Below are 72,089 nucleotides of genomic sequence, written 5' to 3'. Positions count from 1 at the left end.
TCTTTGCTATGTTAAACATTTTAATATAAATGTTTGAATTGTCCATTCTGTGAACTTTGAACTTAACATGTGAGAATAATTTTTAAAAACAAATGTTAACATATTAAATATTTATGACTCACTTTGCAATTCTCATACCTGTAATTTGTTGATCCAAAGAAAGCACAGTGTACCTATTTTTATCACATCAATGATTAAACAAATAAAAAATGATCATTAAAGCGAATGTTTGAGTTAGGTAAAACCACAACTTTTGGAATAGGGCTGCACTTATGATCAAGTTACACATTTTGATACTTTCCGTAGAGTGAATGAATGATTAAGAGAAAAAGAAAAAAGTGATGTCTACTTAAAACTGGTAACCAAAATCTGGTTGTCAAGCAACAGAATCACTGTTCACTTAGTCTGCCATCTTAAAGAGATAAAGTAATTATATCAGTTATCATTTTACCCTGACGTTATCAATACATACACACAACATTGAAATCACAGAGTTTCTAGAAGTGTTCCCTATAAAATGAAAGTTACAAAGTGATATTTCAGCATTTCTTCAGGATACTTCTCAAAAGTAATCAAATTTAATAAGAATGTTGAATCTCATTACATTTTGTTAATATTTGATAAGATCCCAACAGAAATCATGACATTTCAGTGCTGTAGTGGGAGGGTACCTAAACTATTGGGTACTTTAAAAAAATACTGTAAAATTTAGTTTTAAAAAAATCAACAGAAATTCACTGAAGTTGATAGACATGCTTTAAATTCAAGTGAGGTTTGGAAAGAAAAGGAGGGGGAAAAATCAGGAATGTTGGATTTAATTTCTCATAGACGAAGATGGATACATAATCTAGCCAATAGAAATATACTCACAAACCTGTACTTTACAGAATGGTAGTAAATATTATATCCAACCTTTGATAAGGAGTAAAAAGAATTGTGTTCCAATTTATACCGAGGAGCCAAAGTTGAGGAAAGTTCTAGAAATTCTCACTGAAAGTCTGAATAAATTCTGAATAAGTCTGTATGAAGAATCCTACAGTATCTCTTGAAAAATGTTTAATATTAACTCAATGGGACAAAAAGTCTCCAAAGTTTATCATTATTAAATTGCTACTGCATCATTTTATGAAAGACTATACTAGTGCTGTATTCTTCAACTAAGTTAGCTTGTTTAATATTAAACCATTAATATCAAATAAGCTAGTTTTGAGATCAGACTTAGTAGCTACACAAATTATGTTGAGGGTTGCTTAAACAAATGGTTTCTTGCATACACCAAGAAATGGGAGTATTGTATATAATGTTATGATTTCCATCATTCCCTCTTCAGCCATGTAGTGTTTAATTTAGAAATAATTTCCCAGTCTAGAAATTACATTGCTCCAATATTCTGGTTCTTGTAACCATTTTTTACAATGGCAGATCTTCAACAGCACAATTGCACTATTGAAATTGTTCCACTGATGTGCTTCTGGAAGTATAAATTCAAATATTATTTCCTGCTTCCCTAATATTCCTTCTTCAATGAAACCCTATTTACAAAAGGAATAATAAGTACTTCAAAAGAAAAAAAAAGAAAAGTTAAACGTGACAGAGGATCAAAGGCTAAATAACATATTTAGCTAAAAGTACAAAAACCGGAAATAAACCAAAAAATATACTGATGAAAATTTTTAAATAATTCACAAATGAAAAAAATGTCAAGGAAGAACTTTACATCAGAAAGTGATATAGGAGGAAAACCACCATATTCTAAATTACACTAACATATTTGGAAACAGTGGGAAACCAGATTTCTGTTTTCTCAATGAAGACCACATTTTTAAATTTTAAATTGTAGGTTATGTCAAATTAACAGCAATTATGCTGTTAAAGCTAGCAAATAAATCACATGTCTATAGCTGACTATTAGGGATGGTGCAAAAATGTGAAGAAAAGTACTCAAAATGACAATGCTTCTTGTTAAAAGTATCTCCCTTTATTCTCAACCTGGTTGAATATCTGAGCTTGGCCTAATTCAAAATGGTGTTGGTGCCCATCCCTGCCACCACCTTGTTCTTTCTGACAGTCTTCCTCACATTTCTCAGGCAACTTGATAAATAGATTTTTGGCTGTTTTCTTAAATATTAAATAGTAAAGTACCATCTCTGAATGTTCTTGAGTAATTAATACATGTTACCCCAAAGATGAAAGGATTATTTCAGGGATGTATATAGTACTACTGAAAACATTTAGTGGACAGTGATAGAAAAAGCATGGATTCATGGAGTACAGAAGTTTAAATTGAAAATTGTAAAAAAGATTCTGAGCATTTGAACTGTCGTCTTTGCTTCTTGCTGGATATATTAATTTTTCTGTAAAATCCATCATGCAATTTTCTGTGCACCCACACAAATTTCCTAATCGTGATCGCAGCAGAATTTTAACACTTTCATTTAAATCTGATTTGGGCCTTACAGAAATTCAGTAATGAGTAATTCAGCACAGGGGTAGGTATTTGTGTAATGAGGGAAGTCAACAATTCATCAAGACATTATCTGAAATATCACATTTTACCTCACGCCTTCTTGGTAACAAAATGTTGAAATTTATATTAGGATAGTCAGACTTCAGACTCACTAAAGTAGTGAGAAAGACAAGGAAAGCGTGATACAAAATGGTGGATTATAGCAAATGCACAGTAATATAAAATGAAAAGAGTAATTACTCAAAAGAAAGACAACCTCGCAAAACATCAAGAACTGAGAAATACTCTTTACTCTTAGGGTTATAAAGATTTCATCTAGGAGAGAATGGGTTTTCTAGCGAATAGATTATTGGCAAAATTGCGGACAAAAAAGAGAGGTTCTGCATTTTCAAAGAAGGGATTTTTTTCCCCCAACTAAAGGAAACCCTCCTAAGAATGAGACAAACTAGAACCAAAGTCTGTCCTCAATATTACTATTACAATGGGAAACAGGGAATCTAGAAAGAATTAATGAAATATTCCTTGCTTCACAGTTCACAAAAGCAGTTGTTAAAACTCTACATTCAACACGTGCTTTTAGTGAGCAGAGCGAAGATATTTTTCTGCTTATTGTCCTGAAAAATTGTTATTAGCAGAAAAAAAGTTTTGTTAACAGCACAATGTTTACCAAAATTCAATTACTTATTGATGGGGTTTTTTATTTTCAGAGAAACAAATTCTGTTGTTTTGGACAACAGAGGCCTAAATTAAGCTTGACATAAAGAGGCCAGTTTTATCAACACAAATCAAAGCCACTAAATTCCATTCCAACCTTGCATGGAAAATGCAAGGTATATAGTTTGCTGTAGAGTAGCCCATCAAAGTTTATATCAGCGGCAACTGGAGAAAGGCTCTTGGGTGTGAAAGGGAAAATTAAGCAAAGTGGGTATTTTGAAAAATTCACCCACTTTCCTTGTTTCCGAAAAACATCTTCTATAGATTTCCCCCAATAAAAAGCAAATCATGATTTCATGTAACAAAACAACCTAATACCCCAAATTATCTTGGTGAAGTCCAAAATTGTGTTAGCGAAACAAAAAGAAAATTTGTAACAAATCATCATTTAAATGATAGGTACAGAACAGATTGCAAATAGTTAACACTTACAAAATACTGAGATGAGGATAACATGGCCGAATTCTCCCTCTTCTTGAAGACAGCATATAAAATTCCCCCCAATCATTCCTCCAAAGAGCTAATTATTTCTTTATCCCTTTGTTAGCTCTCGCAAAATTTATGTCCCCAGAAAGGGGCATTTCTTGCAATGTCTTTCAGCCTTGCAAAACTAGACAGTCTTAGCAGGGGCTGCCATGTTGAATTGCAAGTCTGATATGATTCAACAATTTTCTTTCTCCTGCGTAGGGTGGCAAAAATCCAAAATTAAAAAAAAAAAAAAACTTAGCTTCCAATTACCCAGAATCAAAATATTTTGAAAAATCAAAAGGAAATCCTGATTAACAGTCAGGAGAAATAATAAATAATAAAGTCCACCAACAAGTTGGGTTGGTTTTAAAAAATGGAATTTTTTAACACAAAAAGCGAGAAGAATGGAGGAGGGAAGAAAGGATGTAGGAGTAGCAAGTGCCAAAGCACTTGGACAAATAAAATGGCATTTTAAAATATTTTCAAAAGAGCTACATTTGATTTCGTACCAGAAAGAGATGTGCCGGGAAGGAGAAAGATTTTGCTGCTCAGTAGCCGCTGGCTTTAACTTCGATGATCTGGACAATCATCAGGAATGATCAGGGTTTCTTTTTTCAAGAAAGGCCAGTTTCAGTGAAACAGCTCTCCCCCCCCCATGCGCTCCCTTTTCCTTCTCAGAGCAGTTCAGCGCCAAGAAATGGGCGGTGCCTGCATGCCAGGCTTCATCCGAATGAGACGCCAAGGCCGACAAGAGGCTGGCATAAAGAGAAGCTGGCACAAATTCCTCCACTTGGAACTCCACTTCAATATACCCTTCAAATAGTCTCCCTTTATTAGCAAACTGGGGGGGGGGGAAATCCATGGAACCCCCCCTCCCAAGCAAATATCTCTAAAGTTTCTCAGTCTCTATTGAGAACCATTTCCGAAGGGCAATTTCCAACCGATACCTATTCTTTCAACCCATGCCAGTTAAAACAAGCAGCTCATTCTCTCTTCTCCCTGTGTTAGCAGCCCAAGGTATGTACATAAAATAAATGTTGACTTCTACTTTCCTAACTTGAGATGGTGGAGGCGGCAAGCTCCTTTAAAACACAGCCAAAGAAGATGAAAGACAAAATGAAACAAAAAGGAAACAAACACAAAACAACCCTTTTATTTTATACAAGAAGCAGTTTCGTTTTGCGAAATGTTTCTTTTGTCGGCGGCAAAAATGGAGTTAAGAGGCATAAATGGAGATGAGGATGGTTTAAAAACAAATCAAAGCAAGCAAACAAACTACCGAGATATGCCAGAAGAGGACACCCTCCCTCCAGCTCCCATTTTCCATTTTTTTCTGTGCCAGCCTTAGAGAGAGAGAGAGAAAAGAAATTAAAAAAAGAAAGAAAGCGAGCGAGCGAGCGAGCGACTGAGCGAGCGAAAGGGGCAGTGAATAGCTGCTCGTTCAGAAATGGGCCTACAGCCATTTCCACTTTGGAAGCCTCAGCAGTCGTTCTCTCTCTCTCTCTCTTTCTCTCTCTCTCTCTCCCTCTCCCCGCATTCTCCCTGCCCACTCTGGCTTAGCTGCCAAGTCAGAGTTGGCACTGCTTCCCAGGCAGCACGGAACAAAGCCATTTCCCATCCCTGTACAGGCAACTGTCAATAAGCAAAGTGACAGTCACATCTCCTGCATGTTAATCCTAATGGACAGGAGATGTTTGCAAGAGAATAAAAAGCCCCTTCGCCCCTCCAAAGCCGTACAATAAAATCATTTTTTAAAAAAAAATTAAAGGAAAAAGCCTTCTTCGTCGACCCTATTTGGAAGGATCATTTAAAAATACAGCTGTCTGCAATAAGGATTGGAGAGGGAATGAAGGGGGAGTAGAAAAGAGGGTTTACCCACCAACACCCTGGCAAACAAGGCTGCTTTACATCTGTTGTACCTGTTCCTGTTGCCTTCCTTGCCTCTTGGAATCGTGACAAGAGAGAAAAGTCGCCTCTGGTGGGTTGCTCAAAGCTGCGGGTCTGCAGCCCTGTGCAGGAAGTTGGCACCGATCCCAGGTAGGACTTTACTCCCACATTTCTACCCTCCACCCCCTCCTGCTTCTTCCCCTCCCCTTCTTCTTCTCCACCCACCCACCATCTCCCTTGGTAAATTTCACCCTGCTCTTCCTCAACCCTGTACTTAACTTACCTTTTCCCCCTGCACCGTTGTATGCATGGGTGTGCATGCATGTACATTAGGAATCAATCAGATGCACTCAGGACCCTCTAGAATTGAAGCTAAGAAGCACAAACACCCCTTAAGGGTGACCCGGGTGAAAAAGACAGCAACAGCTTCTTGTCTGCACTAGTTCTCCTACATGCTGTTTCACACATGGGTTGGGTAGTGGTTGGGTTAATTCTTTTTTTCCATGCTGCCAAGGAGACTGGACAGAACACAAGGGGGGGGGGAATACTCCGAACTCTGTACAGCACAATGAATGGAAAATGTTGAGCTTCGTGAAACTCCCAAATCCAATCCCTCCCTCCCCTCCCCTTTCTGCATTTTTAATACTGCCCGGCTTCTGAATTGTTTTGAGCCCACGGTTGGGAGGGAACATACAGTATGGACTCCCTGCTATTGGCAAGAGTCTTGCTGGGGGTGGGTGGGGGAGAACCGAGTTCTCACAATCAAACAGCGAGAAGAGCAAAGAGAAATTAACATCCAATTAGTGCCATGTTTAACGAAGGAGACAGAGACAGCCGTTGTTTTATTGCTCTGTTCTTTTCTTTTGGATCTGACAGGCAGCGCAAAAGGCACCCCCAGATTGCAGTGACGTCATTTTCTCCTCTCTTCCAAGTTTCACAAAGGTTTGTCAAGTTAGACCAAAAAATAAATAAATAAATAAAAAGAAAAAAAAATACATTCATAGCCAAATGTCACAAAAACAAAAATTAAAAATAAGATTTCTCTCTCACTTTCTCGTTCTCTGTCTCCCTTTCTCTCTTTTTCTCTCTGTCTATGTCTGTGTGCCTTTGCTTGTTTTCCGGCTCACTCAGCTTGTAAAAGTTTGAGCTGTGTGACACTCCTCCCGGCCTCCTTTGGCAGCGTGACAAGAACTGCTTTGGTGTATCAAAGAGAACAGGCAGCTTTTAAGGAAGAAACTCAATTCAGAGAGATTAAAGAATTCTAATGTTTTAATCAAGGGAAAGCAAGGGGATGAGGGGGAGCTTTTCCTTACATCTGGTGCAACATAAGTGGCTCTCTACATGTTGCTCCTGCAATTTAGAATTAAAGGGGTAAAGGAAATGAAAGAACCAAAACGAGCCAGGAAAGTAGCATTAACCACCCCACTGTTTCTCTCTCTATAGTTGTGAACTTCCAAGCCTTCTATATGGAGAAAAAATTATTTTGAAATATTCTTGGGCATCATGGTTGCAGACAAAGTCTTTCCAGTAACATATGATTCTCACCCATTGGGGTAAGAACAGAAGCCATTTTACCTAACATTAATAGCTATATATTTCTTCCTATCAGACAGTCCCATATTTTCCTATCAACAAGAAAAATAGGATCCTTAAAAATGCCTTTAATCCTGTAACAAAACCTGGCAATTTCTCAGTTTCTCTCCCTCCCAACCCGCGACCTTTATATCTGGGCCTCTTGTATCCTATCCAAACTGCTTAGAATTGATTTCTCCAGCTTGAAAGAAATGTAGCGAAGCTTTACGAGCACGTTTCCCTGACCAAATTAACTGGACTGAGTGATGTCCCTTGGTGACAAATGGCCGCTGTTACAGCTCAGCAGCCTTTGGAACCAAGCAGAGCCCTCTAGAGGCACACCTACCAATTTTGGGCTAAAAGAATCCATGTTCAAAAACAGGATAACACCAGGGATATTTCTGCACTAGGATCATTTTAAACTCTAAGCCATATTGAGTATACTGGACAAAAAGCAACATGTAAATGAATACAGTATTCATGTATTTGAATACATCTCTATTTGAAAAAGAAATGGTCAGCTTCCTTACTCCTATTCCTTCCTTGTCTCCATGAAGGCAAACATCTTCTTTTTTATTTGAGTTCTCCTGTTATGATTCCGTAAGGTAGATTTCATTGTCATGAAAATATAACCAATCATACTACATGGTTGGTGTTGTGGCACTGGGAATAAATTGTGATGCCAGCAACAAAGCCATCAATCTTTTCTTGGCTTGCAACGTTCCCCATTTTTAATCTAGGATGGGGTTTTTGGCTAGATATAGAGATGGATCATGACTTAATAAACATCAGCTGGCAGGAAGAGTACAGTAAGGTTGCTATTGTTAAGAGAAAGAGATCCCAACAATTACAAATAAGTACTGTGTACTGTCCATATCAATCTTGAGGAGGCAGAAAAAATGCACACTAAACACATCCACTTCTTTATGATCTGTTCTGGGATTTTTTTTAGAAGAATGACTTGGCCTTTGAAGTAAGTAATGGAAATGGTTCAAAGCAATTTGGGCTCTGCCATGACAAACAGCTTTGTACCTAACCTGAAGTATTTGAAGATAATCTGGAAATATTTTAAATATTTCTTCCTCTAATGTGAATATTGTATTAATATGTTTTATTACTTCAAATGATGGGTTCCCTTTTCTGTACAGTATTACAAAGAAAAGCAATATAAAATTTCCTTTAGAAGTAAAACTAAATAGACCAGAATCTTTTTACAATTTGTTTTAAATCAATTTCACAACTCCTGTGAAATTTCTAAGATTAAGGAAGATACTGGCAATTAGAAAACCTGAGCAAAAAACTGTTTTGGGGTTATATGTTTTTGCTGCAGAATGGCATTTTATTTTGTTCTTCATTATTTTTGCATAATAAAACAAGAAGGAATTGCTGATAGGGATGCAAATTTTTTTCGTAATGAATGCAAACCTGAACCGAATGAAAATCATTTGCTTCAGTCTTCATTTGTTAAGAAACAAATGCTATTATTTGGGGGTTTTTGTTGTCTCATTCATACCTATTCATCACTGATTCTGGGGCAGAATGGGGCTTATGCTTCTCTAGTGAAAGCAGCTGCCTTTGGCAGTCACCATTTTATTTTTTTACAATGCCTAAGATATTTTACATCATCCGAAGGCATCCTGTGGTTTAAAAAAAGTCCATCAATTTCACAGCATGAAAAATTCTAAAGGATTCAGGAAAAAAAATAATCAAATGGTGATTAGAAAAATCAGATCAGAGAAAAAAATTATAAAAGCAATCCAACCATCAGAGCCATAAAAGCAAATGCATTTGAAATGTTTGAATAACAAAAGAGGTACGATTTATTTTGTTAGTTAGTATGCTTATAGGCTGCTCCAATCATTTAACTCTGGATGGCATACAACTCCCAAAACATGTAATCTGGGATTGAAAACAAATCATAGACTGTAATACATGTAAAACTGGGACTCATTTTAACACAATAAAACCAATTCCTTACTTGGAAGGATAGTTATAATAATAAAATTAAAATAAAGCCAGATCGAAGCCACTGGCTGCTAATGATTAGAACACAAATGTCACAGCTGAAAGTCATCCCTTTTGATCTTCACCAGAAGTTTTTTTCTACAAAATTATTTTCGTATTATGCTTAAATCTTGCTAAAACTCACTCCTATGCTCTGTCTTACTTTAATATACTATTACTGTATTAATTATGTTACCTAGGTAGTTTGTGTGAATCAGTTATTATCTAAGATCTGGAAAGTTGTTTTTCCTCATTCTAGAACTGCTCTAGAACTTTGTGATGTTGGCCTGGCAAAGAGTTCCTTGCCCTGGAGTTTCCTGTTCAAACTAAACACAGTGGGGGTATGGTCATAGTGAGTCTTTTACAAGAAGGAATAGGAAGTCTACCCTGTGACTAGGAGAATGCCCAGAGAGAAGAATGAAAATAGTGGGGATCAGGATCAAATGGAAAAACCACTTTTCATTGCAAAGCTGAACAACTGCTCCCTCTTTTCTTGCATACTGAAAAGAGACCCATTAAGGCAGCGGTCCCACCCTTTCTGGCTCCGAAGACTGGCAGTGGTGGTGGTGGGAGAGGGGATGTTTTTGTTCATGTGCCCACTGATTGCACAAATGGAGCTCTACATGCTCATAAGCTTGTCCGCTTGCACTGCCTTGTTCCAGACAGGCCATGGCCCGGTACTGTGCCATGGACCAGGGGTTGAGGACCCCTGCATTAAGGGACTCAATAGCCTATTCGAGTAATTTGCTTCCCACTGCTGCTACTCCAAGGAAGGGTCTAGGATGTATGCTTGGCAAAAACCAGTCAGCCATATGGTGATGTTTCCCTGACATTCCAGCTTGAAGAGCATGCCCTACCACATCTTTCAGCTGTTCCTATAAGACACTTTTCCAAGTTTCCATGCTTAGCAAATGCCCCATCCAACAAGCTTGCCCAATCTCAAAGTATCTCCTGATGGGATAGACTGGAAACAATTACCAGGCACTCAAGGATCCAGAAAGTTTGTTAAACATCTTTTATTTCAGTAGATCTAATAAGTCATTATGAAAAACAATGATTGTGGGGTTATCAAAAGCAAATCCCATATAGTAGACTCAATGTTCTCATTTTCTACCTCTTTATCCTGTCACCTACTGGTCCTAAATTCTCCATTTTGGGCAGGAAGCCTAATTTCCATCTGTTAGTTGTTTGGGTCAGAATATGACATGACGATGTTTTACTTTGACCTTGAAAGAAAACAAATTCTCACAACTGATCATGACAAATTATCAGAATTTGTGATCTCCAGATTTAGACATCATCTTGTACTCTTGTCCATATCCTGTACTCTGTACCTCAAATTGAGCCTATCATATATAGTTTGATCCAGAGATGGGTTTCAGCAGGTTCTGACCACTTCTGGAGAACCGGTAGTGGAAATTTTGAGTAGTTTGGAGAACTGGTAGTAAAAATTCTGACAGGCCCCGCCCCCATCTATTCTCTGCCTCCCAAGTCTCAGCTGATCAGGAGGAAATGGGGATTTTGCAGTAACCTTTTCCTGGATTGGGGTGGGAATGGACATTTTATAGTATCCTTCCCTTGCCACGCCCACCAAGCCACACCCACCGAACCGGTAGAAAATTTTTTGAAACCCACCACTGATTTGATCATTTAAAAATACTGAGGTAATGCTCAGTATTGCTTATAATAACTATTGTCAGAAAAGCCAAGATAAATGTTTTCTATATAAAGAATAAGATTTTTTTAAGGAATAAGAAATAACAGTAAGAAATGCACCAATAATTTTTAAAGATTTGCATGGCTGGTGAGAGAAAGAATATTTGGGCCTCTTTCTCCACTTCACCTTCTTCACACTGCTCCTTTTTTGTCTAGCAGAATAATCTGGTATGTATGAGAAAACTGAAAGAATTCTTGGCATTAAATTAAATTAAATAGTTTTACTATTTTGAATGAACAATACATATAATTTCAAACACTCAATTACACTTACCTAAGAATGTGAACCTTCAGTTTCCATCACCTTCATGCAGCTTAGCCAATAAATGATAGTTCAGCTTCTAATAGACTAGAGCAGGGGTGTCAAAACTGGCGGCCCACAGGCCGGATGAATCACGCATAACCCATGCCCACCCCAGCTCCATGAATGGGAAAAACATCATGAAACATCACCTTGCAAGTTTGACATCCGTGGACTAGAGGCTTCTTTTCTGATCTAGATAATAATAGAGGCAGAAAAGTGTTCTCATTTATGCTGCTATCTATAGGTTTTAGATATTGTTTCTTACTTAAAAGGATCCATGCATCTGCCTATTAATATAAACAAACAGTAGGTAGGTTTGTGATTGGGCCCAATATATGGAGCAGTTTTAAAACATGGGAGTTGTGACTGTGCCTATCTATTAAGATATTAAGAGATAGTTTGGTGTAATGGTTAAGGTTCCCTATTGAGAAAACAGAGACTATGACTTTTAGTCCCACTTTAGGCATGAAAAACAGCTGGGTGGCTTTGAGCCAGTCACTCTCTCTCAGCCCCACAGAGTTGTTGTGGGGAAAATAGGAGGAAGGAATATTATTGCTGTATGTTGGTCACCTTGAGTTACATATAAAGTAATAAAGGTGGGGAAAAAATCTAATAAAATAAGTTCATACTTCAAACTGTGTTTCTAATTCTTGCTGTGCTTAAAACAGCCCATCTCAGCTGTATTACCTCATTCCTATTACAATTTACAATTTTTCATTTATATTGGGATCCCTCATTTTTTCCTCATAAAACCCTGTAATATGGACTATATTAATAGTCCAAAGTCACCAGTGAGATCCATGATCATATAGAAACTTGAACTTGGATCTCTATAATGATTATCTAACAATGTAATGACTACAATTTTATTTAGACCAGGTCATTTCTAATCGTTTTGTTTTGTTGAAAAACATTGTGCGATATAGAATGGTTGGCTCCAGAACAAGCCATTTTTTTCCTCTGGAATGGGATGTCTGACATATTCTGGATGTGGTTTACATATTTCCAGAAGTGCACTTATCATAATAAGAAATAATTACCTTTTCAATGATTTTTTTGTTGTTGTCTTGAATAATATACGTCTGGAAATGTATGAACCATTCCAGAATGGACCGGCTCATTCTAGAAAAAAATGGAATTCCTGAGCTAAATATGTTTTGTACAGAAGTATTCTGTTTTGCTCTTATCCTTATAATTTCTATGAGATCTTAATTTGTTTTTTAAAAATATATCTGCAACTCTCAAGCGAGGAGCAGGACAAACATAATTTGTCCTGCTCCTGACTGAGACATGATTTCAATGCCTGCCACTTTCACTCTGAATTCAGCATTCAAGGATTGAGCTGGATTATGGGCTTCCTAATGTCACCTCCAAATGAAACACCAAGAAAGGAGACTAGGGATTAATGGATAGCAAAATCCAGTCATGCCCTTCGTGGGAAGCTTACTCCCCTCTCCCCCTCCTGTTGGGATCTGTTGTCTTCTTGTCTACGTGCTGCCTGCTCTGGGACTGTACAACAGGAGCAAAGGAAAGCAAACATTCCTATCACTCTAGGCCAAGGGCGTGCTCCACGGCATCAATAATGGATCCTCTGTTTAGCAAGCAACACTGCATCATCTGCAGTCATATCCTACACTCTCTTATCCTGACTGGAAAGCATCTTCTCTGCATAGTAGGCTATACTCTAACCCAGTACAGAGAAGCTACCTGAGCCTTATACCTGGGAAATTGCCACCTCCTTTAGAACGAAATTTAGACAATCAAGATAGATCTAAAACATATTTACTCCTAAACTAATGGGTCAAATATTGTGATTACTTAAATGCTTGCCAACTACCCCAGATCAGTATCAATGTTTGATTTCACAATTTTGATATTGACGCACCACTGACATTTAGGGCCTGGACTAAAGTTTCTCTTTAGGTGTTCAACCAGTCTTGCTCTTTCCCAGATACTCCATTCTGTTTTTCACCCTCAAAGTTTCTTGATTTCTCCACTCCTGGTCCAATTGACTCTGTTTAGTGGCCATTCAGCTTTACTCTAAAATTCAGTGGCCCAATTTCCTTCCTTTTGTGTGGGTATGTTCTTTTTGTGGCATTGGTTGTTGTTATTGAAGTTATGTATATTTTGAATTGCCTGACTCCAGCTGGCTTCTATGAAATTATTTTTTGCTACGGATTAGCTGTGTGTATGAATGGTGCATTATAGTAATCTTATGATAATGAAAGTCTAAAGTTTAAAAGCATCCAAGGATATCATTAAACTGCTGAAGCTTCAAAGGAATGACAAATACTCAAAATTGTGAGAGATTTAATCTTAAAACTACTCAGCATGATTTTACAGGTAAGTACATATAGCCAAATCCTGACTCACAAAATCAGAGTTGATTTTAAATTGCAAATCTGTAAAGATGGGCTTATCTTGCAAGCTTGTGAAGATGGATTTTACTTTCTGCAATGCACTCCATTAGTTTGCAACAAAATTTTGTATCTTTTTCTAACAATGAGGGGAAATGGTAGCAGCTAAACAGCTTTTAGAATTAATATCTTATTTTTTTTTAAAAAGAACAAACAAGCAAGCCACTATATAATGCAAGTATGCCAGGAGTCATTGAATTTTGAGATGAAAACACCTGCATTGAAAACCTAACTTTGAAATTCTCAGATTCAAAACTAAATGAAATTTTGTAATATGAACAAATTTCAAACTTTTATCTCAGCTTCTGCTTGAGTATAAAGCTTCAAAAATATAAACCTTTCTAGGTCTGCTCTGACATAGATACTCAAGTGTTTCAAATAATTTAATGATTGTGCTGATGAATTTTGGCGGGTGGAGATGAGCAACTAAACTCTTTTCTTCCATCATACATAATTTTCCAATTTCATCTTTAAGAATTAAAGCCATGGTTGCTTTAAACTTTTATTTGGACTCTGTTTTTTGTTAAGAACACTGCTTGCAAAATATCAAAACGTACATTGAGAAACTGAAAGATTAACACTTTTCAGTTACAATTTTCTGGAAACAGCAGCTCTTCATAATGGGGGGGGGAGAGATGAAATGGAAAATCATTTGCTGTTCAAGATGATACCATTATCTCCAAACAGAACTAGATATAAAACACACAGGAAACAAATAAAGAGGGAGATGGGCATATGCTCTCCTTCAAGACACATGCAAGATACAGAGAAAAACACAATTATATACCATGAATTTTAAATAAGTGAACCACTTGCCACAGTTTGCTACTGAGAAAGACTGAAGAATTACAAAATGGGAGGTACTTAGTAACTTTGCTCAAGGAAATAGTTCTCAAAATTCAAAACAGCTGTATTATGCTAAAAATAGGAAACGATCAGAAGGAAGTGAGCTCTCAGCTACATGTATCCTGTTTTAGTATATCTGAGGTACTGTTCTACTTCTGGTGCCTCCTCAACCCAGCAAAGTCTGGGCTGGACCTACCACAAGCACAGCTGGGTTTTTAGAAAGAACCGCTCCATCCAAGTTGTTTGCCAAGTTCTTGGTGGAATGTAGTAGAGTTTTAAGATCCAAGTTATCCGAAAGGCTTCCTCTTGCCACATAGCTTTGAGATATTCAGAAATTCTTCAATGGCATTCTATATGCAATCCTAGTTAACTATGAACCCATACTACAGTAGCTTAGTAACTGTGTAAATTCATTATTTATCCCTTGCAGAGCCAGAGGGATAATTCATATCTATTTATTAAATAATTTACTGTATATATTTTAACTTTTGATTCTCAATTTAAAATTGCATATTTTAAAAATTAAAATAGTTACAATATTTTGTATTATTTTAAATTGCATTTTAAACCCTGTACTGTACTTAATAAACAATACTGTATAACCTTTTGATGGCTTTAGAATGAATGAATCTGAAAACGTTCTGCTGTCAAATCGCATTCTGAATTTGAGTAACTCTGTACCTTTGCTGAATTTAAAAAAACCATCCATACCGTCTGCTCTCTGTTGTCTTATTAATACACTACTCAGTTGTACAACCAAATCAGTCAGCAATTTGCCAGCTGACTGAACACAAAAATGCAGAAATTGATATATCCCTCCTCTCTCAACCAAACAAGAATAGGATCTGGCAAAAAAACAAATGCATCATCTCTGAAGCAGATTGTAAAATATATCAAATGCTTCTGAGAACAGACTGGGAGAAGTATGGGAACATTCAGACTAGCCATATGAATCTGCCTTGTATCTATCATAGCCTGTCATGAGTCTGAAGTTATCCCAATAGATGGGGAGTATCTGTGTCATGTAATGACAATAAGACTATTTTCAAAAGGCAATGACTGAACAAAACTCAGTACTGGCCTTTAGATTAAAGGGATAAATTAAGGACAGAAGCTAGCAGCCTGATAAGAAATCTCAAACAGCACAGGAAAGAAAAAATACCACCTGTATAGTCTAATTTAAAAATCAATTATGGCTTTTATAGGTATATAATCATCTTCCAGTTAAAGAAGGGTAATACCACAATCAGATTTATTAAAAAAATACTGTTTATGGAATAGTACTATTCAGAGCTTTTCATATATAAAGCATTAGTAACCCCTATTTAATCATTCCTTCAGTGACCTTGTTCATTAAGTATGTCACCTTTCTCCTGACTGAAAAAGTGGATACTGATTGAGGCTAAGAGACAATAATTTGTCTAATGTTAATGAGTCATTACATGACACAGGTATGACCTTCATTGGGGTTTTACCAGCTCATACTTGGCTTGTAACAGTATGTGCTTTCATAGGAGCAACTCATATTGTAGTCAATAGAATTTAATTCAGAGTAAATATAAATAAAATAGTGTTCCTAATTATAAAAGCATTTAATCTATGTAAGTATGTCATAAACTGGTATCTTTAAAAGATAAATAGTTCATGTAGTTAGCTTTGACTCATATAAATATAACTCTACATCATGGGTGAGCTCAATTTGCACATTTTATGATTAACAACTTTGACAAAACTAAAAGCACGCTAAGAGATTTTTAAGATTAGATAAACCTTGACTTAAAATTTTGTCCAAAAATAGCATGGATAAGAATGAATAAAATAAGAACTAGGACCTACTAGTTCAATCCTTATTTTAAAAGAATATTGCAACCTAATCAAGATACCAAATATCATCATTCTCTTTAAAATAATCTACATTCTAGAAGTTACTTGCTAAAGAACTTCAGAAAAAATGTTGCCCTGTTACTTAGGGAAAAAAATGCCTTCAAAATTTCACTTTCTTGGCCTATATTCTGTATTCACTTATCTTTATCTTAAAACAATACCATCAGCTATGATATCTAATTCAGGACAAGAGACAAGAAACATTTTAAGATGGCTTGGATAGAGTGGAAAGCATTTTGCTCGCTTTTGGACAATATTATTCATTTGATTAGATCTGGATTTTATATTCTCCACTTGATATCAGAGGCAGAAGGAACTAGATTCAAATGTGCAAATTTTTCCTTGACTAGCTGTATTTATAGATAAAAATTACAAACCTACCTAGATTAACAAGTAATATTAACACAATTGAGATAATTTTCACATTTTATTTTTCAAATGTCAAATAAGGTTTAAATTAATTTACTTATTTATATTAACAAGCAATATTAAGTTGAGGTCATTTTCATACTTTATTTTTAAACAGATGTCAAGTAAGCTTTGAATTAATTTGCTGTAACTGTACATTTATGTTGACATAAACAACTTTAAAATTTTGGCAAAGATCAGAAGCCATGGAAGCACCTGCATTTCTAGAATCCATAAAAACCGTTCCCCACTTAATTGTGCCGAATGCTTACACAATATGTTTTTCAGATGTAATCTCCAAATCATCAGGACAAATATATCAGTTCAAAAGATCATGATGATAAAATAAAATTTCTGGGCCACTGTATTTGGAAGACAAATTTCATCCCTTTTAAAGAATTCCTACAACTTTTCTGAAGTGAGAGATTGTGAACATTTTTCTTTCTGGTTTAAAGGAAAAAACCAAGAAAAACAATGACAAAATAGACATACCATACTTCACTGTATGAAAGTTACAAAATTAATGCACTTGGCTCCTGACCCAGAAAGCACTTTTCCTGAAGCCAGCTCAGATCCATTTGGGAATTACTGAGTAATACATACACACATGCAGAAAACATAAAACCTATCACCAAAGTTAAGTGTGATGGAGTCACCGGCTCTATTTACAGCAACACTAAATGGAAACAAGACTTTCTTCTGTGTATAGATAAAGCTGGAATACAGCTTGCTAAACAGCATTTTCAGTATTAATATTGCACAGTGAATTAGTGTACTTCAGAATCCCAATGTTACATTTTCATTCTTTAGTCAAGCTTCCCGATGACCAACATCAATTGAGGTTCTTAATAATAGGACCAAAAAGACAAACCAGCATATTTCCCATATTCCCTTTGTGGTATCTTCTGCATGACTGCAATTTGAAAATAGCTTTTTCTTACCTTTGTGATATGCATGATTTAACTGTATAAAATTCAGAACTGAAGCCACATGAATTCTCACTTTCATTTACAGTACACAGTCTTCCTTTGGCTCTATTTAAGACTATTCACATGAGTAAGTAATTTGAATATGACAATTTGTCAGCAGGCAAGAATATTTAATTGATAAAAAAGATATTCCTTCACCAGAAATATAAATTTACTATGCTATTTGCAAAGCTGCTAAAAGTGGGACTCACATTAATTGACAGATCTCCTTGTAGCGAAAAGTAATATAATGAGTAATTTGATTGTAGGAATTGTAAGTAAGGCCAAGTTGTTTAAATATTAAACATTTAAATGTTTAAACATTAGGAAAAGCTCAGCAGTAAAAACTATCTGAACAGTGCAATCCTGTAGCGGTTTGTCCAAAAGTCATTCCAACTTAACTTAGTGAATTTTGAATCAGTAAACTTACAGTCTGAACTAAATACTAGAAAAGCTAACTATGATCTAATGAGTTAAGTGTTCACATTATAAATGCTGCTTAGCTGGAATAAGTTACCTGCAGGAGACATCCCTATCCAGCCAAGCATTTATTAAAAATAAAATCAGTAATGTAGTGCAACATTATTTCATATTTATACAACATGGAGAAATACTGCTCATGGTATTCAGCAAAGTCCTTTTCTTGGCTCTTACTACTTTACTTTGGTCAGAAATCACCCCCAAAATCCTGACTTATAGGTATGATAATTGTTATTGTCAGATGTATTGTATGTTATTTGCAGCTGTATTGAATCTTAATATCAAAAATCCTTCTGTCTGACATTTGGAATGTCTCTGTATGACATGAGAACTACCACAACTCAACTATCATACATACACAACATTTTCTTGTACTAAGGGCTCTGCAGCCCAGTTTTCATTATCACAGAATTCTTCCTAAATCACAACATACAGTATTTCTTGATTTACAAACATTCGTTTAGTGACTGTTCAAAGTTACAGCAGCACTGAAAAAGGTGTTATGACTGGTCCTCACACTTATAACTGTCACAGCATCCCATGGTCAGGTGATCAAAATTCAGAGACTTGGCAACCAGTTTTGGTATCATGTGATTGCCATGTGCAACCATCCCAGCTGGCTTCCAACAAGAAAAGTCAATAGGGAAAGCTGGATTTGTTTAACAACTGTATGATTCACTTAACAACCATGGCAAAAAGATCCTGGGCATGACTCAATTAATAACTTCCTTGCTTAGCAACGAAAATTCTAGTCTCAATTGTGGTCGAGAACTACCTGTATCAAGCTTAAAGTTGTAATCAATACTAAATAAAAAATAAAAATAAAAAAAAATCTGGATAGATCCATGTATATAATCCATTCTACCCTAGGATTTAAGGTCCCACTTAAGAAGTGCCTTTGTCAAATATTTAACTTAAAAAATAGATAATGCAAAATAAGCTGCCTAGAGATATTATAAAAACTAAACAATCAGGTTTATACACGTCATGATTAAAAAATTCACTATTAAGAGTTTTTGTGGTTTTGCTAAATGTTAGGAATGAAAGGTATTCCAACATCAGTTGAATTTAATATATAGACTAATAACATGGCAAAACCCAAAACTGATAAAGAGATAAAGTTTAAGCTGTTTTCTCTAATAGTACTAAAGGGGGGAATATGCATTCCATCTTAAATCTTATTTAAGGGAAAATATAAATCAGCTTCTTATATCCTGCAAAGCCATGACTATGCCTGAAAACCTGAAAAGTTATTATTTGGGCTGCCCCTTTGATCCAAGGCCTGACCAGCACTGTCCCCTTCGTTTGGCAGGCAAGATCTGGCCAGAAATATCTGAACTGTTTGTTGTCAAGCTTACTGAAATGAGCTGTTCTTACTGCTGAAAACCTTCCATTTTACAAATGAAAAAGAATGGTAAAAACAAACTGTTTTAGAGTCTCTTCTACAAGGATCTAAGTTTGCTTCTGTCTGCCAAATGAAATTAGTCAACGAAAAAAGTTGCTGGTGTAGATGCTCTTCGAAAAAGTAGACTGGAACCTCTGAAGAGCTGCCCCTGGAGAAAAGAGAGGAACATGTTATAGAAAATGGTTTAAGAGCTGTTGCAACTTCTTGCCAATCAACCAAGAATTGCAATAATCACAGGGACAGAGAGACCACAATACCTGGCAATGAAACTTCAGGCTCAGCGAGCATGGGAATATATATCTTTAAAAAGAATGCGGAGGGCTGGACAAAAAATGTAACTTTTTGAATATTGATGAAAGAAAGCAAATATAATGCTATTACAGGATGATGTCAGCCAGGGAAAAGAAATTGCCTAGAGACTCAATTCACATGATTCACAAATTTATTTTCAGTGGCAACCCCTGGTTCCACCTCCCCATCCCATTTTAGTGTTTGATTTGTTTCTTCTCTATTCCTAGTAGGATTTCAAATGGAAGCTTCCCAAAGCCTTCATGAGGGCATAATAATTCTCCACACTAGCTATTTAGAAGCTTTTAAGACACTCTTTATTTTCCTTTTAGGCAGCACGACAAAGACATTAAGTGAGCAAGGTTCAGTGACAAGGAATCAAAAACTCTTCGGTTCCGAACAGTGGTATTTAAAAGGTTTTATAGAAACTCAATTTAAAAAATATACAGCTTCTTTGTTATGAGAGCCAGAGAGCCACTAGAACGAGAGACTTCTCAAATGTACCACAGTGGGATTTTTTGGAAGATTTATATTGAATGTAAAATCAGTTTCAAGTTCTTGCTATGTCTGATGAATAGAAAACCTTGGACACTGATTGAGATACATTGTTAAAGTTTATTTTAAAAAGTGTCATTTTTTTGTTTTTCGAACAAATCTACTGTATCAATAAATGGTTACAAATTGATACGATTAACTTAGTTACAAACTAAGCAATAATGTGATACAGTTCTATAGGTTTTGTTATGCAAATATCACAGGCAACACAAAATCTGTTTTCACTTGCAAAAATCTATCCAAGATTACTAGACATGAAAATGAAACACTGTTCCTTCCAATGAACAACCTTAATTCTCAAATATTTCTATTTTTTCACCTCTGCACATGAATGAAGTTTGTATAAACTTTTGAGAGGAAAGAAGAATGAGATCTTATTGCATGGAGAACACTATCACAACACACAGAAAAATCATAGACTGATGCCCCTATTTAGACACAATATATAATTAGGGTATCTGTAAGCAAATGGGGGGGGGGGGAAGAATGAGCAGAATCCAAAGCCTGCAAGAATCAAGTTATCATCTGATAATATGTTCTGATGATGTTGTAATTCTATTTTTTTTAAAAGAAGTTAATAAAGGCATAGAATGTTCCTGTTTGTACATCTCAATATATGCTGAAAAACACCACTGAACTGACAATACTAACATTATAGAAAATAAAACATATGGATATAAAGACAAATGATAATGTCATGGTTTGGATTAAAATAAAGCAAGAGATATATATAATTAGAAAAATGCAACTAATGATCTCAAGTGTTAAAAGTACAAGGGTAGAAAGAAAACAGGAATCAATAAAAATTTTTGAAAATATTTTGATGCACAGATAAGTTTTTTAAAAAGTGTCTTGATTTTCAATAAAAAGTAGTGTTTTAATAAGAAACAAAGCAAAATTTAAAACTGGATTCCAACCATTCCTTGCCAAATTTCTAGTTGTGCCTTTTAGCAATACATGTCTAGGAAATCTCTACTTATATATATATATAACACATATAAAGAACCCATGTATTGTAAATTCCCTTCAGTGGGAAAAGACTGAAGGAGCTTTCAAAGACTAAAGGAAGAAAATGTAAAGATAAAAGATGAGGGAAGACAATCTTTTTCATAGTCAACGAAAGGGCCATTTTATCTGCTGCTTGATTTTATGTTCTTGTAATTCAGAATAATGTAAGAAATAGTAAAAAAGAAAGAAAGATGGAATTATTTACATGGGCCAGTATCGATTTCAGAGAAAGAATGATACTCACCTGAGCACTAAGGTGTCTCCAACAATGAATCCAAGAAGAAAACACAGGGGCATATGGAGGGAGCCCTGCAAGTAACCTACATAGCAGAGAAAGCTGTCACAGAGGAGAACACACACATGACCTAGTACTGAGACAGAGAAAGTAACCAGCAAGGCATATGTGGCAACAAGTATGTTTGCTAGAGAAAAAAAGCATGTTTTTACCTTAGAAAGTAACTGGCTTGTGTTTTTCCTAACATAAGATTATGATAAATGTTTCTATGATGTGCTGGATATGCCCATTTTCTGGATTAGGCAGAAATTTCAATTTTTAAAATCTTAGTCTGTACTTTATAATTTGCTCATACTGGATACGGTTGTCCCAAAGGAAGCAACTGGACTTTCTGTTTTTTCTTTGAAGACATTTCACTTTTCATCCAAGAAGCTTCTTTAGCTCTGACTGGATGGTGGGGCACCTTTGGGACAACCATGACCTGAATGACTGAGAATCTTCATAGACACTGGATATGGTTGCAGTTTATTATATACTGACCAAAGTTTAATATTGACTAATTTTAAGACTGACCTAAAATACTAAGTATTTTACATTGATCTGAAGCAGGCAGATGTATATCATGTAATTTTGAAATGTTACAGCTGGTTTTATAAGGCCTGTATATTCCCCTTTCTATTAATTTTCCCTATTTCTCTTTTCTTCTTTTTATTCTTCCCTTATCTTTTTTCTGACTGCACTTCTAAAATAAATTATAATAAAAAAGAAAGGAAGTTATCTGCAAAATATATTACTTGTGCATTCTATAGTTAGATATTGCACAAATTTATAGGATAAAAAATTCTTCAAGTTTTCTGTCATTTGATAATTGTCAATTTTTATAAACTTGAAACATACTTGCAAAGAATCTATATGCTTTATATTTATTAAACTAAAAATGGATGTGGTTGATAAAAATGTTTGCTCCAAACACAAACCAGACACATATACAACCAAACCAGTTATTTTCTTCCTTCATTGATTGCAAATCTATCCATATAAAATAAAGCCTATTCTCTCTCTCTCTCTCTTTTTTTTCTTTCTTAGTGTTCAAGTAGTGTTGGTTTTCTTTATGCATACAAGACTTAAAGTCTTTTATCTAGGAAATTGAGACTATTGAGTAATTCAGCCAAACAGGAAGCCCACTAAATTTTCACTGGAGAGATTAAGCTGTATTTGCTGGAGTGGGGGTGGGGATTAATATCACATACCCACAGTTGTTCACTGCCATGAGATCACCCACAAGAAGAAAAGGGTATGTCAACATGCTCACGGCAATCTGTAACAAAGAAATATCTGAGGCATTCTTTCTATTCTTCACAGTTAAGAAAAAAAAAAAGTAAATACTGTAGGTAAAGAAGGCTTTGTGCAAAAGAATTAGGAAAGGACCAGTTTACTATTTTTTTACCAGAATTGGGTTATATATTAGTACAGTAATATATATATAACCAACTTACTGGGCCACAGAAACAATTGTAAATAATAAAAAAGTCTGCACTTAAGAGAGTTCTCAGTACTTAGTATATTGCAGCTACACTTTTCTGTTGATATGTACATCTGGAAAACAGAATATATCTTCAGTTCCTATTAATTGCAGCAAAAGATTTTTCACTAACTGTTCTGAAAAGATATCATGATATTGCTTTTGTCTTATTCCCAGCCAACTGAGATGTAAACTGATATTGCCTTTACTTATAGTAGGGTTATAGTAGTGTATTCCATTTCTTTTATAAAGCCTGCGATACAAATGATCATTGCTCTCTCATTTATGATGTGATTTATGACGCAGGCAGGGTTGGGATCTGCCATCTCCAGACAGCTAGGACTTATAAGAGCAAGGAGAGAAGTATGCATGGGGAGCAGACTCATTTTCTACCGGAACTCCAATTACATGGAGCTGCTCCCCATCTGCTTGCTCAGCACTGGCATCTGATACCGGATAAATAGCAGGGGAGTGGGACAGAAGTCAATTTCTCCACTGTTAGATCTCCAATCACATGGAACTGAACCATCCAGCTAGAGACCTGAAAGGAAAAGGCTTGGCTCCTGTAACCATTTGTGTGTGATGAGACTTTCCGAGGTTGCTGAACTCACACAGATTGAAAAATTTTCAAGGCGCCTCAAGAGCTCAACACAATGGGTTAGGTTTTTTTTTACATATTACAATTATCAATTGACGAGGTATTTGTAATCTGTCTCATATCTAAACCTTCATCTGTGTAATCCACTTGTTTTCCTCTCGCTCTCTTTCCTCTCTCTCTTTCCTAACATCTCCTTTTATATTATATGTATATCAAATCACTCAAACATCTGAATAGTGAACCACAGCTCACAAAAGCTTATGCCTTTTAATAAAATCTGTTATTTGGAAAAGTGCTGCCAAGACTTCTGTTCCCCCCCCCCCCAATTCAGGGAGTGGAATTGTTTTTGGCCATGCTGGCTGGAAACTGACTCCCAAGATCAAGCCTGGGAGGAGAAACAAGAGCCATGAATCAGGAACATACAACTATACACATTACAAAAGGCACAAATCTTACATACCCCCATCACAAATTTAGTGTAGCTCCGAATGACAGAAGCTTGGTTGAACTGTAAGAAAAAACAACAATAATCCAAATCTAAAGTTTCTTGGGGACCAGGGCAACATACGTGTTAAATAAATACACTTGACAATAAACTCTTGCTAAGGCACATGCAAAGATCATGGCAGAAGCCTTAACACAACAGCAACCTCATCAGTAACTGACCCTCAGAAGGAGTGGCATCATTTTAGGCTCAAAAGAGGTGAGAAAAAAAAACAATGGAACTATAATTTTCTTAGGAAAAAATTCAGAAGATTAATTAGAAGACCCTACTCGACTATAATAAACTTTAGTAACACCAGACCAACTGTAATATTTGAATCTTATTAATAACCAGAAATACCAAATTTTATGATTAGTTAGGAAATAGCTTTCAATGTTCAATAGATTTTGTTTTTCCTTAGACTTAATTTACTTTCTATAAAAAAAGACAGTGAGTGAATATGGGAAAACTGTCGGCATAAAACAAAACAAAACAAAACAAAACAAAACAAAACAAAACAAAACAAAACAAAACAAAACAAAACAAAACAAAACAAAAAACTGACCAGAAGGAAATGATTGTTGTACAATAATACTTAAGCTTGTGAAATTCTGGTTTCTTCCAATCCATTTTCTTGCTCGACATTATCATGAATTATTTATTAGATTTATATCCCTTTCTCCCAGGCTTGTATGAAAGTCTACCTGGGGATGTCTATTTATCCTTCCAACCACCACACATATGAGGTAGATTGGACTGAAGATATACAACTGGTTCAAAATGAATTTTCATGGCTGAGTATGAACGTGCACATTAGCTGGGAGTAGCCTGAGGTTTTACCCACTACACCGCACTGGATCTTTGGGGAAGAAATTTTAGAGTCCAATAAGATTAGGAAGGTCATCACTCACATTGTCATCCACAGCATAAGTGTTGATAAAATGAGCCAGAAGGTTGCAACACCACAGAAAAATAAGATCACCTAGGACATGAGGAACTAAACCTCTGAGGGAAAAGAAAAGAATACGAGAAAATATTAAATAAAAACACTCTTAAATTAACCTCATACAATTTAGAGAATAACAGCAAAGTCTGTAAAGATTATACATATGAAATTTGTATTTGGAATACAAAAACCCTAGAGAGATTGTTTGGAACTTAGAGACTAAATCAAGTCCTAAGGCATGTGGTAAGAAAATGAAAGATACAAGATCTTAGAACTTCATCAATGCTCTAATGCACAGGGAGGAAAGAAAAGGAAGAATGAACCCAGGCCAAATGTTAATGCACAGAGAACAAAGAAATCTGATACACAGCAACATGCCTTGGAAAACTAATCATAAATATGAATATTAATTCAGTAGTAGTAACTAATTTTGAGCATGCAGAAAGCAATGAGGATGAGTGAGAGCCATTTAGTATTGTATCTATATCTATAGGATAATAGTCATTAACTATGCATGTGCCTATGTTTAACTGCAACAAAAACATTTTATTAACTCAACCATCGAAGAGTTCATACTGACTGGAAGTCATATTCTTGCTACAGCCTACTCTATTTTCTAATTAACTGCTAATACTAATACTAATACTAATACTAATACTAATACCATATACTTTAGATGTTACCCCTTTGTTGGCTACTCTGTGCCAGGCAGGATACAGTGGATGAAAAGACCCTTTTTAATCCTGGAAGTTAGCTTTCAGGCATGCAAACTGTTCGCTGGTTAAAATTGCCATGTTCCTGAGTGTTTACATCCTCTCAAAAGATTTTCCAAAGGTGATAATGTTATAGGAAATGAATAGAAGGGGGATTATTAAGTAAGTGAGCAATAGCAATGTCATCTTTCAATATTGTAATTCCTTATAAATTAAATATCTAATATTTGTCTTGGTTCTACATACTGTTTTGTTCTGGTTTCATTTGAGTTTTGGAGGAAGGCTACCAGTGTGCCATTTAAAAATCTCTCAGTCCAAACTAAGTTGCTCATTTCTGTTTGCAAGATTTTGGAAGTGATTTGCATTATTTCCTTCCAAGGACTGAGCGAGAACGTGATTAGCTCAAGGCCACCCAGCTGGCTTTGTGCCTAAGGCAGGACCTTGTGGTCTCCTGCATTCCAGCCTTGTGCCATAAGCAACAATCTGGATTTCTCACTTCATTTTATAAAGTACCCATACAATATTTTAACATTTTTTTGCTGTTAGAGAGGATTTGAACCATTCAGAAAAGTTAAAGTAGAAACTCTTTAAGATTTTTTTTAGAATCTTGGGAAAAGCCAATCATATGAGATGCCAATCTAAACCAGTGACCAGGAAATGTATAGGCTGATCGTATTCCTAATTTAATACAGTGATGTCTATTTTCCAATTCAAAATAACTTTACTGCTTTATTCTATATATCATTAAGTTAAATTTAGCACTGATTAAAATGTAGGTGCTGAAACAGATTAATAATTTCCTAGTTTGAATCAGTTCTAATAATTCACTGTGCTTAAACAGGTCTTGCAATTCTTCAAAAATGTATCTAGGAACTTTATGAAGGGAAAAGTTCCAAGTCCAATTGTTTTATGAGAGATTGTTATTTTTATGTGGAACATGAATTGTGACTGACCATGGGAGACAATAAATTGTCAAGTATTATCTCTTTTATATAATGCCAGAAGGCATTAGCACATGTAATACACGTTTAATAAACAATTCTGAACTTTGAACCGAATTATAACACTTAAGGAAAGCTGATTGTTCTGAACAAGAGCTGATTCTTCTCAGTGGTGTGAGAATTGATCCTCAACAACACAGCAAGTTCAGGCTTAATTAAATTTGCTGGCAATTGGAATAGACTTACTTACACAAAGAATCCCAAGAGTCCTTCTTCTTTCCAAATTGTCTTGACTGAACTAAATATATTGCTGTTGACAAAGGAAAACCATTAGATCTGGGCCGAAGTGCTCTCTCACACCTTTTCATCCTAAAGTAAAGTATACTGCATTGCTGGCAGTATACTTCAACAACAGGAAAAGAAACATATATTTCTTAGAAATAATTATTGATATTTATCAAACATTTTATTACCACTGGCCAGTGCAATACCCTTGTTATTATTCTCAGATTAAGGATAGTTTAGGCATCCTCAAACTACGGCCCACGGGCCGGATATGGCCTGCCAATGCAAAGTATCCGGCCCATGGAGTGGTGTGATTAAGCCCTGCCCCTTGCCCTGGGCCTTATCTTCCAGCAAGCCAGCTGGAAGGCCAGCTGAGGGGTGCTTTTCAAGGCACCGGCGCAGCCTTGAAAAACAGCTCTGGGCTTGTAAAGTACTGCTTTAAATTAAAAGTCTTTTTCACAGCCATGTGAACCAGGGCCGGTGTTTGAATAGGGGAAGGGGGTGGTGTAGCCTTGAAAAGCTGCTCTGGGCTTGTAATGTATGCTTTAAATTAAAAGTCTTTGAAAATAATTTAAACAGTTTAGGAAGGAGAAAGGCAAAAAAATGGACTGTTAACTTGGCCACCCCCATCCAATCACATGACCACCTAGCCACGCCCACCCAGCCAGTCTGCCCGCCCCCCAACAGTCTGAGGGACTGGGAATTGGCCCCCTGTTTAAAAAGTTTGAGGACCCCTGCTATAGAATGTTAAAAAGATCTCACCTGTACTTAACTTCTCGTCCTACGAACTGGACCATACAGCGCATAGATATTACTTCAAAAGAAAAAACAAGAGATAAGAATATAGAAGTAGTTCACTTACATATTTTTATACTGAGAAAATATGTCAAAATTGAAGATATTTTCATAATAGCAAAAGGAGTTTCAACTGAAATATTCTACAGGCGTCTGGAATTCAGAATTCTCTTCCTACAGTGATCTATCAGATGAAACCTAAAACAATTATCCGCAAAAAGTAATAACAATGGCTTGTATTCCTAGTGACCTGGAATTTAGAGCCTTACTTATTTTGATATTAAATATATAATATTTATAAATATGAAGATGACTCTGAATTTAAGAGGACATTTTGCCACAGGAAAAGTAGATAGGAACAAAATATATACCAACCGACAAAAATCCTGTGATGTGCCTAACTTTTCCATTTTGTCAATCTAGAATTGTCAATTCCAGCTGAAGCCAGTCTGAAAATGCCTCTTCAGGAAATGTGTGCCAATAAAATACTTTTGTGCACATATTGTATACTAGTATATATATGAGCCTGATAGGAACCATACTCCAATATAGGCCAGAGCCCAAAGAAACAAAATTTAATAACTTATTATAGCATTGTCTGTAAAGCAGGACACCCAATTATAAAATCCGTAAGTTCCCCACTGCATATAAAACTATTATACACTCAAACTCCATTCACAAACACACACTTGCAAACTCACACACCTCCTTACTTCTAGTAAAAACTGCAAAACAGGGGGATATGAAGAAGAAGTGAAGGGGAATAGCACCAGGAAGGTGGAAGTTAAGTGGACAGAGTAGGGAAGAAGAGAAGACAAAGTTTTAAAAACAAATATATTGGGCAAAAAAAATCTTTTTGCAAGGTCAGACTAATCTTCCGACTAATTTTCAAGGCATATATATTTTTCGAAAGAAACATCTAGCTATTTGTATGTCCTGCCAATTCCTTTGTTTTCAATAGATCATCAGTTCTACTCAGTTACAATTGATTAATGTGGTGGGGTGGGTGCTTATTAGGTAAATATGGTAATATATGGACAACGTAACCAAAGGTGTGCAAAAGCTTCTCAGAGCAAAAGATTCTGTTGCCGACACACCTTGTTTTGACTTCATCAGAAGTGATCCCAACTCAAAATAGATAATTTGTATAAGATGACTTTTTAACACATGAAAATCTTCTCAAAAGTCGGGGGTCGTCTTATACGCTGGGTGTCGTTCTCCTGTAACCAGGCAGACCAGCCCGAAAGGCTCTGACAAGCCAAGCTCTGACCATCCCAGCTGAGTTGCTAAGTTTTCCCCCTTCAGCTTGCTTACCTTAGCTGCTAGTCGCAACGCTTGCCTTGCTTCGCTTGCCTGAATCCATTCCATCAGCAAGCAACTCCCTGCCTGCAATCAAGCAGGCAGGAGTTGTGGACTTCAACTCCCAGAATTCCTCAGCCAGCAAAGCAAAGCTGTCTGAGGAATTCTGGGAGTTGAAGTCTACAAGTGTTAAAGTTGCCAAGGTTGGAGACCCCTGTTCTATTAGGTAAGTTTTTTTCCCCTTTGGGAGCTTTAAAAAAAATAGTTAATTGGGTTTTTTTTTAGTTGTTCTTTTTTAGACCTAGCCATTTAAAGTTTAGGAAGTTTTAAATTTAGCTTTCATATATATAATAATATATATATTATTATATATATATAAATAATAATATTTGTGCAGCTTTCTGAGATTTAGTGTGTTTCTGTAGTGTTTCACTCTAACTACACAAACACACAAAATCTCACAAAGCTGTATGTGGAATTTTGCGTGTGTAAAGTGTGAAAATTGGGTTTTTGGGCTTTTTGTGGCTGTGTGAGGTTCCTGCTTGTTGCAGGGGCCATTTTGGGTCTAGCACAGCTGCTTTTACATTGTGGGTGAGCCAGTTGATGTTTTTTAATTTTTATTTGGTGTGTGTTGGAAGAGGGGTAGTCTTATATGGCGAGTATAGCCCAAACCCTATATTTTAACAGGAAAAGTCGGGGGTCGTCTTATACGCCCAGTCGTCTTATACGCCAGAAAATATGGTAAATCCATGTCATGTCCAAATCTTTTACTATATGCTGAAGTTGAATATAATGTTTCAGGTTGAAACATTTTGCACAACACTATCCATGACAGATAACCACCGATTCTAGCTCAGAATCAACTGAAAATTGGTCATAGTAAAGTGAGATAATGTGCTTATCTTATGTAAATAAAATAAATTTGAAGTATAAATTTTATAATTTTATATGGAAAAATACCACAAAATGAATGTTTAAGTGGAGATGGGACTTGACAAGAGCAGATTCCATAACTCACCATGAAGTGGATGAGAAATAATTCGGGATACACATTGCATCGTCATCTCATGGCAAGTCTGATAAAATATCAAAATAGAGCACTTTTTTATCTTAAGCAAATCATCTCACAAAAAGTACACCCTAATGGGAAACTTCTTGTTTTAAGTATCTTAATTTCCTTATTTGAAAAAAGTATTTGCTGGATTACACGGAATATAGTAATATAGTTTCTATGCTACTCTAAGTCATTCTCTATGATTTACACTATTGCTCTAAAGGACTGTCATACACTGTATATTATTCAGATACAGGTAGTCCTTGAGTTACGATGGTAACCAGGACCAGAATTTACATTGCTAAGCAATATGGTCAGAAAGCTTGATGTCACATGATGCTTAGTGCCATTGCTTTGTAAACACAATCCCAGCACTTCCTTTTGCTGTCATTAACCAAATTCCACCAATCGTTAGTGGAGGACCCATTTCAATCCAAGCCATTCCTAGCTTGGTCCCTCCTAGCCCTGAGCCTCTGTTCTTCCAAGATAAGGGACTGCATACCTTTCAACTCCCTTCAACTGTCCATTATGTCCCTTTGGCCACTCTGCACCCTGTCTCCTGGGATGGCAAATAGTCCTAGAACTGCACAGCTCAGGAGCTTCTTGGCACACCATGGCTCTAGGGATGCAAGAAGCCTCTGAACTGCAATGCGGTGCAAAGCTGCAGCTGCCCCAGCTTGGCCCAGCAATACAGTGCAAAGCTATAGCTGCCCAGGAAGCCCCAGCTGCCCCAGCAGTGCAATGCAAAACCCCAGCGGCCCCAAAAAATCCCAGCCCAGTCCCAGCTGGCCTTGACTTCCTGCACTCTGAGGTCTCTGCTGCTCTGCACTCCCCCACCAGGTGTCTGCCATTGCCAACCCAGTATGCCTGGCCTGGCTCTTTGTGAGGCAGGTAATGGCCACGTGAGCCCTTTTTATCCAGGTTTCATACAAGGAAATGGCTGCACATGACCTTGGGAAGAAAGCCTTATGCAGCCAGAAGCTGCCTCACAAAGGGCCAGGCTGGGAGTGCTTGGGTTAGCAGCAGGAGTAGCAAGACAGAGGTCAGCTGGGCAGTGGAGCACAGGATGGCTGGGGCTGCTGAGTATAGGGGCCAAAAGGGCACACATGGGGGAGGGAAAACAAGTGGGTGAGGGGAATGATAGCATCCCTGTAGTGGTGAGTGAGAATGTGCTGCCAAGTGCCTGAATTTTGATCACACGCTAGGAGTAGCATTGCAATGGCGGTAATCTTGGGGACTGAGCATAAGTACTATTTATTCAGCCCCGTAATTTTGAATGGTCATTAAATGAATGATCATAACTTCAGGACTACCTGTAAAAAGAGGCTGAAAAGATGACAAAGAGAACCCCAAAGTACCCATGCAACAAACACACGATGGGGTAAGTTGAAAGAGGAAAAAAGAAATCAAGCTATGTAAGTTTGAGAAATACTTCAGTTTTACTCTGTGTATTACAGAGTATTACAGTGTTAGTTCATTTTTAAACCTCCTGAATGCTAAAAGATTGGCCTCACTTTTAGTAGTCTCAAGATTATATCTATTAAAAATAATTAGAGGAAAACATGTTAACATTTTAGTGTTTAATATTAGAATAGATTAGTAGGAGAAATCTTAGCATCCTTAAGTTTACACTATTTATGTAATCTTTCCCACCTCACAAGGCTCTGAGGCATTTTTTCAAATTGGGGTTAATCACACTGGAAAAGAGAAGATTTGGGGATTCAACATTCATATCAATCTTAATTATTCTTTGAAATATATAATCTTTTCAAATACAAAATATTTAAGCAATGAAAATTTGCTTTAAAGTTCCACCTCTTTTGTCACTTTCCTGAGAGATGTCTTCATATCATCCTTATTGGAAACATGCTCCATATCTTCTAGAGGGAAGGCCTGAGGTGTAAGAGAGAAAGTAAATTAATACTCATAGAGACCTGATTATGATAAACAAACGGTATTTGACATATTTTCTAACAGTGATACCCCCATGATTTTGATAGAGGACAGGTTATCGCATCTGTACTTATCCTCCAAGGAATTGGAGTGTGCATGGGGTGATTATTTTACTATACCTTCATTGTATTTTGTTGTAACTAGTACCTGGACTAATGCGATAATCGAATATACAGAAAGCCCTCAACTTATGACCTCAATTGGGACTGGAATCTCAGACATTGAGTGAGGCAGTTTTTAAGCGAGGTGTCTATATGACCACTTTATTTAATTATCACAATCCTGGTTCTCCCAGATGCATTTTTAAGCAATCACACTGGTTGTTAAGCAGACAGATTGAAAGAGTTGCCTTCCAAAAGAGAATCTTCAGAATTCAAGCTTTGTTTCTGGAGCCCATTGCAGTATTTCCCCTTCCCTCCATGTAAGGAAGGGAACTAGTGTGTGGGTTGCAGAAAAAAAAAACCTTAGATTCCAAAAATCTAAAGTTCATTTCTTCAGCCCACCATAGGATTTCTTCTCCCCTCCAAGCACTCTTTCTGAGGCCACTGTACTTTCAAACGTCTGTTAAATGACCAGTTGTAAGTCAAAGACTAGGAATATGGAGTGAAGACTAACCCAGAGACTCATTTAATTTTGCTTTCCCTTCCACACACCCACACACCTCAACTTTTCTTTTTTTGAGTCATAGCACTGCTGCATTAATATAGTAATGGAAACACAGATTTCTGCCTATTCTGAAAATGTTCAGCTCTAAAGCATGCTGGTTTCTCTTGTTCATGGTAACAGCATGGTTACATAAGCCTACACTTTGGTTGAAGAAAGATGAAAGAAATTCTCTTCCAAGCAATGGACACAATGGAGGGAAATGATAATCTGCATAGTTGAATGAGACAGTGCTGAGGTTTTGGAGCTTTGCAAGCAGGCATGGATGGTGGCCAACTTGTCTTGGCAAGAGACAGACCAACCCATCTCCCATACTTAATGAGGATGTGTCATTAAAGATTAGGAAAGTGAAATTAGTAATCCCACTGTCAAAGACAGGCCAAGGATATACAAACTAAGAGGCCTTCACAGGAAATAAAAGATTACTAAGAAAGGATGAGCACTTTATTATTCCTGCAAGGTTGAATACTTTCTGATAGTCCTAAAGCAACTTGATGGTGCCTTAATAAGAAATATGGTCCAGGAAGGCCATCACTATGCAACTGTGGCATAAAATTCTGTACAACTCAGGAAATAGTTCACACTATTTTTTAAAAAAATCCAATATATTTTGAGGGGTTCCTCTATGAGGTCAGTTACTGTCATTGCTTTTCAAGTTCAACACCTCAGGTTCTAACAAATATTTCACTATTACTGGTTGGAAGAAATAGCTTTATTGTACAACAAGAAGGGCTGTTGCCATTGTTGCCACCGCTGCTGCTGTTTTTGAATTTGAATCCCTTCCAAAGTCCAACTAGGCCAATGCAGAAGCTGAGACTTCACAGCTGAGCTGTGCGAAAGTGTTGGCCTGGACATTTATTACACAATTTGGCCTCACAAGTAGCCTTTTCAGCACAAAGAGATTAGAGAACAAATATGTGACATACTGTACCTTCTTCACTTGTTCTCGGTTTATGGTAGATAAAACACTAGAGATGATACGAGGAGAAAGACCACGGAAAAGACCCATTTTCCCATCCACTTCCACAATGTGCCTGGCTAGAAATAAATTACATTGAAGTTACTTCATCATGATTCTGCAAAATCCCTAACATTCAGTTGACTGGATATCTACATATAATAATTCACGTTAGGATTTAAACTATCCACTGACACTAAGATGGTAAAAATTGTGAGAAAACCTTGTATTTTCAACTATTCTTTCAACTGTGATCTTAAGAATTACATTGGATTTTATAGTGCTAGGATAGAGTATGAAGATTCCTTTAACTCGTGCTTAGCTATGTTGCTTCCTTCCACCCAAAAGGCTTTAGATTATTATCTGCAAAATTTTTGAAAGGAATTTTATAGAGTTTAAGGTACTATAAACTTCAGATAGCTGGAGAGAAAAGAAAAATGCCCTAATATGTTATAATACTGCAATTGCAGTATTATAACATATACTGCTTGCAGTATATGCTTGCAAATATACTGACTCTAAATTTAGCTAACGAAAGTAAATTTTGTTCCCTAAATATGCCTTTTATGTTTATAGGAGAAACTGTTTCATTAAAACAAGTCTACAAAATGATTATAAAATAGTATTAAGAGTTCAATCATGTAGTCAGCAAGCAAAAAAACCCCTGTATTACCAAAGAATCCTAATTATGAGCTACATAACTATATAAAGTTTTATACTGTATATCAACAGCAAATACTAATAAATGCAAATTATTAGTTTTTTTAAAAAAATGTGTTTTTTTCTGTTATTGTACTTGTCATATACGTGCCCCCCATTTTTAAATGAGATCCCATCTCTTCCAAAATAGATTGCTAATCAATATCAATCGGCAAATGCCGATGAATATGATAAAAAGAAGTTAGCTGAATCCTCAATAGCTGTAATTATTATTGAAACAAAATCTTTTTATAGAAAAGGACTTTTAATGAAGGGATTTTTTAATCTTTTATGATTAAAAAATGCTCATATATTTAAATTTGTTTGCCTACTCAAAAAGAAAAAAAGCTAAATAGAAATATAAAGTTTTTAATGGCTTACTCATCACTAGATTTTTTTTACATATTAAGGATCAAATTGTGAGTTTTGCTCTAAGCACAAAGTCTTCTAAATCAAGAAGAACCAAATATTTTATATTATATTGCTTTTGCATGTCAAATAACTCTTAGCATTATAAACAAAACATTTCCCTAAGTATGTTATACATCTAAACAATAATAACAAAATCTGATTTCTATTTAGAAGCAAGTCCGATTTCATTCAGTGGATACGTAGAATTGCAGAAAAGTATACTCAGCAATTATATTAAAAGGAAGACATCTGAATTAGCAATGTATTAATATTTTTTATTCATTATCTGAGTTGGTTACATTATTCTCATTAGATCTATAGGCAAATTTAATCAGGACATGCTCACCATACGTAAAAAATCCAGGAAGGTAAAATACTTTCCTCCCCAGTAAATTTCTCCCAACAGTTGGAGGTAGAGGCTCATGCCCAACCTAAAAAAAGAGGAATTGGAAAAAGTAACACCGGTTTCTTACAAATATCTCCACCCTAGTGAACTTTATCCATAGCTTTATAGCTCAGATAGGGGCCACTCCTTGTTGCTCTCAACCCCTATTCTATTCACTTCTTTCTTTTTTTATTTCAATCACTGTTGACTCCTAGTGACTGTGTGGACTAATCCCTGTAGTTTTCTTGCAAGATTTTCAGAAGTGGTTTTACCATGGCCATCTTCCCAGGGATGAGAGTGACTGACTGACCCAAAGTCATCCAATTAGATTCATGTCTAGGGCAGGGATAGAACTCATGCTCTAAAAGTTCCTAGCCTGGTGTGCATGCATATATGCACACACGTGTGCACATACACACTTTATTTATAGGCGCAAAGCACCGGTACTTCTTTAGTAGGTTTTTTTTTTTTTTTTTTTTTGCTAAGTGAAGTCTAAACACTTTGGCAAAAAATACCAGACACATTCTAGTTCTCTCCTTTCCATTGAATTAATTTTTTTCTGAACCAAAACACATTATTAAATATGATTGAGAAGAGTCACCAGTAGAAAAGAACCTTCTCTACCGTTCCATAGGCAGGGGTGCTTATTGCTATTATCTCCTTGTTATTTTATTTATTTATTTAATATAATTTGTATGCCGCCCTATCTCTGTAGGACTCAGGGCGGCTCACAACAAATAAAAACAAACCCAATAAAACATAAAATAAATAAATATGCATACATAAAATACATAAATGTATAAATATATAATTTAAACATATATTAAAACCCATTAAAATAATCAAAAACCCCCTCAGTCCAGGCTGAGTGATGTGAACAGCCATGTTTTAAATTCGCAGCGGAAGGTACGAAGGTCAGGAGCTTGTTATTTGAAGCACTTAATCAAAAGCAAAGAGCCTTGGTAGTACAGTGGTCTAAGGCATCCTGTTATTAAGCTGGTTATTAAGACCAGCTGCCTGCAATTACTGCAGGTTCGAATCTCGCCAAGGCTCAAGGTTGACTCAGCCTTCCATCCTTTCTAAGGTAGGTAAATTGAGGACCCAGTTGTGGGGGCAATAAGCTGACTTTGTATAAATATACAAAAGGATGAAGGCTATTGCTTTGCGCATTGTAAGCCGCCCTGAGTCTCCGGAGAAAGGCAGCATATAAATCAAATTAAAAAAAAAAAAGGATCACACCACTGCTTGGAAGGAAAGCCAGCAGTAAATCTTAGGGGCTCTTAGAGGTGGCAATAAAACATCAGAAGAAAGCCATGGTGAAACGACTTCACATCCTTAACCCACCCACACCAAATTACAGTAACAGATCTGTTAGGATCTATTAATCCTCCCCAGAAGCCCACCCATCTTAAAGCTGCCAAGTTGTTTTGTCTTTTTTAAAGCCTTTTTAGAAGCAGCTAGTCTAAGGAGCCAAATTCCTTTATGATGTCTGTGCAAGCACCAAAGAGGAGCTGTAGGGAAACCGGCATCTCTTTCGCGAAGACAGCCCTTCATCAGACCCTAGGAGCAAAAAGCGAAGCCCCCACCAAGAACTGCCTTCGTGGGGCGTCCCGCACTTCCACGGTCGCCTCTCACCTATTAAAGCTGCTAGTCCACAGGTCCCCAAACACAAGACATCTCCGAAACCTGCATTGGAGGTTTGGTCCCCAAGCCTCACCTGCACCAGAAGCTTCACGTAGAGCAGCGGGTGGCTGAGGACCGTGAAACCAGCGCTCAGGGCCACGAAAAGAGCGTCGGCGCCTTCTGCCGGACCGGGTCCCATTCTCGGTCCGGCGGGAGTAATCCCAGGACTCACAGGGATGTCAGCCATTCCCCCCCCCCCCCGCCCGCATCCAACCAGGAAGAGCTCTTCCGCGATCACATGACCAAACGCTTCTGCGTCATCACAGCCTTCGAAGCCAAACGCCCAATCGCAAGGAGCAGCTGGCTTGGCCAGCCTCCCACATAGAGATAAAACGCATCTAGAAAGGCGAAGGGCAAAATCAGAACACGAAACGAGAGTACGACTGTCGCGTTTCCCTCCTATTGCAGAGAGAGAAGGGAAAGATTGTGCTTCTGGTCTCGCAGGAGCGAGGCCGATTACGGGATCTTTCTGCTATATTGATTCAATTGAAAAGGAAAAGTAATCTGATTCTTCTCTTATCCTTCCCCACAGACCCCGCCCCTGGGCGGATGGCGAACTCTCCATAGCAAAAAGAAAAAGGGGGAAAAATTCCCTGCAGTGTCTGTATTTTCGCGCGCCTGTCCTCAGAGGGCAGCATCAAAGAAAGGAATTGGTATCTTCTTATATATTTGACTTGCAGTTGGCCTTAGTGTTTCGGCGAGCATTTATTTTATTTTATTTTTGCAAGAAAGTGATTTTTTTTTCCCATGCAGACCTCCTTTGCAGACCGAAGCCACATAGCAACGTCGAATGATTGGCGTGGCGCTCCAGATCCCCCGTGCTAAATTCCCCTTCGGTTGTCCCACAGGTGCTTTTCTTCTATTCAGGAGGCAACTGGACTCTTGTTTTTTTTTTCTTTGAAGACGTTTCGCTTCTCATCCAAGAAGCTTCCTCGGCTCTGATTGGATGGTGGAGAATGGAAGGATTTATATTCCTTGCAGACAGCTGATCATTTGCATTCTTTTTAGAAGATCGTTGAGACTACTTCTTGGATGAGAAGTGAAACGTCTTCAAAATAAAAAAAAAACACACACAAAAACCCCAAACAGTCCAGTTGCCTCCTCATAAAGCACCTTTGGAACAACCATGATCTGGAATGGCTGAGAATCTCCATTGACATTGCCCTTTGGTTGTGACAAAATCCAGTCTCACAACTTGACCTCGGTCCCTCGTTTCGCACAAGCTGGGGACACTGGCTGATCTCGGTCAAGGACTGGCTGGAGGGAGAGCCTGCTTCCACTGGAGTGGAGACATAAAACTCACACGTCCGTTATAAAGAAGAAGCCGAGGAAGAAACTATACTGCTCAAAAAAATAAAGGGAACACAAGCAGAAGACATCCGAGATCTGAATGAATGAAATAGCCTTATTAAATACTTTGTTCGTTACATACAGTAGTTTTGTGTTCCCTTTAGTTGTTTGAACACTGTATAGAACAAAGTATTTAATAAGGCTATTTCATTCATTCAGATCTCGGATGTCTTCTGCTTGTGTTCCCTTTATTTTTTTGAGCAGCGTATTTCTTGCCTGGATAATGGTTCGAAGCGATCAGCCGGACGTTTGAATGCGTTTTACCTTGTTGTGTTCATTGGCTCTGAACACTTGAACCGAAGTTCTTCGCTGCGACGCTCGGAAGAGCTCCTGTTGCCCCGCCTGAAAAATCTCTGAAACTTTAGCCGCCTGGTGGTCTTTCGAATAACTCAGCTAAATATGAACTGAGGGATCCTTGGTGTTCTCTGAGTTTGCTTGTTTTCTTGCAAAAGTTATTACCCTAAGACAGATACCAAGTTCATTACTTCACCCTTCAGACTCTTCAGACTCAACGCAGCCAATCCAGATGGATATAATTATATTGTCGATGGTATCAAAACTTGCGAAGAGGTCAAGAAGAGCCAGCAAGGATATATTACCCCCACTATGCTTCTACCAGAGATCATCCAAAAACATGTCCAATACCATTTCTGTCCCATGCCCAGGTCTGAATTCTGACTAAGAGAATCATATGATCTGCTGCTTCTTCCAGGGTCCACTGAAGCCACCTCATGGCCACCTTTTTCACAACCTTCTCTAAAAAAGAAGAATGGATACTGGATGAAAATTGTCCACTATGGTGTGATCTACCAATTGCTTCTTGAGGAGGGAGCAAACAAATGTCATTACTTATTATTATGGGAGATGTTATTATTACATTGTTACTATGCTGCTAATCATAGCCCTCTCATGATTTCAGCACACAGATGATGAATAACTCTCATACAAACACTGTTATGCTGTCATCTTGCCCCTTTTGTGGTGAAATGTAACATTTCTTCTATAATATATCTGGTGTCATTACTCTCTCTTGAAAGCATGTCATTAACAGCTCACAGCTTACACAGTAACAATGTATCCCTGTCCTAACAATATTTCAAACAAGAATCTTAAATCTAGAACTAATGGGAAGATGTCAAAAAACATCACGGTCTCTATATTGTTAAATATAATCACTTTTCACAGATGTCCTTTCACGGATCAGTCTGGGGTGTCTAGATCAAAGATTAACATTTTGACATACCGTCTTAATACTTTAAAACATTAATTCTTACATTTTTTTTGCTCTGCAGACTCCTTCCCACTTTTAAAAATTATTGAAGATCCTAAAAAAGCTTTTGTCTGTATATTAAAAATGTATTAAAAAGTAAAACTGATGCATTCGTAGAATATTTATTGAATTATGTAAAAGTAACACTATTAAACCCACTAGCTATTTATAGCTCAGGGTTGAAATGAGGGGTCCTTGGTGCAGCCCAGAGTTTGAAAGATTTAAATTTTCATGTATCAAATCAAGATAGAGACAATGGTAAGTGAACAGAAAAGTTAAATACATTATAATTAATACAAAATATATTTTGTGAAGCTCTGCATTTTGATCCTTTCACTTACAGTTTTGCCCTCAGTACTTCCTCAAAAGCTTCCTGTTTATAGGATGTAATTTACAAGAAGCTTTTCTTGTCTCCCAGAGAAAGAGACAATTTGTCGATTGTTCACTTGGTCCTATCAGTTTTTTTAATGCAGCTATTTCTCAGAAAAGTTCCAAGAGACCATAAAGAAGAATAAAGATGATGGAGGAGAAACAGAAGCTTCCAGAAACCTCAGTGGTCAATCTGGTGCATATATTTGAAAACTTCAGGTACAAGGGATTTTGGGAGCTGTTGTAATATCATGGTTGAAGACCAGATGAACAAGAAAGCTCAAATAGTGGAAGATTGAAATATAGAATTCATTATATTACCGCTTAGGAGAAAATGCTTTGAAGTCAGAGAATTGTGGCTACACAAAGGTAGCTTTCCTCTTTGGAAAAGTGATAAGGACTATTTTTTCCTTGGTGCGTTAAACCTTGGAGTATAGACCTGCATAGAAGTTATTTAATTACTTGGGTATTTGACTATAATAAAGGTTTGATGTGAATGTTATTTAAATTAGGTTAGAGTCAAGAAGTTTGCTTCCCTGCTATGAAATGGTATATTCAATGTATTTAATTTTTTAAGGTGTGGTTTCCAAATCTGTCCTAAATGTTCTGCTGCCTTATAATAGAACATGATATTTGGAAACTCTGTTTCTCCTACTTGATGCTGAGATACTTTTATTTTTTGGCTAACTAGAATTTGCCATGGAATTAGCTGGATTTAGTCCTTTTATTCAGATATATTGTCCAGATTCTTTAAATATTCAGAAGAAAGAGAAAGAGAAAAGAGGTTCAGGAACAACAACTGTAATGCTGTGCAGGAAGAATGGGATAGCAAACTTAATTCCTTTGCTACCATCTACTGGTTGCCTGGAGTTTTGTAGATTAGATCTGGTATCCAGGTCAAATAGATTTTTGAAATTTTATTATATGATTTAGGAGTTCCCATTTTTATGAATCTTGTTTGGCTAATCTGCAACCCTCTGAGTACAGTTCTCTTGTTGATTGTGAACTGTGGTTTGCTCTTTAAAATGAAACTTTGGTAAAAGGAAATAATTATTGACTTTGGGAAGAGTTGAGGAAGCTTAAGTACGTTATGAAGATTGTGAAACAGAAAAGAGGATGTAGTCCTTGGGAGTACCACTCAGTTTGGAAAAAGAAATGCAGCTTTATTTTTGCATAGGCTGATCTTATCTATAAGAGACAGAAACAGAAAATCTGATGACTACATAGAAAGGAAGAAAGAGAGCAGAGTGCACTTCTGAGGATCCTCCATTCCATATCTATTTTTTCATATTGTAAGGTAGCATTGAGAATTGGTTAGATTCATTTTTATGATATTTAGCTACATTCCTTCATTTATTCAGAAGTAAGTCACAGTAAATGGCATCAAGTAGAATGTAGTTCTAAACTGGAAAATGCCTCACTAAACTTGATGAGACTTAGTTTTGTGTAGAGAGTATAGTACTTTATACTAAGGTAAAGATTTTTGGAATTAAAAATCAATATTATTAACTGCAACAATGACATAATTTCAAATAGAGCTATTTATGAAATTACAAATAGAAAAAGTGATATTAAATGTTCTACATGTTACCTTCATTTAAATGATATCACATGCATTGTACCTGCTACAATGCATGTGGACAATATTACAATTGTTTATATTTTACTTTTCAGCATAGAATCCTATCGGAGCGTATCAGTAATAATGACAAATTTCCATATTATGCCCTGCATATTTTGCCTTAGAGATCCATCTGTAATCTATCTCAGGGCATAGCAATTTTTTCAGGTGTTGGGTATTACTGTAATTAATGGAGGTTTGCTGGGTGACTTTGGGTCAGTCACCCTCTCCCAGCCCATCCTTCACAAAATTGTGGGGGGGAAAGGAAGGAAGTGGTGCTATATATTAAATTTTGAATTCCTGAACCAAAATCTAGAGATAATCAGATTTACTGTAAACATGTTTATATATTTCTCCTCTCATTATGGCTCCCATGTTATAATGTGTTAGGCAAGATTATTGAAGAGATTGAGAAAGATCAATTTACTTATAATGTTCTACAGCAGGGGTGTCAAACTCAATTTCATTGAGGGCCGCATCAGGATTGTGATGAGGTCAGTGTTTAACATCTGGGGGCCAGGGGTGTATGTGGCCGGGGGGGGGGGCATGGCCAGCTCGATGTCACTCATGTTGGGGTGCCTGTGGTGGCCCGAGTGCTCTGCCAGTGAAAAGGAGCGGCCCTCCCAAACTGTTTTCACTGGCAGAGGGTTACAGGAGACTGTCACAGTTGAAAACGAAGCTCCCAAGCCCCGTTTTCACTGGCAGAGGCACCGTGGGCCGGTCCTTCGCTATTCCCAAGATGGTCCCACAGGCCAGATCTAAGCACCCCATGGGCCGGATCCAGCCCGTGGGCCTTGAGTTTGACACCCCTGTTCTACAGTTTCTCCAAACTTCATTTTGTATGATTAAAGAAACAACAGGCATTTATGGCTTTTCTGTGTCAATTGGAGATTAGAGTTGTTTTTTTGAATTCTAGAACCAAAACCAAGCTAGGATCTTGGATCACTGAAGAGGATTGGATTACTTCTGCAGCCAAAGATCTAATCCACAAATAGACCAGAAACTCTTTGCAAAGTTGCATTATCAAGGATTATCAACAAAGAAGAAACAATAGCTTTCTCTGCTTTGTTCTCTTTTGATATCCAATAGTCAGTGGGTGAAATTTTCCTATTTTAGAGACAGCATGATGTCATTCCTGCATATCATACTATTGACAAATCATAACTCTAATTGCATGTTCAAAATTAGTAACCTATCTATGCTGTTTATTGAGTAGTGGGCTTCAGTAGGCAAGAAGCAGACCAGCATAGCTACAACAACATTTATTGACTCAAAACTGGAACTGAGGAACAAGCAAATGCCTGTAATTTATACTTTAGGCCCACAGGGCCTTAACCAATCATAATCCTTGAAAAAGCCCGCCCAAATATGAATGTTCTAAGTTTCCCTCCAAAACAGTTGGAGTTAACAGTTAGGGTCATCTAAAAGTTAGTTTCACTTTAGCAGGGATAACACAATTATATATATTCAATACATAACACTGTTGGCCTCTTGTTTGTTTTCAGTGATGAAATTTAAATTCTATTTAATTCTGCCTTTAAATCAGTACTATTACATTGAATATGCATATTGACTTGTATAAAGGCATACATGTTTTGTTTTTGGTTTGGTCCTCCCTTTTTATTTTGAAGAAGTAAATGGAACAGAAATTTTTAAAACCTTTGTTTTTCTGTGGACAGGCCCTGCTGCAGTTCTGAGAAAGAAGAGCTCCTTCCTCAGTTGAGGTTTCAACTAACAACTCCAAATCCTATGGCATCTTCCATGCTGCCACCTGTGACATGTGAAAAAGCCATGAGAGACATTAAGAAAGCTGCAGTTATAGAGCCTGGCCAGGTGCACTGCAGTACAGAGTCTCTAGAGCAGCAACAGCAAGCTCCTAAAATGCTTCCTGTCAAATGTCTCAACTCTTTTCGAGGCAAGATCACCGTCAGCAACTGGAGGGCAAAACAAGCCTCAGATTCTCAGCCATACTTCACCATGCAATCTGGAAGCAGCAAGAATCAGGTAATAGGTTATACCAAGACACTAGTGATATTGTGTACAGATTCTCCTGTTGTGATTTGCAAACCAGGAATTATCCATAAATATTCTTTGGATGGTGTGTAGAAAGGCTGTGGGACAATCAAGCATATTTTGACATTAGACACTTTGATAGTTATGACCAAAATCAAATTATTGAGCTGTTTCATATTTGCATTGTTAATAATAATTAAGAGAAAATGATATCCCACTATAAATTATGTAGGTAACTTGATTTTACAACCATTTATAAAAGTTCATTGAAATTCATGAGAAATTTCAGATATTTTGTAAAGGAAAACAGTTACGATTACTACTGAATTACTATGTTGGCGATACAGTCTCAAAAGTTGCAAAAGCTGCATATCATCGCTAATGATATCTCACTTTATCAAAATACTTTAAATGATTATGAATCATAGGTTTCCAAACCTATTTCTCCTTACTCTGTATTCACAGGAACCAGAGGAGAAAAAAATAGCTTTGGAGCTGCTGGAAACAGAACAGGCCTATGTGGTCCGCCTTCATCTTCTAGACCAGGTTGGTTGGCAGCTGCATTTCAGCTTTCTGATGTCCACTATCAAAAAGCTGAAAATAAACTACTTCCATGATTATTATTTTACTTAATAACAATGCATGAAGATATAATAAAAATTGCCTTCTGGCTATTTTCATCCTGTACAACTTATTTTTTAAAATTCAATAAATCTCAGATTTCTGTATCAAGCAAGCAATTTTTAATACTTTGAAAATCCCAAAATTTTCACATAGTAAAAACAGAGCCCTTTCTGATATTCCACTATCAAAGTAACTCCTAACTGTTCTCCTAATGGGACTACATTGATTTGGAAAATTATATGAAAAATAAAAATCCTATCTGTCCCTTAGTCAGTTCTGTCCCTGTATCCTATAATACTTATCTGGTTGTAGCTGAATGAGGGATGGAAGCAGAATCATTTCTTCTGCTCTGCTAAGGATTTTTATTTATATGATATCTTTTATTTTGTTTCTATTCCACATGACCTTTAATTACTATTATAGTAATTATAACCACTATAATTCTATATTATAATTATAACAATTGGTACTTTAATTGCCATAAGTTTCGAAAATGCTAATCCAAATTTCCTGATTTTTCTCCTCCCAGGTTATTCCCCCCCCCCTCCTCTTTATGTTGTGCTTTTAACATCCAGGTCTTCAGGGAGATGTTATTGATCTTACAGAAGTTTCTGCAGGAGACTTTTGGGTTGAAAAGTAGGGCGAAGCATTGTAATTAAAACTGTGTTTCTTCATTGACTAGAATGTTCTTTACAGGTGTTTTTCTCAGAATTAATGAAAGAAGCCAGAACTACAAAGGCATTTCCGGAAGATGTAGTCAAAATGATATTCTCTAATATCTCCTCCATTTACCAGTTCCATTCCCAGTTTTTCTTGCCAGAGCTGAAAAAACGAATGGAGGACTGGTAAGTTATGAAATCAGCCTGCTTGTCTTTTTTTGCCTACTACTTTCCTGGAAAAATATAACAAATTTAATAGCTTATTGAAAGCTAGATTCAAGTAGTTTAAGCTTGAGTCACTGAGAGTCTTATCTGAACACTTTGTCCAATCTTGGAAAAACATCTTATGTATGGAGAAGGTTGTATTATGGTACACGGGACCTAATGCAACCTTCTAACTGAGTTTATTTTTATATGTATATATAATTTTATAAAGAATTTCAGTTATAATAGTAAAACCTAATACAAACTAAACTTAAAGAAAAAAGAACAGGAAGAAAGAGTAAAAAGTGCAAGAAAAAAGAAAGAGTAGAAATAGAAAAGAATATAATAAAGAGAAGACCAATATATTAAAAAGTAGCTTCCAACCATCATCGCTCTCCTTTATTACTCTGCAATCTCTGAATTTGAGGTTGAGTTGGGGCAATTGGATGGAGCTGAGCATTTACTGGCTGGATACATTTCTTGATGCCACATGAAGCTTGCCGCAGATATTTTTTTCTTTGCGCCAGTGGTGGGCTGCTTCCGGTTCGGCCTTGTTCTACCGAATAGGTAGTAACTTTAGGAAGTAGTGCTCCGAACCAGTAGTAATGGCAGCCAGGCCACACCCCCGAACCAGTTCCCCAGTCGCTGCTTGCTCGCCCACCCGAAGCTGATCAGAGCAAAGAAGGCTTTCAGCTGCCTGGCCGCAGGGTGCCAAAAAGTCCTTCAGCTGGTGAGAAGAAAGCTGCACATACGTGAAGATGGCGGCAGCAACCGGAGGTCTTTCCGGCGCTGTGCGCCAGTGGCTGGGTGGAAAAGAAGCCTCTCGGCTTCCAAATTCAGCAGCAGGCTCAGTCCCTTCATACAGGGTTGCTTTTCTCCGTGCCCGAGAAAGATCAAAAGGCGCGGAGCAGCCTTTAATGACAAAGTCGCCTAGACAAGGTAAAAGAAAACAAACCACTGAGGGAAGGAGCCCACCGAAGCTGCCGGTGTTGCAGCCTCCCCCCCTCGCCGCAGCTTGGAGCTCCAAATGGAAGAAGTCCTCGGCTGTTGCGAAGAAGCAGTAGCTCTGGGTGCGCCACACCCGCTTCTTTCTCTTTGAGAGCCGCTTTGCAAACAAGGTGCAAAGCGGCTCTCAAAGAGAACGAAGCGGGCGTGGCGCACCCAGAGCTGCTGCTTCTTCACAACAGCCAAGGATGGAAGAATTCGCTCAGGAGCGACGCCAGCAAGGAAGGCGACTGGGTCGGAGGGAGGCGTAGCCCGAGCTCTCTGGGATGGGTAAACGAGTGTGGGGAGGCGAAGGGGAGCGGACTTAGCCCTCCACGTGTTGCACCCCCCTCCCAACCTTTGCCCACGCCTCTGTGCCACCAGCATCTCCCAAAGCCGCCGCCGTTGGAGCCATGATAGGGACTGGGGCAGCCCAGTAGCAGCCACAAGCCGTGCTTTCCTCTAAGCTCTATGGGTGGCAGAGGGAGACTCTGTGAGACTTGGAGGAAAGTGCAGCTCATGGCTGCTAAAGCACCTCAATCAGCTACAGCCCAGACGAACTGAGGAACTGCAGGGAGCCTCCTGTATGTTGCATCCCTCTCCCAGCCTTCGCCTGTGCCTCCGTGCTATCAGCATCTCCCGAAGCCACTGCTGTTGGAGCTGTGACAGGGATGGGGGTAGCCCAGTAAGCTGGTAACCCAAAATGGTGCGGAGGCACAGGGGGAAGGATAGGAGGGGGTGCAACACACGGGAGGCTCCCCGCAGCTCCTTAGCTCGTCTGGGCTGCAGCTGAATCCGCTGCCCTGAGCTGGCGGAGTGGGTTGCTCTGGCTGCAACCACGAGGAAGGCCCATCAGAGGCGAGAAGGGGCACTTTTCGGCCAGGAAGGGCAATGTAGGGAAAGCTGAGACAACTACCACCAACCCACGTGTCCTGACCTGGATATGGGGCCGCAGTGTCAAAAACAAAGTTTCAAACAGTCCCAAAAATTTTAGCCACCTTTTTGGTGGGCGTGGCTTGGGGGGGTCATGTGACTGTGTGAGTGATGTCATGTTGGCCATGCCCAATCAGTCACGCCCCCCCCCAGCAACATCCACCGAACCAGTAGTAAAAAAATTTAGAACCCACCACTGCTTTGCGTCCTAGGAGAGAAACAACTGTTGCTACCTAGGATTGAACTCTCAACCTTCCAACTGGGAGGTGAGCATCTTCACCACTAGGCTATCGTGCCACTCACACTTTCAATTTTCATCACAATAAGCACAAAATAATTTAGTGACTCTTTATCCCCTCAAAGGTTGCAAATAATTATGTCTCCATTCCATATCCTACTTTTTATGTAAAACAAATCCCTAAATCTTTTCAGTGCTGGTATCAGCAGAAAGTTCATAAAAGCATGTCAGAAATAACAACATATCTTGTTTTAACCTTGGTCAAATAAACCAATTTCATATTCCTTCCTTTTACTTTTATCGGTATTAATCTTCATTTCATTCAAATATTGTTGTAGCATTTAATTTTATCTTAATTTCTTCTTTATTCCATTGCACAGAATTTTTTAAGTCTTTAACAAGCCTCTTTTGCAAATCTAATAGGAAAAAAAATCCAAGACATTTTCTTGGTTTGTCTTTTATATTTCTCTTTTAAATTTTAAAACCTCAGCAAGTTTCTTTTATAAATCCAGTGAAACAATATTTTCTAAGTCCTTCTAAGTCCTTCTCTTGGCCTATCAACTGTAAATCCACTTTTGGTTTTATCTATCTTGTCAGATAAAATTTGTTCTATATACAATATGTGATGTTTTCAACAAAATCTTTTGGATATTGTCTATCCATTATTACATAATGTTGATATTGTGGCTTATTTTCTGATTCTATTCTTCAAAAAACTTCCTTAGTATTTTTATTCTTATAAATTTTTGAATCATTTTACAACTTTATAAATGTTTCCTTTGTCTAAAACATTAATCCCCTCTAGGGTCAGTTTTTCAAATCAGGAAATTGCTTATCTTTGTTATGTCTTTTAAAAACAAAACAATCTGTTTCCCATCATAAAATATTTGTTGTTTATAATTAATAACAAAATCTTATTATAAAGGTTTCACTATTCTAATTTTACCTGGGTGTTTAGTCTTCTTATAACTTTGTAAAATCAAACTCTTATTTAGCTTTTTCCTGTTTATTTCAGATTTGTTAAATTCTTAAGCTTATGGTTAATATTCTCTTTAATTCAGGATTAAAGGCAGTTCAAAACAATGATTCATTGTTGTTTTCATAGATGCTGTTCCAAAAGTCTCTAATAGCTTAGAAATAGTTAATGAGCAATTTCTGAAAATAATTAGAGCACGAGCTTTGCAAACTTAGTGTCCTTTAAAAGTGTCAACTGCCATTGTGAGCAAAATGGCTAATCCCATTGTTTCCTGGTGCTTAAACCCACAGAAAGCCACTATTCTGAATTTTCTTCACAAGGAGCAGTCATCTGGAGCACATGTGGACCATCTCCTGTCCTCTTTTTATCTGAGAGGTTCCAAGGAACCAGTCTACTCACTGGTTCTTTGATCTTTGCTGTGATCATCAGCTTCGCTTTTATAGAATAATCTTCAGTACACCATACCTCCCTGAATGGCTGGCTCGCTGATTTTGTGTTGTTTTCACAGTAGGCAGAGAAAAGGATATTTTGACAAACAGCATTTTTAGAACATTGATACTAATGTTGCTATATTAGTGATACTATTTTTCTTTATTTAATGATTTATTCCATCGGTTTGTATTCTTAAATTCTATAAAAAATAACACCCACAGCAACAATTCACTTCTTATGAACACTCCTATAATGTAATACAATTCATTGATTGACTATGTGCCATCAATTTGGCATTAATCCATCGTGACCATTCAGATTTTCTCTAGGGTAGAATGTAATAAGCAAGTATTTTTTTGTATTTACCCTGGCACTTTGTAAATTTAAATTGATTTACATTATATTCCTATCGGTCCCTATTTATTTTGATATGGCTCTCCCCTTAATAGCCTTTAAGGCATACATCTCTGTGAGCTTCTGTTCTTAACTGAGCAAGTTTATATCTGTTTTTACAGAAGTACCTGCTATCTTCAACGCTTATTACAAGCTTTGAAAAGTGAAATACCATGGTGGGTAATATAAAAAGGTTTCAACAAAAGAGAAAAGCTGACACAGATCATTTATTACCTGTTTACCTATTTGGAATATATTTCAAACATATTCACCATCTGAATACAGATGGTGCAACCATCTGCAACCTATTGTAATCATTTTTGAAAAGAAGTTAAAAGAAAATTAGTATTACTTTGCTGGGATGTATTTTTCAGAATCAAACAATTGCTTATTAAAAGATGAGTTATGTCCAGATAGGAGTCATAAGACCAGTGATAGATGCAGCTGGATATTTCTCCAGGATTCCTAGTCTATTTTAGCCTTTTTTTTTGTTGAAATATCAACAATGTTCTCTTATAATTCTTGCTACAGGGATTCCAATCCCAGAATTGGGGATATCATCCAGAAAGTGGCTCCTTTCCTGAAGATGTACAGTGAATATGTGAAGAACTTTGACAAGGCGATGCATCTGATCACTGTGTGGTCGGAAAAAGCCTTGCCATTCCAGGAACTCATCTCAAACATTCAGGTGAAATGGTTTCAGAGCTCATTATACAATTTGTTTTTTGTTTTTTTTTAAATTCAGGTTGGTTTTAATTTGATTACACTGTTTCCCCCTAAAATAAGACATCCCCTGATAATAAGCCCAATTGGGCTTTTGAGCGCACGGCAATAAGGCCAAGCCCTTATTTCAGGGTTCAAAAAAATATAAGACAGGGTCTTATTTTCGGGAAAACACGGGTAGCTATATATTTGTTTAGATATATAATCTAGTGTGCATACATCTTATCTGAAATTTCCGGATTTACTGCTTTGAATATTAAGAACTTATGATTGTTCTCAACCATTGCGTAGTAGAAGGCTTAAATGGGTAGACTTAGAATCCCATATAGTCCCTTTCCATGCTTTCCAATGCAGGATAGGAATATGTTAAAAAAGTACAAAAATGAAGAAAAATCTTTTTTTTTTTTAAAAAAAAATTCCATGTCCAAGATCTAATAAGATAATTGGAAAGGAGTCTCCTCTCCATTTATTACCTTTTGAAATTTATTTATTTATTTATTTATTTATTTATTTATTTATTTATTTGATTTCTATACCGCCCTACTCCCAAAGGACTCAGGGCGGTGCACAGCCAAACAATTTAAAAGTGGAATTAAAATCAAATTAAATAGTTTTGGCCCAGACAAATTAAAACCCCAATCAATTTAAAACCAATTTTAAAATTTGAATATATAAAATACTAAAAAATATTAAAAAATTAAAAATCTTTTATAAAAGAGGGATAAAATTAGGCCAGGCCCGCCTGGTGAAATAAAAAGGTCTTTAAGGGGCAGCGGAAGGTGTGCAGATCCGGGATCCTCCGTATCTCCGAGGGAAGCCCGTTCCAGATAGTAGGTGCCCCCATAGAGAAGGCTCTCACCCTGGGGGCCGCCATTCGGCATTGTTTGGCTGACGGCACCCAGAGGAGCCCCTCTCTATGGGAGCGTACCGGCCGGTGGGAGGCTATTGGTGGTAATAGGTAGTCCCGCAAGTACCCAGGTCCTGAGCCATGGAGCGCTTTAAAGGTGGTAACCAAAACCTTGAAGCGCACCCAGAAGACCACCGGGAGCCAGTGCAGCTCACGCAGGAGGGGTGTTACATGGGAACATCATGTTGCTCCCATTACCACCTGCGCGGCCGCACTCTGCGCCAGTTGGAGCCTCCGGGTGCTCCTCAAGGGGAGCCCCATGTAGAGAGTGTTACAATAGTCCTGGCAGGAGGTGACGAGGGCATTATAGGGAGAAATATTAAATTTCTCTTCTTCTTTTTTTGTCCATGGAATTAGAAAGGAACTTCTGTTAGCATGAAGAGTAGTTTACTACATTTATTCTCTGTGTGCATGCATGTTGTACAGGGTCAGGGTATAAAGAAAGTGTTAATCCTTTTCTACTCAATAGGATTCTTCCAGAAAGTCCCTTTTTATCAATTCAATTTCAAAACAGTTTACAATAATTCAAAATATTTTTTGTTGGCACCAATTCATTACTTTTTTTAAAAAAAACATAATTGTTGCATGTGTGGGAGAATTATTGTTTGCAGGGAGGAATGACTAAGCTTTTCTTCCACAATTGTGTGTCTTCCCAAACCCAGTCTCTGGGCTGAAAACATGCCTTAGTGGTGATGGTCTAGAAGAAGAGATGTTAATTTTTCTTTCCTAACTACAATCACCTTTGAAAATAGATGGGCTATACTATAGGAACTATATATAGGATCAGCTTTGAAAATAAGCCTCTTCATAGTCATGAAGAGTACCTTGAGATGGTGGCGTCCACCTAGATTGGTACTGTTTGGTTGTTGATTTTCTGATTGGGAAATTTGAGGATGAAGTGAAGCTTATTTCAGGAGCTATTTTCCCATTCATCAAAGGGAGCAAGGCTTTAGGGTGAAAACAGAGCCTTAGCAGAAATCTGTAGTCAAGATAGGAAGGTTGTGTATGTATATATGTATGGATACTAATGAATTCTTCATTGTCCTGGTTTTACTTTCTTTTTCTCTAATTGTTATTGTTTTGCCCAGAAATGGGAAGTGTCTGCTAATTTAACCTTGCAGCATCACATGTTGGAGCCAATACAGAGAATTCCCAGATATGAACTCCTCCTGAAGGATTATATTCAAAAACTACCTTTGGAATCACCAGACAAGGAAGATGCACAGAGTAAGAGTTTTACTTTGGTCCTTTCTTTTAGAATGGGAGCAACAACAACAAAAAAGAGAAAAGTGATCAATCTTGTCTTTGAAATGATGCCTCCTGGTCTCCTTACTGAATGATTTTAGATGTTCATGGTACTGATGCTCTTTCTAATGTGCCATAGTTTGTACAAACTATTCCTCTGTTGCTCAGGGTCACAATTGCTAGTATAGTATTGGTCATGAACTACTTGTATAAAAGAGTTGTAAGAATACTATTATTTCTTGCAGAAGCTCTGGAGATGATTTTCACAGCAGCTAAACATTCTAATGCTGCCATTGCTGAAATGGTGAGTGTCCAGCTCAGGAGGGGTCAAACTGGCGGCCTGCGGGCCGGATGTGTCACGTGCAGGCCACGCTCACCCCTGCTCCACAAAGGGGAAAATCATCACAAACCATCATGTGACGGGTGTTGTGGTCCACCAGCAGCCTGCAGAGCTGGTAGCGGAGTTAGACAGTGAGGAGGCTGGGGAGGAACATGGCCAGTCCTGGAGTCTGGGGAAGACTCAGATGAGGGCTCTGCATCGGAGGCAGAGATGGGGCCAGGGCCATCTGGGAATTATGCGCAGACTCCAGAGCCTCCAGAGTCGGACATCAGAGAGGCAGAGGAACAGGAGGAGCCTGTTCCTAGTGCGTGCAAGCGTAGAGCTGCCAGAAGGCAAGAACACTTAAAAGTAAGGGGACAACTCGGGAGTAAGGCCTGGAGATGATTGGCCCATCCCATAAGGCTTATAAGAGGAGCAAAGGCACATGGGGCCTTTGCAGGAAAGCAACATTGTTAATTCTGTTCCCAGTCGGCATCTCTGTTTGATTCTGGACTCTATGTGGCTTTGCCAAGTAGGTCTTTGGCAGCGTGTCAAAGGAGATAAAATTTGGTGATTATCCCGACTTCTCCCGAAGGAGTTTTTGCAACTAATTGGGACTCAGCTGTGAATGAACATAATTCACAGCTGTTGCAATAAAAGAGGTTTTTGGGACTACTCGTGTGTTTTAATGACTCAGGAAGCCGAGGTCACAACAACGGCAATGTGACGTGGCGAGTTTGACACCCATGGTGCAGCTGATTAGTCATCTCATTCTCCTTCACTATAAGCAGATATTTCAATAGCCGAGTTACTGTTTCCCATTTTGTAAATCTTTATCCCATTATTTCTACAGGAACGACTCCAAAACCTATGGGACGTATATCACAGGCTAGGCCTTGATGACGACATTGTTGATCCTTCTAATGAATTTATTAAAGAAGGACCCATTCAGAAAATCTCTTTCCGGTTCAGCAATACCTCAGAGAGATATCTGTTCCTGGTGAGATATTTTTATTTTATTTATTTATTTCTTAAATTTATTTGCCATCTATCTCGCCATAGGGCTATTCTAGGCGGCTAGTTTATTAGTTGTAAAATGATGGAGCAGGACAATTGTATCAAGTTTCTGAAGGGGAAATCTCTCTGACTCCCAAATTATTTGGAATGGGAAATATTAAAAAAAGAATGTGGAAAAAAGTGAAGGTATACAGGTATCCCTAGACTTATAAACATTCATTCAGTGACTTCAAAATTATAATGGTGCTGAATGAATGGACCTATATTCAAAGTTATAGCTGTTGCAGCAGCCCTTCAGTCTCCTGATAAAAATTTGTGTGCTTGAATTTGCCCTTCCTTACAACTGGTTGTTCACAACCTGACTGGCTCTCCTTCCTGCCCCATCATGCCTTGCTTCACTTATATCTTCCAGAGATTGCCTTTCCAGAAGAGCATTTGGATGATGTGATGCATGGCCTCAATAGGACAGGTCCCCCATGCCATTTTCATTATATCTCCAAAAGGTGCAATTTTCCAAATCGTGCCCTTCTGAGAGATCATAAAATTGGCGCCCGCTTCCACAATGGCACAAAGTGGCCTTTGTAGGAAAGCCATGAATCAATTGGGAGAAATTTTGGAAAGATGCTCTTTGATAGAAGTACCGTATATACTTGAGTATAAGCCGACCCAAATATAAGCCAAAGCACCTAATTTTACCACAAAAAACTGGGAAAACTTATTGACTCGAGTATAAGCCTAGGGTGGGAAATGCAGCAGCTACTGGTAAATTTCAAAATAAAAATAGATACCAATAAAATTACATTAATTGAGGCATCAGTAGGTTAAATGTTTTTGAATATTGATTTCAAAGAAAAACAGTAAACTAGCTCTGTAAGTGGAAAAGAGGATCAACAAAAACAATATGGTATCAACAATAACTTTAAAAGTACTGTATATGAGTTGGGTAGCTATATAAATTTGTTTAATAAATACAATAGGAAAGGTCTTTGGGGATTCCAGAATTTACATGGCACTAATTGGATTTTTGATCTCCTTTTTATTTTGAGACATAATAGACTAGTTTTACACTTTAAAAAAATTACACAAGAGAATTTTGCTTCCAGGGGGCTGCATGGAGTCTTGCTAGGCACCCCCCTCATGCCACTAGCAAGCCTCCCTGCAGCCCTGGGAGCCAAAAAGGGGCACGGGGGAGGGGCGCCGCACCCTCCCCCCATGCCCCATTTTACCTTTAGCAAGCCTCCCTGCAGCCCCTGGGAGCCAAAACGGTTGCAGGAAAAAAGGCACTTTTTTCCTCACTCAAGTATAAGCAGAGGGGGGCTTTTTTCAGCATAAAACTCGGCTTATACTCAAGTATATACGGTAAGTGGAGCAAAGTGACATGGCAGGGAGGAGAGCCAGATCTGTGGGACTTGTTGGGTCAGAAAAGAGGCACAAGGCTGTGGGACCTACCAAGGCAGGAAGTTGTGCATGGGTGACTTGGGGTTTGGAGGAGACCCTGGGAGGCCTGGCTCAGGCCACATGTAAGCTGGGGAGCTGCTGCAGGATGTGTCTGGGTCTGAAATAGAATACGAGGCTTAAACCTGCACTGGACCTCTGGAAGGCTTTTTTTGCTATTATACCTTGCAAGCAATAGATTTTCTATAGTCCTTGTGACATCTGTTTCCTGACCTCTCTTACATTGAAGTGATGACACAAGGTCTATAGAGAGAAAGAGATATGTTTTTATTTGGTCTTTTATTAATAGCAATTTGGTTTTGTCCAACTTTCTTCAAACCCAGTGTGTATTTGTATATTTGTTTTGTTTTTGCAACTTTTAGTTTAATAACCTGCTGTTGTACTGTGTACCAAAAGTCATTCAAGTTGGTGCCGAATTTCAAGTGCGCCACCGGATTGATGTCAATGGCATGAAGGTCAGAATATTTTATTGTCTGTTCATTTATTTATTCAAGTCAATTTGGAAAATAGCTGTGAGGACTTTTATGGAAGTTCCTTTGAGTAAGATTGGATAGAGTTGCAACTAGGGCTGAGAATTCATAAATTCGAAAGGAGGAAGAGAGAGGGAGAGACCCCCCCAAACAAGTAAAGTGCTAGGTAGGGCTTTGCAGATTTTTGAAGATAAATCTGCTTTAGAGCAGGGGTTTTCGAAGTTTTTATACTATACAATCTGTTAGTTTAAAAGTATTTCCCAGAGCCCCTGATCAAGAGGCAAAAACTAGTAGCAGAAAATTGGTTGTGTTTGAGTGAACTTAGTTTCTCGTGGAACTTCATCAAGCTGTCATGGAGAACATAGTTTGAAAAGTCTTACTTTAGAAAATGCAGGGATTGCTAGTCAACACCTCTCTGCAACTCCTTAAAGCAATGGACTCTTTTCCTTAGGATCACTCAGTTATTCTATACATGTCTTGTCATATGCTCCTTGCCATATGCTCCTCACATACCATTCCTGCTGTAATGGTATGTGAGAATGACCTTGAGAGACAGATGCAGTGGTGGGATTCAGCCAGTTCGCACCACTTTGGGAGAACCGGTTGTTAACTTTCTGAGCAGTTTGGAAAACTGGTTGTTGGAAGAAATCATTAGGGCAGAGAACCGGTTGTTAAATTACTTGAATCCCACCACTGGACAGAGGGAAGAGTTATAGTCCAGACAACAGTCAGATAAGAGGCAGCTCAATCTGCAGAAGGTATGGCAAATGTCTCAGAAGGGACCATCCCTGGTTTCTTTGACTGTAAAGAAGGAAACAGATATGTACTTTCAGACTTGCAACTTGTAACCTACAATAAAGATTACTAGAGCTAGTACTTCTAGGTGTCCTTCTTGTCTGGACTACCTTGCAACACTGATACCAATCTTGCAAGTCTCAAATTACATCTGTTCCCCCTTGCCTTTACAGTCCAAGAAACCAGGGACCAATCCCTTTTGGGACGTTGGGCTTGCTCTAGCAAGGGAGAAAGTGAAGTAAGAAAAGTATTTCTTTTGTATTCCATTTGTTCCAAACATTAATGTTAAAAACACAACATATAAAATCAGTAATAGAGAACTACAAAAACCTGAACACAACCATGCTTCAAAGGAGAAGTCAAGGAAACAGATTAAAAATGTTCTGATTATCTGAAAGCTGAGACAGTGCTGTGCCCATTCCACTTAGCTTCACACCAGAAAATAATAATTTTCCGCACTGAAACCCCCCTCACCCCAAGGGAGATTATATATCTATCTGAAGTAAGCATACTTTCATAGTTTAAATCATATACAACTGAATGAGCTGTATGAAGTACATTAGTATTTACTCTCATTTCAGTGCTCTAATTTTTTTTTCTTTTAGGTTCGAGAACTAAATGATGTACAGTTTCCCCATGCTTTCCTTGTGTCAGGGAAGCAGCGCACTCTAGAACTGCAAGCTAGGTAATTAAACAACAAATGTAGCCTTTTTTTAATTCTAGCAAAAGAACGTAAACTCTACCTCTCCAATAAATGACATCTCTTTCTCTGCAGGTCCAAGGAGGAGATGGATGCCTGGCTTAAGGTAGCCATTACTGCAATTTGTTTTTTTAAAGCTTAGGAAGCATCCTGGCCAATGAAGAAACCAAAATACTCTCAATAAGTATAATGGGTTATGAGAATAATTTTGAGAGACAGGAAGAAGAGCTACAGCCTAATAATCAATAGTGTCATAAGAGAAATCTGAATCCAAAACATGAATGGGATGGGGAAAGTTTCTCAGAATTTTTCCTCCCTAGTTCTTTGAAATGACAAAAGGAGGGGGTGGGAGGATTTGGAAGTTAGATTTCTCTTGAGATATAAAATCTCCTTTAAGTCAGACTTCATAGACCTATCATTGTAGTTTTCTTAGCAGCAATGTAGAAGTGACTTAACTTTGGTATTTCTTAAGGGTTCTCCAATCCAAGTCCTAACCATGCCCTTCCCTATTTAGCTATTTAAGATCAGATAAGGTCAGTTAGATGCTACCACATAGCTATACCTTAAGAAATGACCCACAATTAATACAATATCCTTCAATATAGAAGGTACTGGTGCTGGTAATTTCTAATTTTGGCAACTAGATTAAGACCTTTGGGAATCCACATGGGGATCTTTAGTGGCTCAAATACATTATGTCAGGGGTGGGGAACTATGGCCCTTTTATGACTTGTGGACTTCAACTCCCAGAATTCCTGAGCCAGCCATGTTAGCTCAGGAATTCTGGGAATTGAAGTCCACAAGTCATAAAAGAGCCATAGTTGCCCACCTCTGCATTATGTGATAGGGCAGCAGCCCCATGCATTTAAAGGGAAGTCAATTTCATTTACCTATACAATGGGTAATAGAGGTAAGAGCAGAAAGCTCTATAAAGAATTTAAGCCAAGGCTGGGGAAGGTTTTAGAACTTCCCTCTTTATTCTTAAAATCCCCCACTCATATACACCCATATATAAATCCACCCATGCTTCATCTTTGATTATGTCAGTTTAAGATTAAATAGATAGGAGCTGCTATTTACACATTTTACATGAAAAATATATTGAAACTAAGCTTCTTTTCAGAAAACTTTCTATTCAAAATGTTTTCTTCCTCCCACCCAGACCTTCCAGTCTGCCATCAACAAGAAAGAAAAGAGGAGTGAAACCTTCAAGGCTGCAAGCCAAGGGCAAGAAGCAGAGACGCAAGACTCCAGTGTAAATCTCCAGTTACACACCTATTGTGACTATCCCATTTGCCCTTTAGAGCTACCGATATTCATTTCCTCTTTTAAAACCATGAGCTCATTTTCCAAAGATTGTAACTGTGTAAATTTACAAAGACCTTAACAGTCTCTGATAAACAAAGGGGAGGGGGAGATGTACAGAAAATGCATCTAACAAAGTTTTGTCATTATGTCACATTTACTTTTGAATTGAGGCTGTCACACCCCCTGTGTGTCCAGAGGTTGACTGAAAAGGTTGCTTGATTCAGAGTCTCTTTTCTTGCAGCAGGGCCAGTCACAGGAGCTGGGCAAGTGGGCTCCCCAGTGGATAAGAGACAAGCTGGTCACCATGTGCATGCGCTGCAAAGAGCCATTCAATGCTATCACACGAAGAAGGCATCACTGCCGAGCCTGTGGCTATGTGAGTGAGCTTATTTGTTCTCTACCCCCCACCCCCAATTGTTTTGGGATAGAACAATCAAGTAATTGATAGGTTTTGCTGATCTGAAGAGCTAGTACTGAGAACAAGAGTGATTATGGCTAGTGCAATGACAGACTTGAAAAACCTTGCCAAGAAAACTGCAGGGACTTGTCCAGGGGTGAAATTCAAATTTTTTCCCTACTGGTTCTGTGGGCGTGGCATGGTGGGGGTGGCATGGCTTGGAGGGCGTGGCAGGGGAAGGATACTGCAAAATCTCCATTCCCACCCCACTCCAGGGGAAGGATATTGCAAAATCTCCATTCCCACCCCACTCCAGGGGAAGGATATTGCAAAATCTCCATTCCCACCCCGCTCTGGGGTCAGCCAGAGGTGGTATTTGCCGGTTGTCTGAACTGCTCAAAATTTCCGCTACCGGTTCTCCAGAACCTGTCAGAACCTGCTGAATTTCACCCCTGGACTTGTCCAAGTAGTCTCCAAGAACTGGATACAATAAACATTTTTTTTAAAAAATCTCATCACATTTAACCTTCTCCAAACCTGTGGTTTTTCTCCTGGAGGCAGGTGGTGTGTGCCCGGTGTTCTGAATACAAGGCTGAATTGCAGTATGACAAGAATGGACTCAAACGTGTCTGTGCGGAATGCTATGTCTTCCTCACAGGGAATTTGCTGCCCGTCGAGCAGCATGGGAAGCACAAAGGCATTCTGGAGGTGAGGGAAAAGCAGAGTTGGAAGGTCTGCTTCTTCTCTTTTCTCAAGCTTGTTTCTTGGTCTGTGGATAACTTGACCTTCTGGGTAGGAATGTTGTTATTGCAGCTATTTCACTTTTGTCATTTTGAAAGTACTTATGCAGCAAACACTTCCCCATCAACATGACCTATACAGAAGCATGCACACATAGCCATCATGTTCTTTCCTTTCAGGCAAGCAACATTATGCAGCACAGGAAGGGGAAAAACATAGAAGAGCCAAGGATATTAAAAGCCTGAGATACAAGGGGGAAAAAAGAAACGAAGCATGGCTAAAGCTAACTAACATCTCACTTCTTTGTCATCAGAGCCAACTATGACTTTCTCAGACTCTCATTTCCTCCTGAGCCTTCACTCTTCTTTCATAGGGTTGTTTCTTTATTCTTTCTTTCTTTATGACCAAACCACCTCAATATACTGTATATATTTGCAGATAAACTCATCTGTGCAGGGCCGGATTTAGATGAAAAGAGGCCCTAGGCTATTCCACTTATGAGGCCCTTTCACCTATAGTGAAAGTGTAATTTTAATTTTGCTAACAATTTGAATGTAGGCCCCTCTTGATCTTGAGGCCCTAGGCTGAAGCCTAGTTAGCCTATAGGAAAATCCGGCCCTGCATCTGTGTATAAGCCAACCTTCAGGGTTTTTTGTTGGTTTTTTCCCCCCCCAATATATTCTGGAGGGCTTCTTTGTTTTTATATTTGTATCAATACATGTTTTTGTTTCCAGAAAAGATCCATTTTACATTTTCACAACTGGCTTATCTCTAGGTGGTACATTTTTCATGTAGTTTGGTGAAAAAAAAATGAGAGTCAGATTTATTTGTGGTTGGGCTTACTTGTGAGTATGTATGTTTTTTTTAAAAAAAATTGCTATGTATATTTGCAGATGAGCTCATCTGCAGATAAACTAATTTCAATTTTGGCATGTATTTTGGAACCTAAAATTCATGATTTATCCACAAGTACATATGGAGTCTTTTCATACTTTTTTTCCCATACTCACTCATTGCTGTATTCAGCCTATCATTTCTACTGCTACTCCTACCACCTTTTTATTAACATTTGCATGTCTTTAGATTTCTTCATTGCAGTGAACATCCTTCCAAGGTGGAAAAATATATTGTTCTATTTTTCATAAGTTATAGATCAATTGCCGAGAGAGCCGAGGTGGCGCAGTGGTTAGAGTGCGGTACTGCAGCTACTTCAGCTGACTGCTAGTTCAGCAGATCAGCAGATCAAATCTCACCGGCTCAAGGTTGACTCAGCCTTCCATCCTTCCGAGGTGGGTAAAATGAGGACCCAGATTGTTGGGGGCAATATGCTAATGCTAATGCAATATGCTAATATGCAATATGCTATATGTTAACTTTGTAAACCTCTTAGAGAGGACTGTAAAGCACTATGAAGCGGTATAGAAATAAAAAAAAAATTGCAATTGTTCACTCCATTTTCCTTGGCATAACTTTAGACTTCAATAGATTGCTTTTCAAATCCATACTCCTTGTTGTATCGTCCATTTTTCTAATATTTGCTACAAATATTTGAGTCCTCAGCTAACAGTTATGGTATTGTGTGCTTACAAAAATCTGAAGGTTGGTATATACATCATGACTTCACCAAAACACCTCTAATGTCACTACAAACATTCATTGTGCATTGATCCATGAATACATTAAGCAAAAAAAAGGAACAATACATATTCTTCCCTTCCCCTCTTTTCAACGTTGAACATTTTTATGCATTCCATTTATTCTCATTCTTTATTTCTATCATATCGTAATTGCAGTCAACCAAACTTCAACTTACTATTTGCACAAAATATTGAAGCATATTACAAATATAGAATAAACTTTGTTTCTCACATTCATACATTTCTCAAAGACCTGCTGAAGAGCAACACTCCATTCAGAACATTTCGTGCCAGGTATACTATAAAGCACGCTCCAGTTCCCAAGTACTTGCTACTTTTCCCTTTTTATATGGGAACAATAATGGCATTCTTTATTATATGGTCCATGATAAAAAATAGTGCAAACTTTTCACATATTAAACAAGTCAAACAGCCATGCCATTGAAAAAAACCCTCTCTGTATTTTTAAATAAATACATTTTCTATTTGCACCATCTTTACCTACCACCTTACAATTTTTCAATGTGATTGCAGCATTTATAACTTTTTCCACAATTTTTTTCTTGGACAGTAACATTTATAAGATTCTTTTCAATTTCACTCTTCAACATACCTCTATCTTTCCCATATTCATGTTTAAAATACTCTTTCCAGCACTGTCTTATTACACTTTCATCCAAAAATCACTTCATCGTTGTTAATTGCTACCAACTTCTTGTTTAGCTCTTCTTACCATTTTCAGAACATTTTTTGATTTCCATCAAAAATTGCTCTGCATTTTCTTTGCCTCTTTTAATAGTTGTATGTTCTATAGCTATATTCTTTGCAACTATTGTTTCTCTATATACACATTATTCAAATCCCTTTTATGTTCATTTCTTGCAGCACTAATTCTATTATATGTATTTTTCTTCATTCATGGCCTTTTTCACTTTCCACTGCCATCAAGCATCCTTTTTAATAATTTTCATTACCATATTCTAGAGATTTCCTTGGGACCCAGTAACATATTTCTTTTCATTCTGTACCAAGTAGCTTCAATAGCCTCTTTTTCACATCCACTTTCCATTATTTCTATTGAAAGATTAATATATTCTTGAATATGTTTTTAGCAGATTCATCTCTCTGTCCCATTATCACTAGAGCATAATATGCAGCTATTACCACCCTACAAATTCAAATTTCCTTATGCACCCACAACCACCTAAACATCAATTCATATTGTCTGATATACGTTTTAGCTCTTTCATGTATAGGTAGTCCTCAATTAACAATGGGAATTGGGACCAGAATTTCTGTTGCTAATTGACACAGTCATAAAGCATGATGTCATATGATCATACTAGTTCCAGCACTCCTGGTTGTTGTCATTAAGTGAATCCCACACTTTGAACTTCTTGCTGTTTTGAGTGTCCCTCTAGTCATATGAGTGATTCAGGCACCTGGCACCTGCTTGCAATTAATGTTGCAGCATCCTATGACTATGAAGTTGCCATGTGAGACTTGCTGCCTTCTCCATTGACTTTGCTTGTCCAAAACCAGCAATGAAGGTTGCAATTGATGATCACATGACTAAGGGACACTGCAATGATGTAATTGCCAGCCAGGTGTTAAGTGCCCAGATTATAATCATGTGTCAGTGAGGAATCTATGATGGCCAGAACTTGAAGGACCAGTTCCAAGTACCACTCATTCAGCACCATTAAAAGTTTGAATGGTCACTGAACAAGTGTTCATTAAATGTGGACCGCCTGTAATATATCTATATTTTTTCTTGGATTTCATTCATTAATTCCTGCTCTTTTCCATTTACTTCTCTTACATTCTAAGTCTCAATCTTTTATATGGCATAAGTATCACTATAAATTCTTACAATGTGACCTGTTGCCCATTATGACTTTGATCATGGATTGAAATTTTGTACAATATAGAAAATATGTCAGCTAATTTACCAGCCTTAGTTATAATCATGTGCAAGGTTTTTTTTTTTGGGCTGAATTAAAGAAGAAATTAGTTTTGGCACATTTTGGCAAATATGCTACATGTGTAGCCCAAACCTAGTTTTATTCTGAGTATGCTCACACTATTCTATGCAGACTAGAATCTCTAATCTAGAGACTAATTTGAAATCTAATTTGAAATTTGAAATGGTTCAAGAACTAAACAACTGCTTCTAAATGCAGTGCATAAGGGACTAATTAGTATATATTAGCATACATATTAAGAACCTCTGGTTAATGTGCCTAATTTGGGTATGGGAAGCTTAGTTTATGTCCTTCCTTCCAAGATAAACTCCTTGATTGATTTTAGACAAACACTGACTCTCAGGATAGCTTGCCTCTGAACTGTTCTAGGAATGCAACTGGAAAAGCTTTTACCTTAAAAGAAAAAGATCCTTATAGAAAGACAACTCACTGTTTAATTTTAGTTAGATCGGGATTAAGAAATGTAAAGCTCTGCTGGTTCCATTCGGCCAGCTGAATTCTGGATTGCAAGGCCATTATGAAATTTCATTATCAATGCATGGAAAGCCTGGATGAATTAGAAATTTGGGGTGCATGACATTATCTGTTTTGAATCAGATCTGCTAAATATACTTCATTCTAGAAGGTCATGAGATTCCTTCTAATGTCATAATTTTATGAATCCTGGCAAAGTAATAGGAGGTGGAAGAAGTTTAAACAGCAAACTTTTGCCTACATCATGTGATTAGATTTTGAGGAGCAATTTTGTCTATAGAAGCTGTTTTCGGGAGATGGTCAAGCTACTTACTGGACTAAGGAAAGATACTTAGTTATCAGTGTTGATGCTTTATAAAGTACTTCAGATACATTTATGCTCCACAGTGGATTTTAGCTATGCAGCTGAATGAAATCTCCATGTTCTCTTTTGGGTAAGAGTTATTAATAATGTTGTGAACTATTTGTTTAATTGGCAGAAAGAATCTGCAGAAATATCAGGGCAAAGCCTAATGTGCAGTTTTCTGCAGCTTATGGATAAGAATGGAAAGGGGAGCATGCGTGGCTGGTTTGTGATCCCACGAGATGATCCACTGGTGTTGTATATTTATGCTGCACCTCAGGTATGTTTTTGCATAGAATTTATTATGATGGAAATGAATAAGGCTTACAAATGAGCTGCTTCTAGAAACCTGCCCTTTGATGATTAATTCTTTCATAACATCAAGCTTGGGTTTATAAGAACAGAGAAATCAGCGACAGGAAGTTCTTCATTCCAAACTAGCTGTAAGATGTAGTTGTGAATATTTTTCAGCTTCTCCCTTCTTCCACCATTTCCCATCAGCATAATCTCAGAAAATATATTAGATGGACTAATATGCTCAGGGTGATGCATATATCATTTATTTCACTATTTCCCTCATAACAAGAATCCCATGGAGTAGGTTGGAACTGAAAGATGGTGACTGGTTTAAGGGCACTCGTGGGCTTCAATGGCTAAGCATCGACTTGAGCTTGGGTCTCCACAATCTTAAATATTATTTAATTACAGAAGCATTTTTGTTCCAACTTCATTCTTCCCAGTGATTTTTCCACTTCTGGAGGGAAATCATCTCACCCCAATCCAGGGGTGGGCTGCTGGGGGTTCGCAGGGGTTCGGGAGAACCTCTAGCTAAGATTTTGTGCAGTTTGGAGAACCCCCAAATCCCACTCCTGGCTGGCCACGTCTATCCCTCCCCTCCCCTCCCCTCCCCTCCCCTCTCCTCCCCTCCCCGGAGTTCTGTTTTGAATGCAGGTAAGTGTAGGGCACATATGGAAGCTCGGGGAGGGCTACTGGAAGTTCAGGAAGTTCAGGATATTTGGGACTCCAGAGGGCATCCGGAGCCTGGGGAGGCAATTTTCGCCCTCCTGGAGGCTCAAGAAAAGCCTCTGGAGCCTGGGGAGGGCAAAAACACCCCCCTTCCTGCCATGGTGCACGAGGCCAATTAGGCCACGCCCACCATGGCCATGCCCACCCAGCAATTGGTCAGAGAACCCCTTGCTAAAATTTTTGAAGCCCACCCGTGCCCCAATTTGATACTTTTACATGTTTGGGAGTCACCAGGGCAGGGAAGGTTGAATGTATTCCACTGAGGAGAAAAGCAGTAAGAAGTAGAGAGTCTAAACTGAGCCATGTGCTGCGGTTTGACATGAGACCAGAAGTAATTGATGAGAAACCAAGGTAGAAATCAGAATATATGTGAGGCAGGATGCACAATTCCCAGCACAAACAAGAAGACTTTCTATAATTTAATATATAATTCTGCTTAGTCAAATATACTTCAGAGTGATCTGAAAATGTCAAGTTCTAGCTTTGGGAGTTCGTGATCGTGAATAAAAATATTGAATAGAGAGGAATGAAGTAAGCAATTATTTTATTTATTACATTTATATGTCTGTGTATCTAGACTGTATGCAACAATTTTAGTTAACTTTTCCGTAGTTAAGCAACAGCAGCCTCTTGAGGCTGTTTTTGGTAAAACAAAATAAACCAAATTGAAAAGGGGGGGGGGGGGAAACTCCCAGACAACTATGGACAAAACTAGTTTGGACTTTCAGTAGTACAGAATCATATCAGTGTGATCATATCTCAACAGAGATATGAAATTAGTTATGGGACATTTGAAAATAACTGTGTTTGGAACCTTTCTTTCACTCAACCCAGGATGTCAAAGCCTATGCCTCTATCCCTCTGTTGGGTTACTGTATCAAGGAGCCATATCAGCATAATCCCCGTCACATCTTCCAGTTGGTACAATCCAAACAGACCTATACCCTGGTTGCTGAAACTGAAGAACTGAAGCAGCGCTGGATGAAAGCCATTGAACTATCAGCCAGGGGAGGAGAAGAAGAAGATTCGTTTGATGATCTGGAATAATTCAAGCTTCTTCTGAGGCTGTTGCAAACTCTGAATTGCCATTGTAATAAGTACCGAATCTGTTTTATAAATTCAGTCATATCTTTCAGTTATAACTTTTCACTGGTTTCAAATCATAGCATTTTTGTCTAGTAGAGATTTCCTTGGCTTGCTGGTGAGCCTGCCCGTGAAACTACTGTATATCTAGCGAACTATTCAAGTCCTAATAAATTGTTGATTCATCATTTAAATTTGCAAACTTTTATTGATAGACTGTCCTGTGCATATAAAATAAATAATGAATAACTTTATTGTCATTGTACGTGTATACACAGTATACCCATACAACGAAATTCACTTAACACCCAAAGACCAGGTCCAACACACATAACAATCCCCAATACACTCCCACCCACCACAATTCTCCACCCCTAAACCACCCAAACATCCACACAACAGATCAAGTAATACTGTCCAACAGCTCACTGATGGTGAGCTGTTTGAACTATTAAATTACCGCAAGCTGAATTTTAGAGATAAATACAGTTAAAAGTAACAATTATTGAAACTGTTTCCCTTTGCTAATTCCATCTACCCTCCACCTTTCCCCAGGGATCATTGTGACAAGATTTCTTTTTGCCCAAGTGCTATTTCCTGGTCCCTTCGATTCCCTTCTCCTTTTAATATTCTAAAATGGTGTCCATGGCAGCGGTGAAATCCGGCTGGATCTATCTGGCTCACGTGAACCGGTAAGGCCGGCGGCAGGAGGCTCCACCCACTCACCGGGATGTCATTACGTCCCGTTTTTGACCCTCTGAGAGGCGTGTGTGAGCGTAGCGAGCATGTGTGCGCGTATGCTCACATTTCCGAACCGGTAGGGTTCCTTGTCTTCCTTGCTCCTTTACAAGAAGCTATTGTGTTTTTAGAAAATCTTGGGTTGTTTTTTTTTTTTAAGGAATACTGGAAACTCCAACTGAAAGCACAAACTTCCAATATTTTTTTTAAAATACGAGAATAATGTTGTGACCTATAAGCTTTTGCGGAAGATAACATGGTGACCTGGGCGCTGCTCCATGCTTTATTTATTACCCAGAGAAAAAGATAAGCAAGCTGGCACTGGCAAGGAGCAACTAGGAGGAAGTTAAAGGAAATAGAAGAGAATATTCTGTTCTGTCAGGGTTTGCATCTTTTTACCTTCCCTTATCTAGGCATGACATATTTTCAGAATTCCAAAATTTCTATCATCTCCATCAGATAGATTGGAACACTACACTTAACATTCCAAGGTAAGACATAGTGATTGGGAATTCTGGGATGGATATTCCAACACTTTCAGTGGATGTTACAGCATAAACAAGAGTAAAGCTTGCAAAGATGGATACTGTGCATGTCCAAATAATTTAATAATACAGTAAATGCTGAAATTCCTTTGTGAACTTTTAGAATAATGGTCCACATCATTCCATATAATGCAGGCTGTATGTCAGGTATCATATATGGCTACCTGCCTTGTTCCAGAAGTACTATAAATAGAAAAGGACGTTGCTATCATATAAATGCTCTGAAGTGATTTTTCTGTCTTTCTTGATGCTATCAATAAATAAATAAATCTGACTTTTTGAAACAAATTGAACTCTTGCAGAACTTCACCAGTGTCTTTTAGCATTACGTTTTTTCCAGGAGAAGTGGCTTTGGCATGAGAAGTCATCCATTTGCCATATCTCAACTGTTGTTTTTTAAATTAACATCATTTTATGTCTCTCCACTACTTTAATTGGTTTTTTATTTGAAGTGTCCCCCCCCCCCCCCAAATTAGAATTTCACTCCATGAAAGACGTCAGGGGTAGCATCTGGATGACCTTCTCAGGGTTTATAAAATAAACAGCAGTGAACTTCATTACTGCAAGGATAGGGGACTCCGGAACTGCAAGCTAGACATAGAAATAATTAATTAAAAAAAAAACCCATAATGGAAGAAGGCAATGGCAGAGCGTTACAATCAAGAAAATGGTCTGGACTCATCTGTTAAACTGCTGGAATCAATTTTGAATTGAAGGAGACTCTGTATTTACTTAAATTGAAGAGCGTTCGTGGCTTAAAGAAGATTTAAGTGATGGTGTCTTTGGAAGATTTTGGTGGTTTTAACAATAGTGGTGTCTGATCCAAGCGAGGCCAGGCTCAAGATAAAAGAAAAAAATTATGAGTGACCATTATTGCACATTTTACAAATCACATTTCTTTGCTAAAATGATCACTAAATCATCTAAATTTTTAAGCTTCTGGGAAGGAAAACTCTGTGCCCTATGTGTAAATATGCATTAAACGGGCATGTTTTTATCATTTGCATATACTGTGTTTTGTGACTTTCTGACCTTAATAATGCAATAGATTTTCATGCTCTTTTTGAAAATATAAGTTATTTTTACACTTTTTTTTTCTAAAAAGCATTTGCATTATTTTTAATGCATAATCTGTGACTCATTATTTATAGTTGCAAAAATATGATTCAGAACTGAGAAGAATTTAAACAAAATAAAATGAATCTATTACTATGCCTTGCAAAAAAGTTGCGTTCACTTATTTGAAACAGAGACCCTGTTTTAGAGGGATACTTGTACAATTGTGAAAAAAGGGATCCTCAGAGGCACCAGAAATATGAATACCGGTATATTTGTGGAATGTGTTGTGCAATCTAGGTTTTGTACACCAGGGTGCACTCTCAGTTATAAAATACGGATCGGTCAAAAGAAGCAAGTGTGGGGGGTTTTTTTTGTGCTGAAAGTAGCAAATCTCGTCAATTTGGGGAAGACAAATTTGAAGTCCCAGAGAAAAATATGTGGTAGGATATTTGTGGATAGGTTGTTTTACATTATAATGTTTCAGGGGGATGAGGAGAGGGACATGAAAAAATTTTTTGAGTACTGGTGCTAATTGAAAGGGGCAGACCGTGTCCAACGAGATTTCTCTTTTTTTTATGTTTGTCCAAACTTCAGGAAGATTAGTGGGAGAAGAAGCTGGCTGAAAAGCAGGAGATTAAAATTTATTATATCTGTCTAGTGTATGTCTGTCTGTATGTGTCTGTCTGTCTGTCTATCTATCTATCTATCTATCTATCTATCTATCTATCTATCTATCTATCTATCATATCTCTCTCTCTCTCTCTCTCTCTCTCTCTCTCCACATATATATATATATATATATATATATATATATATGTATGTATGTATGTATGTATGTATGTCTTTGGTTATTCGGGTTTTCTCCCGCATAAAATTGGACGTGTCTTGGTGACGTTTCGACAAAGTCTCATTTGTCATCTTCAGGCTGATGTTTTCAGCTTCGTGCTTCTAGGAGCAATGTGTGATCGCAGCTGTTTCTTCCTTTTAACTGCCAGTGGGGGTGTGAACTGATTGGGTGGGAGCTTGGCTGCCACACATCAGTTCACACCCCCACTGATGGCTGCCACACATCAGTTCACACTCCCCTGGCAGTTAAAAGGAAGAAACAGTTCACACTCCCACTGGCAGTTAAAAGGAAGAAACAGCTGCGATCACACATTGCTCCTAGAAGCACGAAGCTGAAAACACCAGCCTGAAGATGACAAATGAGACTTCGTCAAAACGTCGGCAAGACACTTCCAGTTTTACGCGGGAGAAAACCCGAATAACCAAAGACCTACATACAAACACCCGTGAAAACCTCAGAAAACAAATATATATATATACACACACACACACACATACACACACAGAGAAAGATTTTATATATATAATTATCTATTTATACATATATACATACTGTACATACAATCAATCAATCAATCAATCAATCAATCAATCAACCACTTTCAGTCTGACCATCTTGGCTGGAAGATGGGAACCCTAACATGGAGCATGCCAGTTTAGGAAAAGCTGCTAAATGAATTGGCCAGCATTTTCTTTGCTGTCATTGGTACAAGGTACAATAAAAACAGAGGTCTGTGCCATTTCAATCATTTTCTTGCTCACCTAGATTTCTGAGTGTTAGATCGTTTGTTGTTAACATAAATATTCAACTTATACCATACAGAAGGGGCAGCGCAGTTGCTCAGTAGTTTATTTATTTATTTATTTATTTATTTATTTATTTATTTATTTATTTATTTATTTATTATTTATTAAATTTATATCCCGCCCTTCTCCCCGAAGGGACTCAGGGCGGTGAACAGCCGAGAATTAAAATAACATGCAATATAAAAGTTAAAATAATTAAGAATAAATTAAATTAAACGGCCACCCCAATTAAAAACCCTTAAAACCTATTCAGGCCAGGCCGGCTTGCTGAAATAAAAACGTCTTCAGGGCCTTACAGAAAGTGCGGAGATCCGGAATCAGTCGTATTCCGGGATGTAGCTCGTTCCAGAGGGCAGGTGCTCCCACAGAGAAGGCCCTCCCCCTGGTTTTGTTGTCTGGAAATCCGGCAGCCCAGGTTCAAGACCTGAGAGCCATGCAACGGGGTGAATTCTTGTCCTTGCCCCAGTTCCTGCCAACCTAGCAGTTTGAAAGCATGTAAATCCAAGTAGATAAATAGGTACCAATTTGGTAGGAAGGTAACAGAACTCTGTGAAGTCATGCTGGCCACATGACTGTGGAAATGTCTTTGGATAGCGATGGCTCAATGGCCTTGAAACAGAGATGAGCACCGCCCCTTATAATCAGCAATGACTAGTGGAATAAAATCCACAGGAATTCCTTTACCATTTTCCTTTACAGTACAGAAACTCATTTGTGATTCATCCAAAAATTATATATTAATGATACAGTTTCCTTTGGCTTTTTTCCATTCTACTTCTGGAGGATTAGTGAAGGCTTCAAATGTATGTATTATCTATATATAAAAGCATACTGATCTTTGAGGGTTTCATTAAATTATTTTGAAATCCAGTTGACATGGGGATAGACTTCATTTTGGCCCAGAGTTTCCTACCTTTCATTGCTGTGATATATGAAGACCTGGAGCAATTTGACTTGCTAGAATCTCATTCACCTCTAGGAATTTTTGCCTCCTCTTAGGTACCCCTTGGGACAATGTAGATACTGTTAGTCTTTATTGACTGACTGACTATATATTTATCTTTCATTTCATGGCACAATTACCCCTCAGGATGATATTCTGAAGCTCAATGAGGATAAGACATTTAAATTAACTGGAATCCGAAGGATACACTTTGTTCAAAAGTGTACCATTCACCAGATTTTCTTTGCCCATAGGTTTCACCTGTTCGTTGCAATAAAGAAAGAGAAGAACTGATTAATACCCTTCCCACTCCAATGCCCAGTAAGAGGACTAATGTCTCTAAAGCCATATGGTAACTCCACCTTCTTGCTTTCTGATGTATATTATTGTCTGCTTTCCTCAAACCCATTTGACTTTTCTTCCCCCAACGAATCCAGGCTTATCCTACAAAATTAGTCAAATGTATGTTAGCTTAACATCTTTAAAAGCTAGAGAAGTCTCAGGAAAAACATACCTCCCACATCAAAAAAGCTTAGAATAGATTTCTCCAGCTTGATGTTTTCCAGATGAGTTAAGACCGCAATTTTTATAATCCCAGAGCAGCAATCCTGGTTATGCTTTTTAGCAAATATGGAAGCCAATGTGAGGGCACCAGGTTGGGTATGTTGGAACAGAACCTTTCTCTGATGAATCTGCAATTTGTTACAAAACAGGACAAAACAAGGCCACATGGCCATGCTGTCATTAGTCCAGTTACCAAAGGTTTTCTCATCCTTGTAATAGACTTCCTGCTTTCATCAGGCTAATAAACTTGAGAAATTGCTTCCTAGCCAAAGGTCACCATGTCTCTATTTTTATTGCCATTCTGGGTCTTTACATTAGAGTTTGATTCTTGTCACATGCTGACTTACACAGAAGTCTACTTGTCTGAAAAGTGATTAGGAAAAGGTTAGCAGTAGACTGATGATGTACCAAAATAAAGCTTAAAACTAAGCTTAGGCCCACTTTATATGATTATTTAGAGCACTGTGAGAGCTGTTATTGAAATTGCCCTGAGTTATAGCACTAGACAGGGAAGAGGTTCAAAGAAATGGGCTCTGAATCCAGATGAAAGCTGAATAAATATTGCCCTTTTAAAAGCATTGCTGAGTCTGGTGGCTTGTTTTTCTCTTGGTTTGCTTAAGGAAAACATGCCTTTAAATGTTCATTTAATATTTCATGGGGATATTGCTTTTTTTAGTATGATATGAGCCCTTAGCAAGTAGGTGCCCCTAAAGCTGTACAGTAATTGTTTATTTGTCTATTTAGTGTTTAGCTGATATTGCCAAAATAATCCCTCATCTGTTAGCTTCATAGAAAAGGTATCTGCACTGGTCTGCAGAAAAGAAATGCTTGACTGCAAAGAATGAAATCAGCAGAAAAGGCTCTAGAGCTTAGATTCCTAT

General features: G+C 37.8%; 2 protein-coding genes across 3 annotated transcripts; one reads left to right on the top strand and one right to left on the bottom strand.

Moving 5' to 3' along the window:
- Window positions 1-16,693: 16,693 nt before the first annotated feature.
- Window positions 16,694-37,202, bottom strand: MTCH1 (mitochondrial carrier 1). Of its 2 annotated transcripts, XM_070941469.1 has the most exons (12): window positions 37,050-37,202; window positions 35,294-35,378; window positions 33,811-33,917; window positions 32,079-32,156; window positions 30,228-30,285; window positions 27,878-27,929; window positions 27,081-27,140; window positions 25,142-25,235; window positions 24,207-24,254; window positions 22,877-22,944; window positions 21,636-21,711; window positions 16,694-19,688 (listed from the first exon to the last, which is right to left on the bottom strand). In XM_070941469.1, the coding sequence occupies exons 1-12, from the start codon at window positions 37,200-37,202 to the stop codon at window positions 19,617-19,619; spliced, it is 951 nt and encodes a 316-aa protein (XP_070797570.1). In that variant the 3' UTR covers window positions 16,694-19,616. The 2 variants fall into 2 exon arrangements, with proteins under 2 accessions (XP_070797570.1, XP_070797569.1); XM_070941468.1 differs by lacking the exon at window positions 16,694-19,688 and having other exon boundaries at window positions 21,546-21,711.
- Window positions 37,203-43,578: 6,376 nt separating this feature from the next.
- Window positions 43,579-65,784, top strand: FGD2 (FYVE, RhoGEF and PH domain containing 2). Its single transcript, XM_070939696.1, has 15 exons — window positions 43,579-43,629; window positions 44,104-44,184; window positions 44,959-45,107; window positions 49,613-49,769; window positions 51,800-51,938; window positions 52,202-52,260; window positions 53,129-53,275; window positions 55,110-55,202; window positions 56,618-56,697; window positions 56,788-56,818; window positions 57,875-57,967; window positions 58,265-58,396; window positions 58,979-59,125; window positions 63,734-63,877; window positions 65,458-65,784. Exons 1-15 carry the CDS (start codon window positions 43,603-43,605, stop codon window positions 65,668-65,670), a joined length of 1,692 nt encoding a protein of 563 aa, XP_070795797.1. The 5' UTR covers window positions 43,579-43,602; the 3' UTR covers window positions 65,671-65,784.
- Window positions 65,785-72,089: the final 6,305 nt, after the last annotated feature.

The sequence above is a fragment of the Pituophis catenifer genome, unplaced genomic scaffold, assembly GCF_029215685.1.
Source record: "Pituophis catenifer annectens isolate HBS135680 unplaced genomic scaffold, rPitCat1.0.hap2 SCAF_3, whole genome shotgun sequence".
In the NCBI taxonomy this organism is placed as follows: domain Eukaryota; kingdom Metazoa; phylum Chordata; class Lepidosauria; order Squamata; family Colubridae; genus Pituophis; species Pituophis catenifer.
The sequence above is the reverse complement of the archived record's forward strand: the minus strand, read 5'-3'. Positions and strand labels throughout refer to the sequence as shown.

Coding starts and splice junctions, on each gene's coding strand:
- MTCH1 (XM_070941468.1), bottom strand. CDS start 37,202: ATGGCTGACATCCCTGTGAGTCCTGGGATTACTCCCGCCGGACCGAGA. Junction 32,157..33,810: donor ACCGAGAACAAGTGAAGAAG/GTACAGTATGTC, acceptor CTTACACCTCAG/GCCTTCCCTCTAGAAGATAT. Junction 25,236..27,080: donor GGACTCTTGGGATTCTTTGT/GTAAGTAAGTCT, acceptor CTTTTCCCTCAG/AGGTTTAGTTCCTCATGTCC.
- FGD2 (XM_070939696.1), top strand. CDS start 43,603: ATGCAATCTGGAAGCAGCAAGAATCAG. Junction 43,630..44,103: donor CTGGAAGCAGCAAGAATCAG/GTAATAGGTTAT, acceptor CTGTATTCACAG/GAACCAGAGGAGAAAAAAAT. Junction 57,968..58,264: donor CAGAGACGCAAGACTCCAGT/GTAAATCTCCAG, acceptor TTCTTGCAGCAG/GGCCAGTCACAGGAGCTGGG.